Source organism: Schistocerca gregaria, chromosome 7 (genome assembly GCF_023897955.1).
Source record: "Schistocerca gregaria isolate iqSchGreg1 chromosome 7, iqSchGreg1.2, whole genome shotgun sequence".
NCBI classification, from domain to species: domain Eukaryota; kingdom Metazoa; phylum Arthropoda; class Insecta; order Orthoptera; family Acrididae; genus Schistocerca; species Schistocerca gregaria.
The window spans coordinates 497,995,061-498,067,149 of record NC_064926.1 but is presented as its reverse complement, the minus strand read 5'-3'; the positions used below and the strand labels follow the sequence as shown (position 1 = coordinate 498,067,149).

At 39.9% G+C, this 72,089-nt stretch overlaps 1 protein-coding gene across 1 annotated transcript; it reads left to right on the top strand.

Moving 5' to 3' along the window:
* The first annotated feature begins 18,458 nt into the window (after window positions 1–18,458).
* On the top strand, window positions 18,459–56,473 carry LOC126281661 (succinate dehydrogenase assembly factor 4, mitochondrial-like). Its single transcript, XM_049980808.1, has 3 exons — window positions 18,459–18,578; window positions 20,147–20,245; window positions 54,838–56,473. Exons 1-3 carry the CDS (start codon window positions 18,503–18,505, stop codon window positions 55,005–55,007), a joined length of 345 nt encoding a protein of 114 aa, XP_049836765.1. The 5' UTR covers window positions 18,459–18,502; the 3' UTR covers window positions 55,008–56,473.
* Window positions 56,474–72,089: the final 15,616 nt, after the last annotated feature.

Here is a 72,089-nt window from a genome sequence, read left to right as displayed (position 1 = left end):
TCTGTTTCCAAATTTTCAAATTCTAAAAGTGTGTACTGCTGCTGGTTGTCGAATTTCTTCTTTAAAAATACAATACACTCAGTCTCTAGAAAATGAGCTTTTATTTTTAATAAATGTGTATTTCTGTGATCGCTCAAGGTATTGGAAGTTATCCCAGTTTTCTTTATAAAGAGGATAAACAACTTCCCCAAAGCTAGAGAGCAGTCTAAATTGTGCCAATGTTTTCATTGTGCCAATGTTCAGCTACTTTGAAAGACACAATCTTCTATATAACAAACAGTTTGATTTTCGCAGGGAGAGAAACAGAACAGAAGAAATTGTGGATCAAACTCTAAAGGCTCTTGAAGAGAAAAACGTGGTATCGCTGCTATTATGTGGCCTAAGCAAAGTATCCAATTTTATTCCTGTTGGCATACTACTAAGGAAGCTAGAGTTTTGTGGGATGGGTGGGAGCACATTAACTGTGATGCTATCTTATTTAAGCAACAGAAAACAATTTATCTCAGTCAGAAACGTAAATTCATCCTTAATGGAAATCAGCACAAGTGTTCCATGAGTATCTATTCTTTGACCCCTCTTCATCGTTGCAGCAATCAATGATTTGCCTAATAACATAACTCATTCCATCATATGTTATGCAGATAATACTATGCCACTTACCACACGTCTGAGAATCTCAGATCTGAATAGAATAACAAAAAGAACTCTTGATAGAGCCTGGGAAGAGTTTGCAGCTAGTAAACTCGTGTGTAATCCAAATAAAATCCAACAACTCGTAATGGGAATGTCTAATGAAATAGAAAATAATTTAATAAAAATTTTGGGTATTTACACTGACTCCAGACACCATTCGGAGGAACATATCAATCTTGTATGTGAAAAAATATCTTGAGTGTCATATCTCATTTTGTAGACATGTGATTTAGTGAAATTGGATTACCTGAGGATGACCTACTTGAGACTATTCCAGTAATTTATGTTGTATGGTGTAATTGGATGTGGACACTTCCCTCACACCAAAAATATTTTAAAAATACAAAAAAAATACCTACTTATAATGTGTGAAAAGGGCACAAGGAGCACTCTCGTCCTCTTTTTTCCAGGCTAGTACTCGGAATTATAAATTTATACTAATATGTGTCTTTCCTCTATGTTAAAAATAATGTTTTAGAATTTGCTGGTAGGGGGAAACTTAAGAACACAACATCAGAACTAAGACTAATTTAGATATACCAACGCACAGGTCAGCAAGAACTAGAAATTCATAGAAAGTGAACCCACTCGAAATTTTCAACAAATTAGCAATCTATTTTCAGCCTACTGATCTAAGAGTATTTAAAATTAAATGATACCCATTTTTCCATGTTAAAGAATTCTTTGAGATTCCTGAGGAGCATATTAGCATTGAACAAATTTTCCTATAGTCTGCTGTATCATTATGTGGTACGTTTATCCTTTTGTATAATTATGCTTCTATGTTTTGTATATTATGTCCTGTATACTTTATCCAATTATTACTGCACATGTTTGTATCATATGTATACTAAAGGTTACTGACATTTATTTTACTACTACTTCATCTACATCTACATCTACATGACTACTCTGCAATTCACATTTAAGTGCTTGGCAGAGGGTTCATCGAACCACAATCATACTCTCTCTCTACCATTCCACTCCCTAACAGCGCGCGGGAAAAACGAACACCTAAACCTTTCTGTTCGAGCTCTGATTTCTCGTATTTTATTTTGATGATCATTCCTACCTACGTAGGGTGGGCTCAACAAAATATTTTCGCATTCGGAAGAGAAAGTTGGTGACTGAAATTTCGTAAAAAGATCTCGCGGTGGAGAAAAACGTCTTTGCTTTAATAACTTCCATCCCAACTCGCGTATCATATCTGCCACCCTCTCCCCTATTACGTGATAATACGAAACGAGCTGCCCTTTTTTGCACCCTTTCGATGTCCTCCGTCAATCCCACCTGGTAAAGATCCCACACCGTGCAGCAATATTCTAACAGAGGACGAACGAGTGTAGCGTAAGCTGTCTCTTTAGTGGACTTGTTGCATCTTCTAAGTGTCCTGCCAATGAAACGCAACCTTTGGCTCGCCTTCCCCACAATATTATCTATGCGGTCCTTCCAACTGAAGTTGTTCGTAATTTTAACACCCAGGTACTTAGTTGCATTGACAGGCTTGAGAATTGTACTATTTATCGAGTAATCGAATTCCAACGGATTTCTTTTGGAACTCATGTGGATCACCTCACACTTTTCGTCATTTAGCGTCAACTATCACCTGCCACACCATACAGCAATCTTTTCTAAATCGCTTTGCAACTGATACCGGTCTTCGGATGACCTTACTAGACGGTAAATTACAGCATCATCTGCGAACAACCTAAGAGAATTGCTGAGATTGTCACCCAGGTCATTTATATAGATCAGGAACAGCAGAGGTCCCAGGACGCTTCCCTGGGGAACACCTGATATCACTTCAATTTTACTCCATGATTTGCTGTCTATTGCTACGAATTGCGACCTTCCTGACAGGAAATCACGAATCCAGTCGCACAACTGAGACGATACCCCATAGGCCCGCAGCTTGATTAGAAGTCGCTTGTGAGGAATGGTGTCAAAAGCTTTCCGGAAATCTGATCCCCTGTCGATCCCCTGTCGATAGCGGCCATTACTTCATGCGAATAAAGAGTTAGCTGCGTTGCACAAGAGCGATGTTTTCTGAAACCATGCTGATTACGTATCAATAGATCGTTTCCTTCAAGGTGATTCATAATGTTTGAATATAGTATATGCTCCAAAACCCTACTGCAAACCGACGTCAATGATATAGGTCTGTAGTTAGATGGATTACTCCTACTACCCTTCTTAAACACTGGTGCAACCTACGCAATTTACCAATCTGTAGGTACAGATCTATCGGTGAACGAGCGGTTGTATATGAGTGCTAAGTAGGGAGCTATTGTATCAGCGTAATCTGAAAGGAACCTAATCGGTATACAATCTGGACCTGAAGGCTGGCCTGTATCAAGCGATTTGAGTTGCTTTGCAATCCCTAAGGCATCTACTTCTAAGAAACTCATGCTAGCAGCTGTTCGTGTTTCAAATTCTTGAATATTCCATTCGTCTTCCTTGGTGAAGGAATTTCGGAAAACTGCGTTCAATAACTCCGCTTTAGCGGCACAGTCGTCGGTAACAGTACCATCGGCACTGCGCAGCGAAGGTATTGACTGCGTCTTGCCGCTTGTGTACTTTGCATACGACCAGAATTTCTTCGGATTTTCTACCAAATTTCGAGACAATGTTTCGTTGTGGAACCTATTAAAGGCATCTCGCATTGAAGTCTGTGCCAAATTTCGCGCGTCTGTAAATTTTAGCCAAACTTCGGGATTTCGCGTTCTTCTGAACCTCGCATGCTCTGCAAGAGTATTGGGACCTGTTTTGTGTACCACGGGGGATCCGTTCCATCTCTTACCAATTTATGAGGTATGAATCTCTCAATTGCTGTTGCTACTATATCTTTGAATTTGAGCCACATCTCGTCTACATTTGCATAGTCAGTTCGGAAGGAATGGAGATTGTTTCTTAGGAAGGCTTCTAGTGACACTTTATCCGCTTTTTTAAATAAAATTATTTTGCGTTTGTTTCTGGTGGATATGGAAGAAACGGTATTGAGCCTAGCTACAACGACCTTGTGATCACTAATCCGTGTATCAGTCATGATGCTCTCTATCATCTCTGGATTGTTTGTGGCTAAGAGGTCAAGTATGTTTTCGCAACCATTTACAATTCGCGTGGGTTCGTGGACTAACTGTTCAAAATAATTTTCGGAGAAAATACTGACAGTATTGCAGTGGTAGGAAGAAATACTGATGCAATGGAAATAGGAGCATGAAAAATCGGCCTCATAGTGAATCGGTCAGATGTATTACTACATCCCATAATATACAACAATGATGAAGCCTATTTCATTGTCAAATGTTCAATGCCGAATAAAAATTCTTGATTCTTAACTACTAAGCATAACTTATAAGATATTCACAAGTATACTAAATGAAAAGTTGCAAAAGTATGGCAGGAGGCATACTTGGGAAATTTCAGTGTGGTTTCTGACCAGGGAGAGGAACAACTGATCAAAAACCTGTGATCAAGAAAATGATGGAAAACTTCTATGAATGCAATATAGATCTGCACTTCCTGTTCATAGATTTCAAATAAGCTTTTCACAGCACACATTGACAAGGACTATGTATGAGTTCCAAACTGATAAAATCTAATCAGAATGATAGTGATAGAGACAAGAGCAGAAGTAAAGATAGTTAATAGGAGAAGTGAAAGCTCCATCTTGATTAAAGAATCTCTGCAGACTGGTATAGAAGATAAATGAAAACGGCACAAACTTTGTGAAAACCAGCCTGATATGTGCATATATTGACAGTATTGGAGTGGTAGGAAGAAATACTGACATAATGGAAATAGGAGCATGAAAAATCGACCTCATAGTGAATGAATGTCTGGCATTCGGCCGGAATCGGTCGGATGACGTTTCTCACTCACTACTTGTGATATGCCGTATTGGATTCATCGTATCTGGGTCGTTTCTGTATCATAAGTTATATGCTGTGACAGTATGCCATTTCAAGGCCACAGCATATTGAAGTTTTATCACAAACACGTCACTCTGGGTACGATTTGTTGTAATTAAATATTAATTAATGACATGTCAGCTGTAGAATTCCTTAGGAGACTGGTAAGATGAACAGTAAAATTTCTTGAAGTTACTGAGATGAAGTAAGTATGTATGTGTCTTGGTACATGCTTATATAATTTATTTCGTCTTCATGTGTGTAAAACATAATGGGACTTTCTTATTCATGTAATAGAGGTATGTTCCATAATATTCTGTATCATTTACATAAAATAGTGTGCTGTCTCAGTAACGAGTTTCTTCAAATTCATGACTTTAGTCTGATTAAAAAACGAAAGATGACATAACTGTGAGTGAAACAATGAGAAATGTCATTTATATTCTTTTGTGTCACAATTATTTGATCCTTTTATCCGAATACACTGCGATTTCTAGGGGCTTGGTTAGGCATGAATCTAACAGTACAGCTTAAATTATAGTATGTGAAACGAGTAACAATGACACTAATGTTCGTACCTATCACATATATTTAGCAATTTTTACGAATATGTCGTCATTTCCAAGGGGGGGGGGGGGGGGGGGGTTAGGCAGGTGCCTAGGAGGACAGCTTAAACTGTTGTGAATGAAATTAGCAACAGTCATATTTATTGTCATGCTTATCACAAATATTTAGCTATGATAAAACCCTTGACAGTGCTTTTGTAAATTTGGCGGTCAAGATAAAGACCAAACTGTGAGCAAAGGCCGTAGGTGACCGATTTCCGATTTCAGCCTGAAACAGATTCGTAATTATTTATTAAACTCACGTATATCTGTAATTATTGTTTGTTCTGATCAAAGACATATGTGACATGGCATCTCTGACAATAATAGAATTGTGACTGAGAACAAAAAAGAAACAGAAATTAATTACTCTTCTAATGCATCATAAATAAATCACCTCTAAAGTATCTGACTTCCGGTTTCAAAATATTCTATAACAACTCCTAAAAACTGTTCTGCAATGCTCCTGTAAAAAAAACCAGACAACGTACCTTATCTTGCCACTCCAACAGCGTGATCATCAATATGCTAAAAAATCTCAAAAACAAATCTGCAATCCATACAGTGTGCAATGGATGGTTATAATAATTGTAACAACAACTGACACATTTTTTTGTATATAGAGAAATTTAATGATGTAGAGTTAAACGGTGTAAAAAATGAAAGAAACCAATAAAGACTTCGATTTACTATATGCGCAAAATAGATTATTTAAACGCTTTCAAACTTTATACAGAATTTAATTTTTCCACACTGTGTGTATTCAGTAAAAACGTTTCTAGCCACAACAAAGATACGAATATTACTCTCAATTTATGCATACCCAAATCAGACAAAACCATTCAGTGTGCGAGCAAGCAACAACTACATGCAGCAAAAAGGTCTATTACCAAAAATCCTCAATTAATAGAGATATCTCCTCTGGCTCTACTAGCAGGATCAAGACAGGCTGTGACCTCTCATGTCACAGGATCTCTCTCCACTGCAGGGTGCGTCCAACAACTCCTCTCAACAACTATTTGCTTGTTACTACTCAGGATGATACTATCTCAGACTGAGAGTTTGTGTATGCACACCACAGCAAAATCAATGGTGAACTTTGCAAGGAAGTATTAATGTCCGACTTTCATAATCTCCAACCTTACTTTTAAGAATTTTGTGGAGTGATTCTTACCTAACATTTTGGCAAGGAGCAAACACAAAATTCTTGCATAACAAAACTGAGAAAAATACCATCAGATTTTTACAGAGGGGTGGAATATATAAACATAGGTATAAGATAACATAACTTATGTACACAATAGGAAATTGATGAGCTGTAAGAGGGAGTCAAGAAAAAAATAATATACAAGTTTCATTTTGTGCATGTAAGCGCTCGTCTCCATCTGAACTGATAGTACTTAATTTGACAGCATAACAAAACGTTATTTGAAATTCTTCAAAGGATTAAAAATCACCTGACAATAGAAAACCAGGTAAAGAAGCACATGTTTTAGATGCAGCAGGCTCAGGGACATCTCATACTATGTCCACCGGCAACCATATCATAATGTTAATATACATATGCAGCTGATGACACATAAGTTTGAGGTTTAGGCAGACTAATGGACTCATTACAGACGTTATGTTCACTGACAACCACATCAAAATGTTTGAATGTGTCACTCGTTTTCATATTCAGATAAAGATTCTGCACTGGATCGGTAGTAATAGTATAAGGCACAAGTATTCCTTGTTGAGTCTCAAAGAATTCATCAAGACCATAAAAGTATTGACATTGTATCCTCTAGAGAAAACAGGTTCTCATAATTGACACAGAAGATCAAAAGTCTCTTATTACACGATAACAGAAACGAATCATAGTGAATAAATGAATAATAGCAAGTAATATACACTTGAATATAGAAGTCAACATTATGTGAATAGGCAGATAAGCTCAGTGCTTAGTAAATGACTCAAAATACATATGACAACAGATAATTCCATAAGTATGGCAAGTTTCTCGAAGTACACTTGTAAATATGAAGTTAAGGCCAACCACATAGTGGCAAACTACAATCAAAATGTGTGACAGATGACAGCACTGAATGACATACAGATGTGTCCAAAGAAATTAATGGTGACATGTTTAAAAAATGTTACAAATAATTGTAGATACAAAGGTGGTGTATACATAGTTATTACAGGTGATTTAAATTACCATACAATAGAAAATTAGCATTGCTCGAAAATACATTCACATACACAGTAAAATTGCAGGTAAACAGTCGAAATATGAAGTTTATATGATCCAATTTCTGTGGTAGATATTTAAGAAAAAATTATATGTGAGTATACATACAATTCCTTCTTATGCATTACAACTGACTTGAGCTCCAGTCATCATAAGTTAGTTAAGAATGTCATTTCTTACAACTGGATACTCAGTTAAATTCTCATAACTTATCACACATTCAGTCATTGAGTAATGGGTCTGTGATCATCACAGTTATATTCTTATTATTGTAACATAATTATTTCATTTTTAAAAGCATAGTAATGTTTACATGATGATCATCCAATAGAAAAGTAAACAGCATCACAAGGTCAATATGGTCAGATGTTAAATGTCGACTTGTCTACGTGTTGCGTCAGAACTGTGTGGAGTCAGAATTGAATGGAGTCACAATCTTATGGAGTCAGAATCGCATTGACTCAAAAACTTATGGAGTCAGAATAGTATGGCCATACACAGTTAATCATAACAAGAAAACAAATACAACATTCAAAAAACAGATCTTATAAAGCAACTAATAATGACCTAACTTACTCTAAGACGTAACACAAAAAAGATTTAGCCTCGAACTGTTCAGTAGTAGATGAAAGAAATAGATTATTAACCGAAAATGAAGCAAATAATTTCTCTTCAGGTTCAGTATATCGGCAGTGCATCACTACCATAGCAGAACCATAAGAGAAAGTCTGGAATAAAATTCTTTAAATAGAAAGACACTAAATAGTTTAGGTGGCTTCCTTTATACAATTATTTACAACATGTATAAATATGTAGCTGATCAAATTACATCAAGGTGTGAAAATACTACAAGTTCAAAGAAAAGGTTGTACAAACGAATAACATATTTACATGCAAGTCACGGATCAATGTTTTTAACAAGACTGGGTACTCCTGGTATGTCTAATTATCTGTAACAGACCACTGCAACATTTATGTTGTTAAAATGTAACTCACTCGCTACATTCATTATACTCGAGTCTGAAAATATTGTTTAGTTCATACAAATGCATAGAGGTCTGTGTTCTTTTTATTACTTCTGCAATAGAGAAAAATTCAATTATGACCATGTCACATGCAAAAATAGAGTATTCTAAGTGTAAACAGTAATAGTAGAAAAACAAAATTGTTCACTCAGACAGTTTCATTTTACAACATTGCAAAACTAGAAAATTTATTTCACACATAACTCATGTAATTCAGCAGCAGAGAAAAGATCTATGTAAAACTATCCATGTTCAATACTCGACAAATACATCCACATATGCGTTCTTATACACTGAAAAGAAAATGCGTCATCTGCAAGCGCTGGTGTTTCATACAGGTAAAAGTTCATGTTTTTTAGAGTTGTCAATGTGTAAAGCAAGTATGATTGGTATCTCAAACTGTAATTCATGTTCTTTCTATAATCGATAGCCTGTAACGTCATAATTCGTTTCATCAGTAGCAACAAAACGTCAATACTGCTGTCCTCTCAGAAATCATTTCATGACAAAATAAATCATTTTTCAAACTCTCATTGTGACTCTATCTTCGAATAAAGTGTGCAAAAACAGAAGCTCTGTGTATCTAGTCCAGCTGTGGGTTGCTTCGTTTAAAGAGTGCACATTCCTTACCATGTCTTGTTCCACAAACAGCTGAGACAAATGCTTCCTCACTATATCGTATATAATTCCCCGACTGTCCTTCTCAGGATATTTCATTAAACTTCAGAGAATATCTTACAAATCAGAATCCACTGCATGTGACATACCATAGCTGCACCATAATAAACCATAATAACATCATAAGCATCACATGACAATCCTAAAGCAAAATTTCTCAACATATTCCATATCTATATTGCACAGTATTCCCTAGATTCATCATGTTTATGCATACAACTCTGAAATTATCACTCTTCAAAATAATACCTAAATTATGGAACAAGCATGAGTCAGAAATATTATGGAACAAGCATGAGTCAGAAATATTCCTGGTTAAAGTTCTGCCCATCAGAAATACTTTTCTCAAATTCAGAACCAATCATACACAGTATCTTATTCAAAATAAAGCGAGCAGTTATACCTCTAGAATTCTTGGTCTACCTCACAAAATATTTACCTACAGGAAAGTTATCTCATGCACTTTCTTCAAAAAATAATGCAGTACTCTGTCTGGTAAATGTGATGCAAAGTGTACATCACAAGTCACCACAAGACTCAAGACGCTTCATTATATGTGCAAGCTATTTTCCTGAAGGAAAAATGATTATCTTAGAACCTCAAAATAAAGTTTATTCTGCTATACCGAGATTTTAAAAGAAAAGTCTCAAACTCATTAAATAAGATAACAGTATTGTATTTCAATCAGATACTTCACCAGTATACTCAGAATAATACCAGCTCAATGCACATTGTTCACAACTGGCTTACTATTCCATATCGCCATAGTGCAAATATAAATGCCAAAAATTGTTTATTTCCACTGTATTATCAAATTGTCAGATTATGCTTAGCAAATACAAAGCAGCTTTTGTCACACAACAGAAATCATAGATCTCACTATTCATTAAAATTCCCAATAAAGCAGTTGGCAATAAGAGATATATTACCACATATACAGATTAGTTGAAGAATATGGAGCAGTGTTGTAAGTTTGTACAGTTTGATGTTCGATACATGATGAAGACCTCGTGATTTATGTGTGTGTACGGTTTCAAGTCTCACAGTATTTGCATGTGCGATAAGCTATATGTGAAAAGAATCTTCAAACACCAAGAAAAACTTACTACATATAGATTTTCCTTTATGAGATAAACAATGCGATTTGAGAAACACTGTCTGACCTATCTGCAAACTCTTGATGTTCACTAGTGAGCTCTGTAACTACTTCATTTTCTCTGTGGCTATCCTCACAATTTACCATGCTAAATTAATTGTTTAATGATTCTTTAACGTCGTTGTATAGGGAAGGCTAGGCTACTAACTGTTTTATACGATCTGGTGGTGGTTTATTGTTTAATACAAGGAGTGGAGGCAAAGTTGTGGAATCATTCAGTAGTTCGTTAATGATATGTTGAAAATCAGATAGGTATAAATCCCAGTGTTGATGATAGCAATACAATCTGTGAAGTTTACCTAAGTCTTTCATAATGCGTTATGGAGGGTTACAAGATGGCATAAGACATGATATAAATATTGATTTCATTCTTCTACGTCTCAAAGTTTTTAGCCATGTATTAGAACGAAATTGTGGGCCCTTATCAGAAATTACTTTGTCAACATGCCTATTTCCTTCAGAAAATTCATTACGAATGCTACATAAGCAGGTTTTTCAGTAGCTTCCTGTAAAGGTGTGAATAACATTTTGCAGGATGTCTATAGTATGGACATTACGACGCAGTACTTGGTAGGGCCCAGTATAAGGAGGTTGTAGGTTAGCCCATATAGTGCCTGTGTGCAACATGACATGCGAGCAATCCACCAATGTTTTGTGGAAGACAATCGGGTGTTCACCATGATGGGACGCCGGTGGCCCTCTCATCCTTGCCACATGGTCACGAATGCGCTATACCAACAGTGGTAGCTCCGTTTGTGGTTTTAATGGTGCCATTGTGAGATAGCCTGCTGGAATTCTCAATGGTTCTCTGTAAACCACCTCTGCCACTGATGCACCTACATCCACCTTATACACAGTCTGTAAACCTAGAGGTACTAGTGGTAGCGCCTCTGTCCAACTCTGTCGGTGACACATGGGGGCCGCCTTCAGTGTTCTGTGCCACCTTTCCACCAACCCACCAACCTGTTGCTTACTGGGTGATAATTGGTTGTGTGGTGACACTGGAGTCCACACAATCGACGGTGGAATCCACACAGTCGACCCTGATCTGTTGTAATATGTAGGAGGCATCCGAAACATGTTAACCAATGTTCAACAAATGCCATTGCTATTGTCTCAGCTGGTACATCTGTCACTGGTACAGCCTCTACCCATCTTGTGCATCTGTCTAATGGCGTGAGCAAGTATTTATAGCCCTCTGAGGGTGGAAGTGGTCCAACTATGTCAAGGTGAACGTGACCAAACCTTGTCGGCGAGCCTGCAAAATTTCTCACCTCTGCATGAACATGTCGTCCTACTTTACAACGCTGGCACTGAAGACGCAAGCAACTCTAATTCCTGGCATCCTTTTGAATCTATGGACACACAAACCACTCAGTTAGCAACTTGATAGTGGGGTTTACACCTGGGTTGCTAAGTTGTGGACACTGTCAAAAGCCATTTTGCGGATGTGCTGCATAATGTAGGGCCGTGGCCTCTGTTGTGATGCGTCACACCACATTTTTATCTTGTTTCCTGGCACTTCTGTTTGTTCCAGCCACAGTCCTGTATGCCGATATGTTAGTAAGTCTTGTAACTCTTGATCTCTCTCTTGTGCTGTGGCGAAGTCGTCGTAATTTAAGATGCTGACTGAGCGGCATACTCGAGAAAAATAATTGGCAGTTATGTTCTCTGCACCTCTAATATGCGGTATGTCCATAGTGGATTGGCTGACGAACTCTATGTGTCGGAACTGTCGTGGCGAAAGTTTGCCGCTGATGTTGGGGAATACTGACACGATTGATTTATGATCTGTGAAAATTGTCACTGATTGGGCTTCAATGCAAGGGCGAAAACTTCTCACACTGTCATATATCGCCAGTAACTCCCTATCATAAGCACTCCATTTTGTCTGTCTGTGCTGTAGCTTCTCTGGAAAAAAAAGCCTCCTTTCACTTCTTGGTGTAGTGCTGCTCCACTTTCGACCTGGCTGGCGACGACCACAGTATTCAGGGTGGGCAAGCAACACTATATCTTCAAGTCTATTTTGTAATTGGCTGAATGCAATACTCATTTCTGGTGTCCATTGTAAAAGTCACTTGCTCATGGCATTCTTACCAGCTAGCGCGTCCGTTAGTGGTACCTGGGTGGCAGCTGTTACCGGCAAATGACGGCAGTAAAAATTTGCCATGCCTAAAAATCGTCTTGCTTATAGTCAGTTAGCTTTGGTAGACTACGCAATGTGGCAATCTTTTCAGGCAAAGCTCGGATCCTATCGACCGAGGCTTTGTGGCCTAGGAAAGTTACCTCGCTTTTACGGGTAACGGACTTGTCTTCATTTAGTACCATTCCATAGTTACACAACCTCTGTTGCACTACATGTATGTGTTTGTCATATATTAATATGTCATCTGAATACGCGGAGCAAAATGGCAATCTCTGCCAGGTTTGGGCTGTGTTTTTAAGACCAAATGGCATAAACAAAATCACGAACAGACCGAAACGTGTAATAACTGCTGTCTTTGCAACATCGGTATGCGCCAATGGGATCAGATTGTAAACTTACAGGCAATCCAACACTGAGAAAACTTTTGCACCGCACAGAGAATAGGTAAATTTTTGAATATTAGGTATCAGGTACTTATCTGGGACTGTTCTTGTGTTCAGCCTACAGTAATCGCCATAGAGGTGCCATGTGCCGTCCTTTTTGGGCACTAGGTGTAATGGGGATTACTATGGGCTATCTGACCTTCATACCACCAGCATGGAACATATCCTCAAATATCGCCAGAGTCTCAGCCAATCGTTCTGCAGCTATTCTAACGACGAGTTGTGAAACCGGTGGACCTGGTGTCGTGCGTATATAATACACTGTATTATGTTTAACACTGCTTAGCTGCACGGATGTATGCGGGATTGACTCTTTACATGAACCATTAGTTACTTCTATTACATTGTCGACAGAACCTCTCTGAATTGCCTTTACTTTTTCACATTTGTCCCGCTTATAAGGTAGGCATTTGTCAAGTCTACAGCCAGTATAAAGTGCGACTGAAAATCAGCACCTAACATGAGTTGTGTAATGTCTGCCACCACGAAACGCCAACTGTATTGAGTAGGAAAACCAGTGTCTATCGTCATGTCTTTGCTCTCATAGGTTTTGATGCTGGAGTTGTTCACGGCTAACAACTGTAAGGGCTCCTGCATTGTCGTCTTAACTCTGCCTGTAAACGGAAGGGTGCTGACTTCCGAACCAGGGTCTATTAAAAATCTTAAGCCTAAAATCTTATCAATCGCGTGCAACTGACACGATTTCGTGCCACGACTCGTCGGAAAAGTAGTAAGCATGCCATCATGGGCCTTACCTTTGCCGTGTGCCCATCTGCGCGTGTGCCAATCAGTCCTCTTACGTCAGCGGCGCCGTTTGCGAATGTCGCAGCCCGTGGCGCCTAATTCGGACTGCCCTTGCCATTTGGGTACTCATATGGTTTCGTGCATTTTGTAGCACTGGCGCCGAAACGTCTGTGGTATCAGCAGATATCATCGGCAGTAGTTTGACATCAGGTTCTGTCTAACGTCTGTAGGTTCGATGAACGACACGACTGCGTCCTCTTATTGGTGTCCGTCCGTAACTCCAAGTTCTGCAACTGCGTAATAATTCTTCCCATTGTGATCCGTAATCCTCAGTCTTTCCCAGCGATGTCCAGCGATCGTCGACAAGATGCGGTGGCACAGTATCGGCTCCTTCAAAAACTGCAATACGTGTTTGTCACATTCTGTTGTGACGCTCGTATTTGTCGCTGGTACGCATTTCACAGTGGTTGACTCCAATGTGGCATATGTTTTATCAGCTACTTGCTGGAATTTATACAACGGTTGTCTGTCATGCACTATTAATGTCAATTGTACTTGAAACGGAAGCTGTTGTCGCCAGATATGTAGCAGCAACTCATTAGATATTACGCTACAGTCCACTACCGCTCGCCAATGCCTCCAAAATTCCGACGGCTTTCTATCCCCACATTTCTCCTGGTACAACACTTTTGAAATCCTCTACTCAGGCAACTTCGTGCAGCGAGTGGTATGCTTGTTGTTGGGGTGGGTGTAGAATCACATCGAAAGCTATTGTCGTCGCTCTCTGGTCCAAATTGCTAATTGCCAGCGTAAATCGTTCACGGACTCCTGTGATCCGTGGTTGTGCGAAAATGTTTTCCGAGTTCGCAAACCGCATGTCCGGTTGTGCGGACGTAAATGGAGGTGCCCAGAATTGTAGGCGCGGCGTGTTTTGCAAGAACGAATCGGCACGAGCAAAATGTTCGGTGCGGGTAAGCGTTCGTGGTGCTGCAGCTATCGCTAGACTTTGTGATCTCATTGTGTCCGTCTTACTGTCGTTTATGAACGTCGACTGTTCTAAAACTTCGGTTTCTTTTTGCAGCTGCAGGATCTCGTCAGCAATTGTTTGTAAACAATTATTTGCGCCTTCCATGTTCAACGGATGTAACCCGAAAAAAAAAAAAAACGTTATTGCAATTTAAACTGTTCTTGTTTTCAGGGTCACCAGTTATGTATATCAGAAATCAAACCCACATATGCTTACAATGAGAGACATTTATTTTATTGGATTACAATCAGAATTACAGCTCTAAACAAAAAACAAAGAATAAACCAAACGTCAAACCATAGGAATAAGCTACTCTTCCAAGGAATAAACAATGCACTTCACTGGTCGGTCTCTTGTTCCCACAGCATGGCTTGTGAGAATGCTTCTCAGTCATGAATATTTCCCTGTACTTTTGAGGCCAATTCACTGTGGCCGTCTCGGTACCGTTACGTCACCAGACCATCACGTCAATGTGTGTTCACATTGTCCGTCACGTCACCGCATGTCAAGTCAATTCAGGTCACTTGATCTCAACTACCATGGCTGCCTTCAACTGTTTTTTCGTTGCAATTGCGATCTTCGCAAGATGATTTTCAACGGTTTTTACCCACGAATTGCAGCTTGCAGGAATAGCTTGTATATTATTGAAGGAAGACAAAACAATGCAGAAAAGAGTGTGGGTCTCTAAACGTCATTGTGTGATACGGAAGCAGAATTTCGTACGCTGTACAAGGGGCTCGAGGAATATGCATTTTATAAGTATTTTAGAAAATGGAAGCACTATTTTTTTCATTTGTTGCATCACATTTCACCCAGATTTACCAAAAGGAACACAGTGTTGCAAGCTGACATCACCTCCCATCAGAAATGGGTTCGTTTAAGTTTAGTTATCAGTCCAGTGCGAATTCATGTCTCCCTCAATAATTCTCCCTTCAGGATTTATGGGTTTTTCCTCTCTCTCCTCCCAAACAGGCCATGAAGGCCCAACAGTACCGACTGGCCGCCGTGTCATCCTCAGCCCACAGGCGTCACTGGATGCGGATATGGAGGGGCATATGGTCAGCACACCGCTCTTCCAGCTGTATGTCAGTTTCCGAGACCAGAGCCACTACTTCTCAGTCAAGTAGCTCCCCAGTTTGCCTCACAAGGGCTAAGTGCACCCCGTTTGCCAACAGCGCTTGGCAGACCGGATGGTCATCCATCCAAGTGCTATCCCAGCCCAACAGTGCATAACTTTGGTGATCTGGCAGGAACTGATGTTACCGCTGCGGAAAGGTCGTTGGCTATGGGTTTTCTTTCCATCTTCTAGCTTCTAATAGTTCAAGTGCCTTATTTGTATGTGGGTGAGTGGAGGGGGGGAGTGAAACCACATAAACGTTGACCAATAATGCTTGCAGAATTGTTTCACACACAATTCAGACAGCTACTTAACAATAAATAAGTCCGCCATTAACATATATTTAAACAAACAACTCTAGCACATTAGCTGATGAATACATTTTGCCACTGTTTCAGTGTCTGAAGCTTTCTGTCCATTTCTTTATGAAACATTACAAATGCCTGACAACATACAAATAAATTCCACTCACTAATCAATCTGATTCCAAAAAATGGTTCAAATGGCTCTGAGCACTATGGGACTTAACATCTGAGGTCATCAGTCCCCTAGAACTACTTAAATCTAACTAACCTAAGGACATCACACACATCCATGCCCAAGGCAGGATTCGAACCTGCGACCATAGCGGTCACATGGTTCAGGACTGTAGCTCCTAGAACCGCTCAGCCACCCCAGCCAGCAATCTGATTCCACCCACAGCACTTTTTTCACTTCACGTTGCATCCTATTGCAAGTCATTTCATTGTATAATATTAAATATGGTACTGGTATGCATAAAAATCCGCTTTATAAATGCAGTAGTTGGCAAGTAATTTAGTACATTGCTGATGTCATACAATTCAGACTGTTGCCTCACTGCTTCAATTAATCTTTCGTATTTTTCATAAAATTACAAATTTTAACAAAAGAAATAACGAAACAACAATTGAAAGCAAATAACAAAAACAAATAACAACAGACAATTGATAGCAACCATGTAAACCATGACAAAATGAAATATGGAGATGTGTACATCGTTGTGAATCGCGAGGAAATGAGCTTGGGAATCATGTGGTCAACAAAGGATGGATGACATCAGCCATCAAAACTTTATTCTCGAGTAACCTTGACGGCGCTGTGACAGGTTGGCCATTATGGATGCCATCATTTGAAATGAACTGAATGTTTTGATGGGACGGGGCGTGACGTGACGCGATGGCCATAGTATATGGGCCTTTACGTAGAATCAGCATATTGTAGACACCCTACTGTCAGTGTGAAGAAGAAACAATTGGTGATATAAATCACATGTTATTTGAGTGTAGCCGTTGAGAGAAAGGCAAAGCCAACTTTTTAAAGGTGCTCTTAAGACTCTGTCACTGCCAACCACTTTCCATGATCCAAATTCTCGGAGACACAACCAGGAGGACCTACGATGCTGTATCCAGATTTATAGCTAAAAAAGACATAAAAATTGAAATTGAATTGTGACATTTGAACTTAACTAAAGAAATGCATTAACAACTAAGTGGGTAGCTGTCAACTGTGTCTTTGTAATATGAGTACAACATCTCGATCTGTAGACATACGTGCATGAAGGAGAACAAATGTTACCTTGCTATGACTGAGCTAGGTGGCGCAGCAGTTAGCACACGGGACTCACATTCAGGAGGACGACGGTTCGAACCCGCATCCGGCTATCGTGATTTAGGTTTTACATAATTTCCCTAAATCGCTTCAGGAAAATGTCAGGATGGTCTCTTTGAAAGGGCACAGAAGACTTCCATCCCCATCCTTCCCCAATCCGATGAGACTGATGGCCTCGCTGTTTGGTTCCCTCCCCCAAATCAACCAACCAACCAACCAACCTTGCTGTGTGTATGTGTATCAATACACTTAAATTGCTGTGGCTACAAAGTTTTTAGTCTAGAAGCGAATAAAATAAAAACACAGTACTGAAAAATTATTGCCCGCATCGCGTGGTCGTGCGGTAGCGTTTTCGCTTCTCATGCCCGGGTTCCCGGGTTCGATTCCCGGCGGGGCAGGGATTTTCTCTGCCTCGTGATGGCTGGGTGTTGTGTGATGTCCTTAGGTCAGTTAGGTTTAAGTAGTTCTAAGTTCTAGAGAACTGATGAGCATAAATGTTTAGTCCCACAGAGCTCAGAGCCATTTGAACCAATTTTGAAAAATTATTATCTTTGGATTCGTCGTAAGATCACTGTGCAGACATTTATTTAAGGAACTCGGGATATTCACAGTACCTTCGCAATAAATATATTCACTTATGAAATTTGTCATTAATAACCCATCCGGATTCACAAATAACAGCGAAGTGCATAGCTACAACACTAGAAGAAATGATGATCTTCACTGTTCTTGATTAAATCTCACTTTTCCACAGAATGGGGTGAATTATGCTGCCACAAAAATCTTTGGTCATTTGCCAAATAGTATGAAAAGTCTGACACATAGCCAACCAACACTGAAAAGCAAATTAAAGGAATTTCTGAATGACAACTACTCCTACTCAAGAGATGAATCCTTACATATGAAGTAGTAACTGTGAAAAAATAAATAAAATAAAAAAAGGAATAAAAATTAATTATTTGGTGTGAAGAAAAATTATGTTAAAATGACACGTTCCAAATCATTATGAAATGTCGTATTCATGGTCTATGAAACAATGGTTGATGTAATTATGTAATGTATATATGTAACCTCGCTGACCGCTGTGATTAGAGAATGGCGCTCAGGGCGAATGTTTTTGTGTTTCAGCAGACGAACGTTTTTGTTGTAGCAGCTGGCTTACGGATCAACAGTACGTTATAATTGAGCAGCTTATCGCATTATTTTTTTATGAAAATAATATACCAGGCATAGGAAGTAACACTACTTTCGAAACGAAATAAAAATGTGTGATGTAATTGCCAGAAAATCAATGAGCAAGAAAATGTAATTTTGCAAAACCAGTTTGCCCTATGTATAAAGTAATGTACAAATACTGTTCGAAATCTTGGGGAAGTTGCCAATGGAAAACTTGTTTGATAACCACTGTAAATGCTTTGCACATCACATCTCGCACATGTATTGGTTACCTCACTTATTTGAATGTACTACGACCAATTAGAACTCATTACGCACATTGAGTTGACAGTTAAAAGTGTACAGTACGTCAGCTACCATTTCGCAAATCTTTACTGTCTGTGCTACATATAACTCAATTATGTGATAGCACTCTACCTAGGCTTAGCATTCTGGAATTTGATGCTGCTGAAAAAAGACGGCGATTTAACTGACAAAGAGAGGATTGTCCTACAACAAGATTAAGTAGATGCATAACTTAAATTGCAAATTAATTCACAATAGTTTGCAGAATAATTATATGAAATGTGGTCATACGTAATTGAGGTTGGGATGTTTTGATTCTGTAATTGAAGTTGGGATGTTTTGATTCTTGGATCTCGTGGGTCAATACGATAGGTTAATTACGCAGCATAGTATACATAGAACAGCACAGTAGTTGTTGGCACTGGTGCTTATAGCGTGATGGATAACGTCAATTGTCAGTAAGCAGGCTATCCCAGACAATGTATACAGAGCACACAAATGGATAGCATTGGTTTGTCTTCAGTTGCTCACAGAAAGTAAATGTGTCTTGACAGTATAGTATCACTTGGTTTCCAGAGTCTCATAAAACTCCCATGTAATGATTAATAAAGGCATCACCATTCCTACAGTACTGTGTCAAAAACACTACTGCACTACACCCTTACTGTTTCATGTAGTAGTGAATGTGGGAAGATCATAGAGCAGAATATACATATTGTCATAGTATTCCTAATTCTGTAATGAGAAACTCGTACAATGTTTATACATCACAAAAAAAAAGGCTATGTATAGACACTAAATGTGCAGAGTACGTTCATACTGTGAGAGTTAACTGGTATTTCAAATGACTGTCACCAAGTAAAATAAATATTGTAAAATGGATTTCATATAAAATAAGCAAACATTTTTCATTATGGGAATATATTTCTAATGGAATACAAGTTATCATGTATTAAATAATGTCTTATTTTAAATTACACATGTTTCTGTATTTCAGCCCAAGTGAAACATAGCGTTAATGCAAACAATTCTGTGAATGATGTTTCCATTAACTAACAAATAAGTTAAAGTTGCTAGCATAATTGGATTATTTATTGCATACAGTAGTCACCACAAGTTAAAGTCTTCAGTTTCTTCAGAATTTTCCACCATAACTAGAACTGTTTTATAAAGTCATATTCTGCTCTAGACATCTACATTAAAGTTGTTGTAGTGCACAATCATATGTAATAATTTCAGGGAGAATATGATTATTGAAGTTTTATTGTATCTTTTCAGGTATTCTGCAGAGAAGTGCATCGACAAAACCTGAGAAGGAGCCAGCATGTTCAAAGACAGAGAGAATGGCAAAGAAGCTGAGGGAGAAAACTCCAATAGGTATCCTATCTTTACATGTCAGCCCATTAAAACTGTAGTTTCTGTGAAAGCAGTGAAATTTTGTTGAAACTGTGTGGATATCAGCAGAGCAACCATATATTTCGTTGCATGTACAGTACATTGATCAAAACAAATAGGAAATAAAAATATGGTTTTAACCCACACTGATAACATAAATAGGATGTTATACCTACATATTCAACACTATAATTTATCAGATTCTGTGGTATGGTGATCCTTTGGTACAATGTATTCTGACATCACAGAATGTGATAGGCCTACAGATACTACTGATGTCTTCCACAGTCCATCAAAACAAATGGTAAACTGTAGATCAACTGATCATTTTGTTTCAGTAAGGTACAGTTACGGCAACACCATCATATGGAGCTAAAGTACTCATACTTAACAGAGTTTTCCAAATCTCTGTTCATTTCAGTGACAAACATTCCCTTAGTAATTAACTTGTGCCAGCAACTGCAGATAAAAGGGTTAGTTCTCTTGCATAATCAGTACTGATTCTGCGTTTGATCCAGTTGCCTCATCTTTGTGTAGCATTTGAACTTGATATGCCCTGCCCTGTGTATTCCTGTGACAGTCTGACAAATAGGGACTATTGCTTGAAATTCTTTTATCAGTACTGTAAGTCAGCTATCGGTATTTCAGCCTGTATCTTCTGTCTATGATTGCGTTATCTGTAGGGCAAACAAATTGGTAAGCAGATTATTTTGTTCTGAAACTTGATGTAATTTCTTGAAAATTTTACTGTTAAATTTACAGACCTCTTCTCTTGAAACTACCTTTTGAAATAGATATGTACCTTCCAGAATGAGATTTTCACTCTGCAGCGGAGTGTGCGCTGATATGAAACTTCCTGGCAGATTAAAACTGTGTGCCCGAGCGAGACTCGAACACGGGACCTTTGCCTTTCGCGGGCAAGTGCTCTACCAACTGAGCTACCAAAGCACGACTCACGCCCGGTACTCACAGCTTTACTTCTGCCAGTATCCGTCTCCTACCTTCCAAACTTTACAGAAGCTCTTCTGCGAACCATGCAGAACTAGCACTCCTGAAAGAAAGGATACTGCGGAGACATGGCTTAGCCACAGCCTGGGGGATGTTTCCAGAATGAGATTTTCACTCTGCAGCGGAGTGTGCCCGCGAAAGGCAAAGGTTCCGAGTTCGATTCTCGGTCGGGCACACAGTTTTAATCTGCCAGAATGTTTCAGATATGTACCTTAGTTGGCAGCATAAAGGGATTGTTGCTTCAAAGCAACTTATTTGCAAACAAAATCAACTACATAGACTGAAGACCAAGATGACCAATCAAATACAATGAGAGAACACAGACTGAAGACGTCCAATCGTTTCAATGAACAAGAAGTGAGCATGACGTGATCTTTTTATTTGAGAAGTAACTTAAATGACTACCATCTGCATAGAGTTTTGCCCCACTGCAAGAATTCTAAACATTCCTTCTGAAAAATAAGGAAAAAGAGACTGATACAAGAAGCTTGCTGTCCTCACCTTGGCCAGTGTAATATTACACCTTATGCTTGTCTTGAGTCTGTTAAACTTTTACTGTCAGTGAGGCAGTGACTTTGGCGTTGCTCTTTCTGACTTATGAGCAACTTGCTCTTATTATTATTATTATTAGTGTTGTTAAATCATCCCAGCTGTCAGTTTCTTCTCTATTGTATGAGGCTTACATGAAATTTCAGTTACTAAATTTTCGTCCTATGTACTGAATATGTGTTGCTGGCAACATAAATACTTAACAGTTTAATTTTTGTTGCACTTAAGGAACAAACGTACTTTTCCATGTACAATAAGTTTCGTACTAAATAAATAGTTGTGGTAATAGCGTTAGTAGTGAAGTATCAGTGTTAATAGCAATAGCTACACTTTTTGTAATTGTGCTGTTAGTGCATAAAATCATTTTACTGTAGTAGCATAACTTAGGTAATGTAGGCATATCAATTTTCTGACAACTGTAAAATTTTTACCATGAGTGAGAGGTGTGGGCTTTGTCATAGGTTTTGTAGTTGTGGTACAAAATTTGTGGAAATTATTTTCAGTGGGATGATTGCTGTGGGGAAGCCAGTGGGCATTCTATGGATGTCCTCTCCCAGAGCTACAGAATTTGAAGCAGAAATAAGTTAAGACAGGAGCAGAAGTGTAAAGCCTGTGCCCTTCAATTGCGGTTAGAAAACACGAGAGAGGGGCTAAATATGAAGAAGAGAGAGAAGGGAGCTGGAGAATGGGAACTAGCAAGTGGTGAAAAGGGTGCCCAGTTTCACTGGGCGTACCACCAATGGATTTGGCCAACTGAGAGTTTAGAGGAGAGAAGCTCTTGTGCTGTTAGATACTTCTCATGGCAGAGGTCTAAGCCAACAGTTGCAGAAAGTGTTGAGGAGTGAGTACCACGTCATCAACATTGCAAAGCTTAGTGCAGGGTTGTTTCAGGTGACTGTTAACATAAGGAAGTTTTGTAGGAATGTTACAAAAGAGGGTCAGATAGTTATTGTGGGTTGAGCTGGGGATAATCTGGATAGGAACAGGGAATATAACATGGGTGATGACCTGGAAAGTATAGCTATTCAAACTGGTGGCACAAATGTGTACCTCGTGCAGCTGTTGCAGTGCTACGATTGTTCTACATCTACATCTATACTCTGCAAACCACCGTGAAGTGCCTGTTGGAGGATATGTCCTATTGTACCAGTTATTAGTGTTTCTTCCCATTAGATTAAATTTACTTTCATTCCAATTGATCTGTAATGAGGAGGTTCTCCAGGATGTAGAACATGTTGGAAAAACAATAATACATGACAAATATTTACAACTGAAACAAATAAGCTAATGTACCTTCCACAGGTCCCAAGTGGAATGATTGTCATCTTTTTAATGAATACTATATGAAAGCATCATTTTACAAACAGTAATGCACTGAATTTAAAATAAATAAAGTTTTATTTATTTATAAGGTAATAAATATGTTAATAGAACTACTATTTATAATGAATACATTACTGCACTGAAATGATGCAGAAGTTAGATTGCACTTACACACACACACACACACACACACACACACACACACACACACACACTTATTTGCAATGAACACATTACTGCATTGAAATTATGTAGGAGTTATCAGTTGGTTCTACTGAGAAATTCATCAATGGAGTAGAGGGAGTTGGCCACCAATAAACCTTTAGGCTTCTCTTAAACTGAATTTCATTGGTTGTTAAGCTTTTTATGGCTGCTGGCAGCCATGGAAGAGGTGTGGGCCAGATTTTGCAGCAAAAATTAGGTGACAAGTACCAGGTCACGAACTTTTTCAAGCTAAGTGCATGTCTTAGCCATGTGATAGAGGATATAGGTTCCTTGTGCAAGGGTTTCACAAAGCAGGATCATGTGATGGTAGTGGGTGGAGTGAGAAAGAGTATTGATAGTGTGTTGAGTGTGACCTGGTGAAAATAGTCGTGCTGGTGCCTGCTTTCGTGCGGCATGATCGGTCCCAGTTGAATTGCTCTGTCAGGAGGGTAAATATGGAGTTGGATCAGTTGCGTAGGGTGGCCACTCTGTCAAACATTGGATTGGTTCCTGTCGAGGCTATTGATAGGGGGGATTTCGCAAGGCATGGTGTACACCTCAATAGGAAAGGGAAGGGTAAACTGGCAGGTTTGTTAGTGAAATCCATAAGGGGGAGCACTAGTACTCATGGATATACCTCTTTTTTTAGAGTAATATCAGTGTCCAATGAGAAGTTCAGGCAGGCAGGTGCTAAAGAGATCCAAAACACACAAAATTCTCACAACAGGAAAGTAAATAATAGTGATACCATATTTAACCACAATATTGGTGGATTAAAGAAAAAAGTAGATTCTCACAAAATTAAAGTAAAAAATAATGTTACCATTTTTCACCAAAATATTCCGGGATTGTAGAATAAAGTAGATGAACTCCTGGTTTGTTTAGATGACATTGAATCTGATAATGTAATAGATATACTATGCCTGTCTGGGCATCACATTGTGTCTGGTATGGAAAAGGTAAATATCAGTGGTTATAAACTAACTGCACATAAGAGTAGAGAGAATAAGGTGAGAGGAGGAGTTGCCATATATGTCAAAAGTTATCACTGTGTAAAATGCTTAGATACAAAAAAGTTTTGTCTAGGGCAACATATAGAAGCATGTGTCTGTCAACTTAAACTGCAGGAGGGCTCTTTTATAATTGTAACAGTATATAGGTCCCCTTCAGGAAACTGTAATTTATTCCTGGAAAACTTGGATGCCTTGTTGTGCTATCTGTCAGATAGGGGAAAGCAAATTATTATTTGTGGGGACTTCAGTGTTGATTCACTGAAAGAGTTTAATAGGAAGAATGACTTGGAAGTCTTGCTCGGTTCTTTCAATTTGACATCTGTGATTAATTTTCCTACTCTGATCATGGTGCTCAGCTAGTTACAGTATATGACATAGCTCCATTCAGTAATTCAAAACTACCCTCCAAAGTTGTGCGTTCCATTAATGACTCAACAATTAGAAATTTCAGAGAAAATCTTAAACAATTAGACTGGGATGAGGTGTACAAGGAACCCGATGCTAATTTAAAATATAACTTATTTCATGATACACTTGTAAGAGCATTTGAAAACTGTTTCCCCAAGAAAGTAGTTAAATCTAATTATAAGAAACCACGCAAAAAACTTTGGCTTACTAAAGGAATAAAAATACTTTGTAACCACAAAAGGGAACTGTATCTAACAACAAGAAAGGGTAATGACCCAGAAACAGCCAAATATTATAAAAACTACTGGGAGACATTAAGAAAGGTTATTAAAAATCCAGAAGCATGGGCATAATGTCTGATAACAAAATCTAAACAATTTGGAATATTATTACAAGGGAGACAGGGCAGCCAAGAGTACAAGATGACGGCCTTACCATCAAAGGGAATGGAAACTTGACAAACAACAAGCTGGAAGTCGAAAACATTTTGAATAATCATATTTTAAATGTTGTAGAGAAAATAGGATCTAAATGTTCATTAGAAGAAGCAAGGCAGTTAATGGAAGAGGCCTTACCCACACCAGTTGATACAATTGAAATTCCACCCACTTCTCCTTCTGAAATTATAAAGATAATAAACTCTCTCAAGAATAAAAGCTCACACGGAATTGATGGCATTTCCAGCAGAATAATAAAAACTTGTTCCCAAGAGATAAGTGGTATTCTTAGCCACATGTGTAATAGCTCTCTAAAGCAGGGTAATTTCCCAGATATACTGAAGTATGTCATTGTTAAACCATTGCATAAAAAGGGGGATATGTCTGATGTCAACAACTACTGCCCAATCTCTCTTCTGACTGCCTTATCCAAGATTCTTGAAAAAGTAATGTATTGTAGAGTAGCTTCACACCATTGTAAAAATAAAGTTTTAACAAAATCTCAGTTTGGTTTCCAGAAAGGTTTTTCGACGGAAAATGCTATATATACTTTCACTAATAAAATATTAAATGCTCTGAGTAACCGGAAGTCACCCGTTGGGATTTTTTGTGATTCTTAAATCCTTTTGATTGTGTAAATCGTGGAATACTTCTAGATAACCTCAAGTACTGTGGTATGAATGGGACAGCGCTCAAATGGTTTGAATCATACTTAACTGGAGTGCAGGAAGTTGAAATAAGCAGTTCACATAATATGCACAAAGCTGGTGATTTCTCAAACTGGGGAACAATCAAGAATGGGGTGCCGCAAGGTCCAGTCTTGGGTCCTCTGCTGTTCTTAATATATATATTAATGACTTGCCATTCCATATTCACAAAGATGCAAAGCTGGTACTTTTGCTGATGATACAAGTATAGCTATCACACCCAACAAACAAAAATTAACTGCTGAAATTGTAAACGATGTTCTTCAGAAAATCATTAAACTTTAACAAAACACAGTACATACAGTTCCAACAGCAAATGGAATGGCACCAGTAATAAATATAGACTTCGATCAGAAATCGGTAGCTAAGGTAGAATATTCAAAATTTCTAGGTGTATGCGTTGATGAGGGGTTGAACTGGGAAAAACGCACTGAGGATCTGCTGAAACGGTTGCATTCATCTACGTATGCTATTAGGGTCATTGCAAATTTTGGCGATATACATCTCAGTAAATTAGCTTACCACGCCTATTTTCATTCTCTGCTTTCGTATGGCATCATATTCTGGGGCAACTCATCATTGAGTAAAAGAGTGTTCATTGCACAAAAGCGTGTAATCAGAATAATTGCCGAGGCTCATCCAAAATCATCCTGCAGACACTTATTTAAAGAGCTAGAGATCTTCACTGTAGCCTCACAATATATATATTCACTTATGAAATTTGTTATTAACAATCCGAACGAATTCAAAAATAATAGCAGTGTACATGGCTGCAACACTACGATAAAGGATGATCTTCACTACTCAAGGTTAAATCTAACTTTGGCTCAGAAGGGGGTAAATTATGATGTCACTAAAGTCTTTGGTCACTTACCTAATAGCATCAAAAGTCTGCAGATAGCCATATAGCATTTAAAAGGAAATTAAAAGAATTTCTTAATGACAACTCTTTCTTCTCGGGTAATTTCCCCAACCCCTACAAAAAATAAAAAAAAAATAAAAAAGCATCATGTGATATTTTGTGTAGTGTAATATCTTGTATAGAAACCTTTCATTAATCTGACACATTCCACATCATTACGAAGTGTTGTATTCATGGAACAAGTATTAATCTAATCTAAATTGAAAATGTGTCTTCCTGTATAATGCACACCTTTTTGTACAAGAGTAAGTGACTTTAAATCCTTGTGAAGATTATTCTTATTTCTAGTATTGATTCTATGAATTGAGCTGTTTGTTTGAAAAAGTGATAAATTTTTAATGACAAATTTCGTTAGGGAATAAATATATTGGGAAGCAGTAGTTAGTATCCCTAGTTCCCTAAAGAGGCTTCTGCAGGACGTTCTTGAGTTCACACCACATATAACTCTTACTGCACATTTTTGTGCGCGGAAAACTTTAGCTTGGCTTTATGAATTACCCCAAAAAATAATCCCATATGACATTATGGAATGAAAGTAAGCATAGTATGCCAGCTTTTTAATTTTTATATCCCCTTTGTCTGACACAATTTGCATTGCAGACGCTTCAGCAGTTCTGTGGTGTGCTCCTCCCAGTTGAATTTATTATCAAGTTGTAATCCCAAGGATTTAGCACTCTCCACTTCTTCTATCTGCTTGTCATTGTATGTTAGGCATATACTCGTGGGACACCCCTTACAAGTTCTGAACTGCATGTAGTGTGTTTTTTCAAAGTTTAGTGACAAAGAATTGGCTAGGAACCAGTGATTAATGTTCACAAATATTTTATTAGCCGATCTTTCTAAGACTACACATCATTTGCTATTTATTGCAATGTTTGTATAATCGGAAAACATTCCTGTATGAAGCATGGGAAGAGTGGTTGTTTGGATGCCTCTGTGCATGCTGTAATTATTCTAATCTTGTCCTCAGGGTCCCTATGTGAGCAATACATAGTGGGTTGTAGTGATATATTGGACATCATAGTATATTCCTAGAGTCATCATTTTAAGCTGGTTCTTCAAACTTTGTCAGCAGACTTTCTCAGTACAGTTTATGTCTATCTTCAAGAGTCTACCAAGTTTCTTCAACATCTTTGTGACATTCTCCCACAGTCCAGACAAACCTGTGACCATTCGTGTTGCCCTTCTCCGTACCCATTCAATATCCCCTGTTAGTTCATCTGGTGCAGCTCCAGCACACTTGAGTGGTGTTCTAGAATGGGTCACACAAGTGATTCATAAGCAGTCTCCTTTGTAGGATGATTGCATTTCCCCAGTATTCTACAAATAACCCATCATCACCTTAATACTACTGTTAGGCGCATTAACGTGAAACTTGGAAGGGCACTGATAACCAAGGAAATGCCTCATACTACAGTGGTGCAAATTGAGTCTATCTAGAGATTGGTCTTTACCGGATGAAGCCTGTATCTCAATAGGTGTAGGAAAGGGAGGTTGCCGAAGCTTATAGGTGACATTTTAGTGGGGAGTGGTGGGATCACACAGGGAAAAAATCCTGTGTTAATTAGTTTTAGAGCTGCAGCTCTTTTAGACTGAAGTCAGCTGATAGGTATCCATGCTTAAGGGCAGTTTCTTTAACAAAGGAACCACCTTCGAGGAAGGTCAGGCATCTGAGTAATGGAGCAGTTAGCACATTGCATCAAATTATAAGAGGAATTAGAGATAAAGCTACTGAACTGCTTATTGATGCTAACTTTCACATAATTGTTATATCCTAGCACCACTTAAACAATGTCACAATTTAGAGGCTTCCTATGTTGGGCTACAGATTAGGTAGCTATTTTTCAAAAGAGCTCTTTGTGGAGTGGGAGAGTGGCCATATATGTGGAAAATGATATTCCATTTGAATCTATCGAAATATGAAAGCACTACACTGAACAACTCATTAAATGTTATACAGTGAATGTGAAATTTAGTGAAACTACACTTTTAATGATAGTTTTGTGGGGCGAAAGAAAAGCCATTACACCAAAATAATACTGTTACTTTTAACTATAGTTATTGATAAGTCCCCTAACTCTGATTTCTGGATATTTCTGTTCAAGCTAGAGAGAGTTCTTGGCTCACTGTATTGAAAGTGCTAAAAATTAGTTTTTTGTTGTGACTTTAATGTTGTTGTTGTTGTTGTTGTTGTTGTCTTCAGTCCTGAGACTGGTTTGATGCAGCTCTCCATGCTACTCTATCCTGTGCAAGCTGCTTCATCTCCCAGTACCTACTGCAACCTACATCCTTCTGAATCTGCTTAGTGTACTCATCTCTCGGTCTCCCTCTACGATTTTTACCCTCCACGCTGCCCTCCAATGCTAAATTTGTGATCCCTTGATGCCTCAAAACATGTCCTACCAACCGATCCCTTCTTCTAGTCAAGTTGTGCCACAAACTTCTCTTCTCCCCAATCCTATTCAATACCTCCTCATTAGTTACGTGATCTATCCACCTTATCTTCAGTATTCTTCTGTAGCACCACATTTCGAAAGCTTCTATTCTCTTCTTGTCCAAACTAGTTATCGTCCATGTTTCACTTCCATACATGGCTACACTCCAAACAAATACTTTCAGAAAGGACTTCCTGATACATAAATCTATATTCGATGTTAACAAATTTCTCTTCTTCAGAAACGCTTTCCTTGCCATTGCCAGTCTACATTTTATATCCTCTCTACTTCGACCATCATCAGTTATTTTACTTCCTAAATAGCAAAACTCCTTTACTACTTTAAGTGTCTCATTTCCTAATCTAATTCCCTCAGCATCACCCGATTTAATTTGACTACATTCCATTATCCTCGTTTTGCTTTTGTTAATGTTCATCTTATATCCTCCTTTCAAGACACTGTCCATTCCGTTCAACTGCTCTTCCAAGTCCTTTGCCGTCTCTGACAGAATTACAATGTCATCGGCGAACCTCAATGTTTTTACTTCGTCTCCATGAATTTTAATACCTACTCCAAATTTTTCTTTTGTTTCCTTTACTGCTTGCTCAATATACAGATTGAATAACATCGGGGAGAGGCTACAACCCTGTCTCACTCCTTTCCCAACCACTGCTTCCCTTTCATGCCCCTCGACTCTTATTACTGCCATCTGGTTTCTGTACAAATTATAAATAGCCTTTCGCTCCCTGTATTTTACCCCTGCCACCTTTAGAATTTGAAAAAGAGTATTCCAGTCAACATTGTCAAAAGCTTTCTCTAAGTCTACAAATGCTAGAAACGTAGGTTTGCCTTTTCTTAATCTTTCTTCTAAGATAAGTCGTAAGGTCAGTATTGCCTCACGTGTTCCAACATTTCTACGGAATCCAAACTGATCTTCCCCGAGGTCTGCATCTACCAGTTTTTCCATTCGTCTGTAAAGAATTCGCGTTAGTATTTTGCAGCCATGGCTTATTAAACTGATAGTTCGGTAATTTTCACATCTGTCAGCACCTGCTTTCTTTGGGATTGGAATTATTATATTCTTCTTGAAGTCTGAGGGTATTTCGCCTGTCTCATACATCTTGCTCACCAGCTGGTAGAGTTTTGTCATTACTGGCTCTCCCAAGGCCGTCAGTAGTTCTAATGGAATGTTGTCTACTCCAGGGGCCTTGTTTCGACTGAGGTCTTTCAGTGCTCTGTCAAACTCTTCACACAGTATCGTATCTCCCATTTCGTCTTCATCTACATCCTCTTCTATTTCCATAATATTGTCCTGAAGTACATCGCCCTTGTATAAACCTTCTATATACTCCTTCCACCTTTCTGCCTTCCCTTCTTTGCTTAGAACTGGGCTGCCATCTGAGCTCTTGATATTCATACACGTGGTTCTCTTCTCTCCAAAGGTCTCTTTAATTTTCCTGTAGGCAGTATCTATCTTACCCCTAGTGAGATAAGCTTCTACATCCTTACATTTGTCCTCTAGCCATCCCTGTTTAGCCATTTTGCACTTCCTGTCGATCTCATTTTTGAGACGTTTGTATTCCTTTTTGCCTGCTTCATTTACTGCATTTTTATATTTTCTCCTTTCATCAATTAAATTCAATATTTCTTCTGTTACCCAAGGATTTCTAGCAGCCCTCGTCTTTGTACCTACTTTATCCTCTGCTGCCTTCACTACTACATCCCTCAGAGCTACCCATTCTTCTTCTACTGTATTTCTTTCCCCTATTCCTGTCAATTGTTCCCTTATGCTCTCTCTGAAACTCTGTACAACCTCTGGTTCTTTCAGTTTATCCAGGTCCCATCTCCTTAATTTCCCACATTTTTGCAGTTTCTTCAGTTTTAATCTACAGGTCATAACTAATAGATTGTGGTCAGAGTCCACATCTGCCCCTGGAAATGTCTTACAACTTAAAACCTGGTTCCTAAATCTCTGTCTTACCATTATATAATCTATCTGATACCTTTTAGTATCTCCAGGGTTCTTCCACGTATACAACCTTCTTTCGTGATTCTTAAACCAAGTGTTAGCTATGATTAAGTTGTGCTCTGTGCAAAATTCTACTAGGCGGCTTCCTCTTTCATTTCTTAGCCCCAATCCATATTCACCTACTATGTTTCCTTCTCTCCCTTTTCCTACACTCGAATTCCAGTCACCCATTACTATTAAATTTTCGTCTCCCTTCACTATCTGAATAATTTCTTTTATTTCATCGTACATTTCTTCAATTTCTTCATCATCTGCAGAGCTAGTTGGCATATAAACTTGTACTACTGTAGTAGGTGTGGGCTTCGTATCTATCTTGGCCACAATAATGCGTTCACTATGCTGTTTGTAGTAGCTTACCCGCATTCCTATTTTCCTATTCATTATGAAACCTACTCCTGCATTACCCCTATTTGATTTTGTGTTTATAACCCTGTAGTCACCTGACCAGAAGTCTTGTTCCTCCTGCCACCGAACTTCACTAATTCCCACTATATCTAACTTTAACCTATCCATTTCCCTTTTTAAATTTTCTAACCTACCTGCCCGATTAAGGGATCTGACATTCCACACTCCGATCCGTAGAACGCCAGTTTTCTTTCTTCTGATAACGACATCCTCCTGAGTAGTCCCCGCCCGGAGATCCGAATGGGGGACTATTTTACCTCCGGAATATTTTACCCAAGAGGATGCCATCATCATTTAATCATACAGTAAAGCTGCATGTCCTCGGGAAAAATTACGGCTGTAGTTTCCCCTTGCTTTCAGCCGTTCGCAGTACCAGCACAGCAAAGCCGTTTTGGTTAATGTTGCAAGGCCAGATCAGTCAATCATCCAGACTGTTGCCCCTGCAACTACTGAAAAGGCTGCTGCCCCTCTTCAGGAACCACACGTTTGTCTGGCCTCTCAACAGATACCCCTCCGTTGTGGTTGCACCTACGGTACGGCCATCTGTATCGCTGAGGCACGCAAGCCTCCCCACCAACGGCAAGGTCCATGGTTCATGGGGGGAGGGTGACTTTAATATTAATTTCAAAAGTGATTGTGCAAGAAAAAGAAAGTTGGAAGATATCTAGATTTGTATTATTTGATGCGAACTATATTCTTTCCAAGTAGAGTGCAAAAGATCATGACAACATTTTTGTTCATTCTTCAACACTAGAGGGCATTCTGTTAGTAAAACAGTTTTCTGTGCAAATCCTCCCCCCCCCCCCCCCACACACACACACAAACATTAAATATAATTACAAACTACTCAGAAATATTGATCCAGGACCAGCAGAGACTTTTAAACATTGCTTTCCTTAATACATTTCTCTTGCTCTTTGAAAGTTGAGATTCATTAGAATGTTTAAAACAGGGTACTGACACTAACTGGCAACCTGGATATCTGGCTAATGGGATAAGGATATCATGTAGAAAAAAGTAGGAATTACATCAAAATGTTAAGGATAATAACAGTTGAGCTGCAGGAGTCTAGTACAAACAGTGCTGTATGACACTTAAAAATATCAATAGGAAGGCAAAAAGTATGTAGCACACGAGTAGAATAACTAATTATCAGGGTAAAATTGAAACCACATAGTCAGTCTAGAAGGAAGTATCTGGCCAATAGCACAGGTTCGAAGCTCTATGGTTGGTACACAGAAAGATGTCTTTGTTACAGATAAGTCAGATATACACTGAAGAGCCAAAGAAACTGGTACATCTGCCTAATATCGTGTAGGGCCCCCATGAGCACGCGGCTTGCCACAACACGTCCTGGCATGGACTCTGCTGATGTCTGAAATAACGCTGGAGGGAACTGACACCATGAATCTTGTAGGGCTGTCCGTAAGAGTATGGGGGGTTGGAGATCTCTTCTGAGCAGCATGTTGCAAGCATTCCAGATATGCTCAATAATGTTCACATCTTGGGAGTTCGGCAGCCAGCAGAATTGTTGAAACTCGGAAGAGTGTTCTTGGAGTCACTCTGTAGCAATTCTGGATGCCTGGGGTGCCCCATTGTCCTGCTGGAATTGCCCAAGTCCATCAAAATGCGCAATGGACATGAATGGATGCAGGTGATCTCACAGGATGTTTACGTATGTGTCACCTGTCAGAGTCATATCTAGCTGTATCAGAGATCCCATACCACTCCAGCTGCATTCTCCGCACACCATTACAGAGCCTCTACCATCTTGAACAGTCCCCTGCTGACATGCAGGTTCATGGATTCATGAGGTTGTCTCCATATCCATAACATCCATCTGCTTATTACAATTTGAAATGAAACTCGTCCGACCAGGCAACATGTTTCCAGTCATCAACAGTCCAGTGTCAGTGTTGACGGGTCCAGGTGATGTGTAAAGCTTTGTGTCGTGCAGTTATCAAGGGTACACAAGTGGGCCTTCGGCTTTGAAAGCCCATATCAATGATGTGTCATTGAATGGTTTGCACACTCACTCTTGTTAATGGCCCAACATTGAAATCTGCAGTAATTTGTGGAAGGTTTGCACTTCTGTCACATTGGAGAATTCTTTTCAGTCATCATTGGTCCCGTTCTTGCAGGATCTCTTTCCACTTACGGCGATGTCAGAGATTTGAAGTTTTACCAGATTCCTGGTATTCACGGTACACTCGTGAAATTGTCGTGTGGGAAAATCCCCACTTCGTGGCTACCTGTGAGGTGCTGTGTCCCATCACTCGTGTGCTGACTGTAACACCACGTTCAAACTCACTTAAATCTTGATATCCTTGCATTGTTGCAGCAGGAACTGATCTAACAATTGTGACAAACACTTATTGTCTTGTATAGTCATTGCTGACCGCAGTGCTGTAATCTGATTGTTTACATGTCTCTGTATTTGAATATGCATGCCTACACCAGTTTCTTTGTCATTTCAGTGTAAGTGCAGTATTTAACAATCACTTTCTGAATATAGCAGTGAATTAAATAATAACTCAGTTTCTACAGGAAATCGTATGGCTTGCCAAGACTCCTATTTGAAATAAACCTCCATGATACTGACTGAAAAGGGTGAGATTGAGTCAATATCAAATTGCTGAAGACTAAGGACTCACATGGATATGATGAGATATCCAACAAGACACAAAACATTATGCTGCAGTTGGCCCAGTAATTAGCCACATGTGTAATTTTACGTTTAGCAGTGGTTACTTTCCTGAATGATTTAAGATCTCATTAGTAAAACGACTTTTTAAAAATGTAGAAAGGGATAATGCAGACAGCTGTAGACCTATTTCTGAGTGACTGGTGTTCGACAAAGTTAATGAAAGGCCGTATATATACGGGTGATTGATCATTTCAATTCACATAATTTGCTGTCAAACATACATGTTGGTTTCAGAAGAGACTTAGCAACTGAAAACGCAATATTCTCTTTTCTCGATGAAACACTTTACAAATTAAACAAAAGGTTGTGAACACTAGACATCTTTGATTTAACTTAGGCATTCGATTGTGTGGAACACAAAATATTACTGTAGAAGTTGTCTATTATGGAAAAAGAGGAGTAGCTCACAGTCAGTTCCTCTCATACATTGGGAACAGACAGCAAAAGATTGTTCTCCACAGTCATGAGAATTTCTGTGAGTTGGTGTTAGACTGGCACACGATTAAGTAGTGTGGGGGGGGATTGCCTCAGGGATTGGTGCTGGGACTGCATACTGCTGCTTCTTATATTTATGACAATTGATTCTAAAATATTTCTGCTTGCTGACAACATTAGCTTGGTAGTGCGGGGTGTTGAGTGCAACAAAACATAGGCAGTTTATCACATCCTGCAGTTAAAGACATAATTTCATGGCTTTTAGAAAATAAATTCATGCTAAGTCACATTAATACTTTGTTTTTACTGCTTCTAACACAATGTTCTACTAAAATTGACATTTTGATCACACAGAAAGGGCATATGCCTAGCCCCTGTGTCTCAACGATTCAAATTTCTAAGCATTCAAACAATGGAAAATTCAGGATGGAATGTAACAATGTTATGAGAAGGATATTTGCTACTCAGCATACAGCAGAACACACACACACACACACACACACACACACACACACACACACACACACACACAACCAGTCTGTGGCAGCTGAAGCCAGACTGAGAGCAGCAGCATATGATGGGAAAGGCAAGCAGGTGGTGGAGGTAAGGAGGAGGCTGGGCTGGGGAGGGGGAGGTATAGCAGGTTAGGAGTAGGAGACAGAAAGTGCTGCTTGTTGGAGCGCACAGGGATGATGTGGAGATAGGGTAAAGCAGTTAGGTGCAGTTGGGAGCTTATACGGAGGGTGGGGAGTTGCAGTAAAGGAGATAAGTAAAAAGACTACGGGTGTGTTGGTGGAGTGGAGGGCTAGGTAGTGTTGGATTGGGAACGGGGAAGGGGATAGATGGGTAAGGGCAATGACTAACGAAGGCTTAGGCCATGAGGGTTACAGGAACATAGCATATATTTCAGGGAGAGTTCCCACCTGCGCAAATCAGAAAAGCTGTTGGTGATGAAAAGGAGTCAGATGGCACAGGATGTGAAGCAGTCATTGAAATAAAGAACATCGTGTTGGGTGGCGTGCACAGCACTAGGTTGTCCATCTGTTTCTGGGCCACAGCTTGTCGGGGGCCATTCGTGCAGACAGAATGTTATGCCCACATGGAATACAGCACAGCAGTTGTAGCTTAGCATTAGATCACATGACTGGTTTCACAGTTAGCCCTGCCTTTGATGGGATAGGGATGTTTGTGACTGGATTGGAGTATGTGCTGGTGGGAGGATCAATGGGACAAGTCTTGCTGCTAGTTCAGCAACAGGGATATGAGATATGAGACATGAGGCAAAGGCTTGGGAGCAGGGGTTGTGTGGGGATGGACGAGGATATTGTGTAGATTCGGTGGGTGGCAGAATACCACTGTGGGAGGGGTAGGAAAGATAATGGGTAGCACATTTATGATTTCAGGGCACGACGAGTGGTAGTTGAAACCCTGGCGGAGAATGTAATTCAGTTTCTCCAGTCATGGGTGGTAATGAGTCATGAGGGGAATGCTGCTCCGTGGCCGGACGGTAGGACTTTGCGAGGTGGTAGGTGACTGGAAAGATAATGTACAGGAGATTTGTTATTGTACTAGGTTGGGAACATAATGATGGCCTATGAAGGTCTCAGTGAGACCCTCAGTACTTTTTGAGAAGGACAACTCATCACTACAGATGTGATGGCCACGGATGGCTAGGCTGTATGGTTGGAACTTCTTGGTATGAAATAGGTGGCATCTGTCAAAGTGGAGGTATTGCTAGTGCTTGGTAGGTTTGATAGTAAGAGGTACTGATGCAACCGTCTATGAGGTGGATGTCAATATCTAGGAAGGTGTCTCGTCGTGTTGAGTAGAACCAGGTGAAGTGAATAGAGGAGAATGTGTTGAGCACTATTGAACAGCACATTTCACAATACCCAACAGATTCCAAACCAACAACCTCCTTCGTAGTTGTCATGACCAATTATATCCTGAATCACAATTACTTTTCCTATGAACCATGGAACCATGAACCATAGACCTTGTCGTTGGTGGGGAGGCTTGCGTGCCTCAGCGATACAGATAGCCGTACCGTAGGTACAACCACAATGGAGGGGTATCTGTTGAGAGGCCAGACAAACGTGTGGTTCCTGAAGAGGGGCAGCAGCCTTTTCAGTAGTTGCAAGGGCAACAGTCTGGATGATTGACTGATCTGGCCTTGTAACAATAACCAAAAAGGCCTTGCTGTGCTGGTACTGCGAATGGCTGAAAGCAAGGGGAAACTACGGCCATAATTTTTCCCGAGGGCATGCTGCTTTACTGTATGATTAAATGATGATGGCGTCCTCTTGGGTAAAATATTCCGGAGGTAAAATAGTCCCCCATTCGGATCTCCGGGCGGGGACTACTCAAGAGGATGTCGTTATCAGGAGAAAGAAAGCTGGCGTTCTACGGATCGGAGTGTGGAATGTCAGATCCCTTAATTGGGCAGGTAGGTTAGAAAATGTAGAAAGGGAAATGGATAGGTTGGAGTTAGATATAGTGGGAATTAGTGAAGTTCGGTGGCAGGAGGAACAAGACTTCTGGTCAGGTGACTACAGGGTTATAAACACAAAATCAAATAGGGGTAATGCAGGAGTAGGTTTAATAATGAATAGGAAAATAGGAATACGGTTAAGCTACTACAAACAGCATAGTGAACGCATTATTGTGGCCAAGATAGACATGAAGACCATGCCTACTACAGTAGTACAAGTTTATATGCCAACTAGCTCTGCAGATAATGAAGAAATTGATGAAATGTATGATGAGGTAAAAGAAATTATTCAGGTAGTGAAGGGAGACAAAAATTTAATAGTCATGGGTGAGTGGAATTAAAGTGTAGGAAAAGGGAGAGAAGGAAACGTAGTAGGTGAATATGGATTGGGGCTAAGAAATGAAAGAGGAAGCTGCCTGATAGAATTTTGCACAGAGCACAACTTAATCATAGCTAACACTTGGTTTAAGAATCATGAAAAAAGGTTGTATACATGGAAGAACCCTGGAGATACTAAAAGGTATCAGATAGATTATATAATGGTAAGACAGAGATTTAGGAACCAGGTTTTAAATTGTAAGACATTTCCAGGGGCAGATGTGGACTCTGACCACAATGTATTGGTTATGAACTGTAAATTAAAACTGAAGAAACTGCAAAAACGTGGGAATTTAAGGAGATGGGACCTGGATAAACTGAAAGAGCCAGAGGTTGTACAGAGTTTCAGGGAGAGCATAAGGGAACAATTGACAGGAATTGGTGAAAGAAATACAGTAGAAGAATGGGTAGCTTTGAGGGATGAAGTAGTGAAGGCAGCAGAGGATCAAGTAGGTAAAAAGATGAGAGCTAGTAGAAATCCTTGGGTAACAGAAGAAATATTGAGTTTAATTGATGAAAGGAGAAAATATAAAAATGCAGTAAATGAAGCAGGCAAAAAGGAATACAAACGTCTCAAAAATGAGATGGGTAGGAAGTGCAAAATGGCTAAGCAGGGATGGCTAGAGGACAAATGTAAGGATGTAGAGGCTTATCTCACTAGGGGTAAGATAGATGCTGCCTACAGGAAAATTAAAGAGACCTTTGGAGATCAGAGAACCACTTGTATGAACATAAAGAGCTCAGATGGAAACCCAGTTCTCAGCAAAAAAGGGAAAGCAGAAAGGTGGAAGGAGTATATAGAGGGTCTATACAAGGGCGATGTACTTGAGGACAATATTATGGAAATGGAAGAGGATGTAGATGAAGATGAAATGGGATATATGATACTGTGTGAAGAGTTTGACAGAGCACCGAGTCCAAACAAGGCCCTGGGAGTAGACAACATTTCTTTAGAACTACTAACGGCCTTGGGAGAGCCAGTCCTGACAAAACTCTTCCATCTGGTGAGCAAGATGTATGAGACAGGCGAAATACCCTCAGACTTCCAGAAGAATATAATAATTCCAATCCCAAAGAAAGCAGGTGTTGACAGGTGTGAAAATTACCGAACTATCAGTTTAACAAGTCACGGCTGCAAAATACTAATGCAAATTCTTTACAGACGAATGGAAAAACTAGTAGAAGCCAACATAGGGGAAGACCAGTTTGGATTCCGTAGAAATATTGGAACATGTGAGGCAATACTGACTCTATGATTTATCTTAGAAGCTAGATTAAGGAAAGGCAAACCTACGTTTCTAGCATTTGTAGACTTAGAGAAAGCTTTTGACAATGTTGACTGGAATACACTCTTTCAAATTCTAAAGGCGGCAGGGGTAAAATACAGGGAGCGAAAGGCTATTTACAATTTGTACATAAACCAGATGGCAGTTATGAGAGTCGAGGGACACGAAAGGGAAGCAGTGGTTGGGAAGGGAGTAAGACAGGGTTGCAGCCTCTCCCCGATTTTATTCAGTCTGTATATTGAGCAAGCAGTAAAGAAAACAAAAGAAAAATTCGGAGTAGGTATTAAAATCCATGGAGTGACAGCAAAGAACTTGGAAGAGCAGTTGAACGGAATGGACAGTGTCTTGAAAGGAGGATATAAGATGAACATCAACAAAAGCAAAACGAGAATAATGGAATGTAGTCGAATTAAGTCGGGTGATGCTGAGGGAATTAGATTAGGAAATGAGACACTTAAAGTAGTAAAGGAGTTTTGCTATTTGGGGAGCAAAATAACTGATGATGGTCGAAGTAGAGAGGATATACAATGTAGACTGGCAATGGCAAGGAAAGCGTTTCTGAAGAAGAGAAATTTGTTAACATCAAGTATAGATTTAAGTGTCAGAAAGTCATTTCTGAAAGTGTTTGTATAGAGTGTAGCCATGTATGGAAGTGAAACATGGACGATAAATAGTTTAGACAAGAAGAGAATAGAAGCTTTCGAAATGTGGTGCTACAGAAGAATGCTGAAGATTAGATGGGTAGATTTGGGGTCTGTGTATGTGCGGATGGATATGTGTGTGTGTGCGAGTGTAAACCTGTCTTTTTTTACCCCCAAGGGAAGTCTTTCCGCTTCGGGGATTGGAATGACTCCTTACCCTCTCCCTTAAAACCCAGATCCTTTCGTCTTTCCCTCTCCTTCCCTCTTTCCTGAAGAAGCAACCATCGGTTGCGAAAGCTAGTAATTCTGTGTGTGTGTTTTGTTCATTGTGCCTGTCTGCCGGCACTTTTCCGCTTGGTAAGTCTTGGAATCTTTGTTTTTAATATATTTTTCCCATGTGGAAGTTTCTTTCTATTTTATTTACATCTTCGTTATTAAGATACATACATATAGTTAAATGCACTGATATTGTACAATTGAAGGTGTGCTTAATCTTGTTGGAAAAATTGCCAGTGAGGTGTTTCCGAGTCTATACTGAAGCTATTATTGTATTCACATCGTATGACAGTGAGTGCCTACAAGAAACCTGTGGAAAAGGGAGAGATAGCCTTTATAAATTTGTAACATTGGTGACTAATGCCAAAGTTGGAAATAAGGAAGGTGATTCAGTTATTGGCAAATGTGGAACATATGGAAGAAATGACAGAGATGAGAGACTAGTACAATTTGCAGAACATATGTAAACACCGTAAACACCTACAGGGTGTTCAGAAAGTCTCTCTACAGTGCCATATGATTGTTAGCTGTACGTGTTGTATGCCACAGTGAATATACCGAAATGAAAGTCAGTGAAATAAGTTATTAATTTATTGATTATTCATTTCTACTTACAAATTTTTGCATTAAATGTCGAAAGTGTCCCCCCTGTTATTTAGTACACAATTCAGTTCGTCTAATCATGTTTCCAATCACAAGCTGCATCCCAGAAGAAAAAGTCAAGTGGTGTTAGGTCGGGCGATCATGGAGGCCAAAGTCCGTGTGAAATTATGTGATCACCAAAAACAACAGCAAGCAGTGACATTGAAACACGAGCTGTACACGCGGTTGCACCATCTTGTTGTAAATTATTTCACTTAACACAAGTTCTCCTATGAATGGGTACAGGATATCACTGCAGTATCATTGTGCGTTTATTGTTTCGTTAAAAAATATAGGACCCACAATTCGACGTCTAGAAATTGCAATCCAAACTCCTATTTTCACAGAATGAAGTGGTTCCTCATGAATACACAATGGATTTGCAGTAATCCACATACGAGAATTTTGTGAGTTCATTTACCCGGATATGAAAAACGTTTCATTAAGAATATCCCTTCCATTTTGTTGAACAAAATTTTTGAACCATTGACAATAATGCAGTCTCTTGCCATGATCAGCATTCAGTATTTTTCAGTTCTCGCACAACTGTCACGTTGTATGGGAAAAGTTTTAATTTTTTCCTAACAGCTGTGTGGGTCATTCCAACACTACATCCATTTCGTGGGTGAGTTTCTTGCTGACTTGTTCGTACTCGTGGACATTTTATCCCCAGACAAAATGCTATGATGACCACTTCTCAATGCATCTGTCACTGAACCTGTACTTCGAAAATTGTTAATCAGATCTCGCACAGTATCGTAATGTGGGAGTGTTGTCTCCAGGGAAACTGAATTAAATGTTTGACAAACTGAAACTATGTATTTAGCGCCAGCTTTGAACACTTGTTCGACTAAAAACACACATTCTTCAATGTTAAGCATTTTAACAGTGACAGAATCAAAACAAACAAACAAAGGAACTAAACTTAAATGTTCATGTCAACGTAACAACACACACCAGCGATACTACTGATGCTGGCTGAGATAAATGAAGCAGTGGAATGTTGGGAGAGTCCACTTGAAGGGAAGTAACCAGGGCAGGCAACCAGTCATACGGCACATGTGGCTAACAACATACGGCACTGCGGAGAGACTTCTTGAAAACCCCATATTGTGAGTACATTCTTCAAGAAGCACCCTAGTCGCAAAGGGACTGGGGATCCTAACTTTAAAGTGAAATAGACTTTATTCTTACCGACAGGCCTCAATATGTTAAAGATTTCTCTGTGCTGAATAGGTTCAATACAAATAGTGAAAATGGAGTAATAAGAGCAATATTTGAACTGAATATAGAAGATGAAACGTTGAAAGAAATTAAAGGAAAGAGAAGATTTTAAAATTTCAAAAACCTTGAAGAATAGAAAGTGGAATTTCAAGAAAGAATTAAGAGAAAATTAAAAGAATGTGAAGCAGAAGCAATAACAAAGATATTAATCACAACATCTGAAGAAGTGGGTGGCTTGTGCAAATGTCAAGATCGACCAAAGAATCTGACAGATAAAGTGATAAGTTTGATGGACAAGAGGACAAAAATGCGGTTCTCAGAAGAAGAAAAAAAGGAAAAAGAAACATGAAAGATGACATCAAGAAGTGTGAAGCAAATGCGCTAAAGGCCAATCTTTTAAATAAATTTACTTTAAAGATGACTAAGCAGAAGCTTATGATTGGAAAGAATCAGCTAATAGCATTAGACACAGATCGGGGTCAAATTACAGATAAGAAAGAAATACTTGAATATATTGAGAATTTTTCTAGTAACCTGTACAGTAAAGTCAGTGATGATATCTTAATCCTAGATGAATTGACTGTCTTTGTTCCCCAAATACCAGAAATATTCCCCACAGACATAAAACATGCTGTAGACAAGATCAAAAAAGGAACTGTTCCAGGTAGTGATGACCTATCAGTCAACATTTTGAAGCTGATGGATGGCAGATCCATAAAGGAAGTAGCTAAAAAAAATTTTAAGTTGTTTGCACAATCGAAAATTACCAAGAGACTGGAATAAAGCCATAATAATCCTAATACATAAGAAAGGTAGTAGTAAATATATAAGAAGCTGTCACCCTACCAGCCTGTTCATACTGTACAAAGTTTTTACTATAATTTTGACTATCAGATTGAGCACTGCACTTGATGTGGCCCAACCCATTGAGCAACCTGATTTCAATCAGGGTTTAATAACAGTTGATCATATCCTGACTCATCGCAAAACAATTACTGGAACAAATGTGTACCTTCTACCTCACTATTTTGCCTTTATAGATTTTGAAAAGCCATTCAATTTGATCAGCCACCCAGTTGTTTTTGAGTCTCCAACAGAACAATAAATAGAACAAACCTATATTTAAGTCTTATGTACAAAACTTCCACGGTGTTTGTGAATGTAGTTGAAGAAACCAATGAATTTCCCTTTGAAAATGGTGTGAAACAATGTGACTTTGTGTCCAAAAGTAGTTACAGCTGTCTTCGATAAAGCAGTGTCTACTTTGGATTGGGAAACAAAGGGAATACAAATTCTGAGAAACAAATGAAATTACCCAAGGGCCATTGATGATATTGTTCCATTTGCAAATAGTATAGAAGAACTTCAAATATTGGTAGTGAACTTGTGTTAATCTGCTCTGAAGTTGGCGTAAAAATGAACTGTGATAAAACCAAGATCATGAGGAATGAATGGATAGTGGAGGATAATTATCTGTTGTAAGTATGCAACTGCAAAGGGTCCCAGAATATGCCTATCTGGAACAACTGCTAAATATGGAGGGTAATCTAAAACCAGAAGTATTTCGACATATTAAGTTTGGCTGGCAAGCTTAAGGAAGATGCTCTACAGTTCTGAAGTCTAAGATGTTGGTGAAGCTGCAGAAAACAGTTTCTGGCCAGTGTATACTGCCAGTAATAACTAATGGCTGTGAGACAAGGACATTAAGTGAATTCGTTGTTAGAAAACTAGTAGTAGCCTAAAGAGGAATGGAAAAATCAATGTTGGGCTACACAAATGAAACTAACTACTGGACAAGTTAAAAATTGAATAAAATGTGATGTTCGGTAGTTTGGTTTTTGAATATCTGCGTATTATTAGACTCAGTTGCTGCATTTTCGTCAGGGTCTACAGTAGAGTCGCGCGACACATGCTGATAATCCATTTAGCTGCATAGTTTAGTTTTCCACAGTCTTTAGCATGAACAGAGACTGAGATTGTTGCATGCGGATGTGAGCCAAGTTGGTGACACTTTGCTCTCAGCTTCAGGCTGTGATGGCTTTGGTTACACAGCTTGAGGCTGCAGTGGATGGGTACCACTTTGTGGGCTGGCCGTGGTGATTCAACGGACGTCCAGCACGTCCGAGTCCTCCGTTCAGACCTCATCAGTGGCCAACTCAGTTGCTGCTCGCACTGAAGTTGATCTCTCACCTGTGGTCGAGTGGGAGACTTCCCAGGTGACCACATGTAAGGCCGCCCCGGTGTGTCTGAAAAACAGGTTCCAGGTGCTGTCTGTGGCTAACACTCTCGCTGAGCCAGATGCTGTTGCCTGTCCCGTTTCAGAGGAAACCACTCAGTCTGCTAGATCCGGGTAGTTACGGAGGGTGGGATTATTGGTAGTTGGGAGCTCCAATGCTAGGCACATTATGGAGCTCCTTAGAGACTTGGCTGACAAAAAGGGTAAGAAAACAAATGCGCACTCTGTGTACATACCAGGTGGAGCCATTCTAGATGTGGATAGGGTCCTCCCAGATGCCATGAAGAGCACAGGGTGCAGCCAACTGCAGGTGGTTGCTTATGTCGGTACCAGTGATGTGTGTCACTTTGGATCAGAAGAGATTCTCTCTGGTTTCGAGTGGCTAACATGAACCATGGACCTTGCCGTTGGTGGGGAGGCTTGCGTGCCTCAGCGATACAGATGGCCATACTGTAAGTGCAACCACAACGGAGAGGTATCTGTTGAGAGGCCAGACAAACACGTGGTTCCTGAAGAGGGGCAGCAGCCTTTTCAGTAGTTGCAGGGGCAAGAGTGCAAAAGTGCAAGAGTCTGGATGATTGACTGATCTGGCCTTGTAACAATAACCAAAACGGCCTTGCTGTGCTGGTATTGCTAACGGCTGAAAGCAAGGGGAAACTACAACCGTAATTTTTCCCGAGGGCTTGCAGCTTTACTGTATGGTTAAATGATGATGGCGTCCTTTTGGGTAAAATATTCCGGAGGTAAAAATAGTCCCCCATTCGGATCTCCGGGCAGGGACTACTCAGGAGGATGTCGTTATCAGGAGAAAGAAAACTGGTGTTCTACGGATCGGAGCGTCGAATGTCAGATCCCTTCTACATCTACATCCATACTCCGCAAGCCACCTGACAGTGTGTGGCGGAGGGTACCCTTAGTACCTCTATCGGTTCTCCCTTCTATTCCAGTCTCGTATTGTACGTGGAAAGAAGGATTGTCGGTATGCTTCTGTGTGGGCTCTAATCTCTGTGATTTTATCCTCATGGTCTCTTCGCGAGATATACGTAGGAGGGAGCAATATACTGCTTGACTCTTCGGTGAAGGTATGTTCTCGAAACTTTAACAAAAGCCCGTACCGAGCTACTGAGCGTCTCTCCTGCAGAGTCTTCCACTGGAGTTTATCTATCATCTCCGTAACGCTTTCGCGATTACTAAATTATCCTGTAACGAAGCGCGCTGCTCTCCGTTGGATCTTCTCTATCTCTTCTATCAACCCTACCTGGTGCGGATCCCACACTGCTGAGCAGTATTCAAGCATTGGGCGAACAAGCGTACTGTAACCTACTTCCTTTGTTGTCGGATTGCATTTCCTTAGGATTCTTCCAATGAATCTCAGTCTGGCATCTGCTTTACCGACGATCAACTTTATATGATCATTCCATTTTAAATCACTCCTAATGCGTACTCCCAGATAATTTATGGAATTAATTGCTTCCAATTGCTGACCTGCTATTTTGTAGCTAAATGATAAGGGACCTATCTTTCTATGTATTCGCATCACATTACACTTGTCTACATTGAGATTCAATTGCCATTCCGTGCACCATGCGTCAATTCGCTGCAGATCCTCCTGCATTTCAGTACAATTTTCCATTGTTGCAACCTCTCGATACACCACAGCATCATCTGCAAAAAGCCTCAGTGAACTTCCGATGTCATCCACCAGGTATGTATATTGTGAATAGCAACGGTCCTATGACACTCCCCTGCGGCACGCCTGAAATCACTCTTACTTCGGAAGACTTCTCTCCATTGAGAATGACATGCTGCGTTCTGTTATCTAGGAACTCCTCAATCCAATCACACAATTGGTCTGATCGTCCATATGCTCTTACTTTGTTCATTAAACGACTGTGGGGAACTGTATCGAACGCCTTGCGGAAGTCAAGAAACACGGCATCTACCTGTGAACCCGTGTCTAAGGCCCTCTGAGTCTCGTGGACGAATAGCGCGAGCTGGGTTTCACATGACCGTCTTTTTCGAAACCTATGCTGATTCTTACAGAGTAGATTTCTAGTCTCCAGAAAACACATTATACTCGAACATAATACGTGTTCCAAAATTCTACAACTGATCGACGTTAGAGATATAGGTCTATAGTTCTGCACATCTGTTCGACGTCCCTTCTTGAAAACGGGGATGACCTGTGCCCTTTTCCAATCCTTTGGAACGCTTCGCTCTTCTAGGGACCTACGGTACACCGCTGCAAGAAGGGGGGCAAGTTCCTTCCCGTACTCTGTGTAAAATCGAACTGGTATCCCATCAGGACCAGCGGCCTTTCCTCTTTTGAGCGATTTTAATTGTTTCTCTATCCCTCTGTCGTCTACTTCGATATCTAACATTTTGTCAACTGTGCGACAATCTAGAGAAGGAAGCACAGTGCAGTCTTCCTCTGTGAAACAGCTTTGGAAGAAGACATTTAGTATTTCGGCCTTTAGTCTGTCATCCTCTGTTTCAGTACCATTTTGGTCACAGAGTGTCTGGACATTTAGTTTTGATCCACCTACCGCTTTGACATTTCTTAGGATTTTCTGCCACGTCATTACATAGAACTTTACTTTCGAATTCATTGAAAGCCTCTCGCATAGCCCTCCTCACACTACATTTCGCTTCTCGTAATTTTTGTTTGTCTGCAAGGCTTTGGCTATGTTTATGTTTGCTGTGAAGTTCCCTTTGCTTCCGCAGCAGTTTTCTAACTCGGTTGTTGTACCACGGTGGCTCTTTCCCATCTCTTACGATCTTGCTTGGCACATACTCATCTAACGCATAGTGTACCATGGGTTTGAACTTTGTCCACTGATCCTCAACACTATCTGCACTTGAGACAAAACTTTTGTGTTGAGCCGTCAGGTACTCTGTAATCTGCTTTTTGTCACTTTTGCTAAACAGAAAAATCTTCCTACCTTTTTTAATATTTCTATTTACGGCTTAAATCATCGATGCAGTAACCGCTTTATTATCGCTGATTCCCTGTTCTGCATTAACTGATTCAAATAGTTCGGGTCTGTTTGTCACCAGAAGGTCTAATATGTTATCGCCACGAGTCGGTTTTCTGTTTAACTGCTCAAAGTAGTTTTCAGATAAAGCACTTAAAAATATTTCACTGGATTCTTTGTCCCTGCCACCCGTTATGAACGTTTGAGTCTCCCAGTCTATATCCGGCAAATTAAAATCTCCACCCAGAACTATAACATGGTGGGGAAATCTACTCGAAATATTTTCCAAATTATTCTTCAGGTGCTGAGCCACAACAGCTGCTGAGCCTGGGGGCCTATAGAGACATCCAATTACCATGTCTGAGCCTGCTTTAACCGTGACCTTCACCCAAATCATTTCACAATTCGAATCTCCGTCAATTTCCTTCGATACTTAATCGGGCAGGCAGGTTAGAAAATTTAAAAAGGGACATGGATAGGTTAAAGTTAGATATAGTGGGAATTAGTGAAGTTTGGTGGCAGGAGGAACAAGACTTTTGGTCAGGTGAATACAGGGGTATAAATACAAAATCAAATAGGAGTAATGCAGGAGTAGGTTTAATAATGAATAAAAAATATGAGTGCAGGTAAGCTACTGCAAACAGCATAGTGAACGCATTATTGTGGCCAAGATAGACATGAAGACCATGCCTACTACAGTAGTACAAGTTTATATGCCAACTAGCTCTGCAGATAATGAAGAAATTGATGAAATGTATGATGAGGTAAAAGAAATTATTCAGGTAGTGAAGGGAGACGAAAATTTAATAGTCATGGGTGAGTGGAATTCGGGAGTATGAAATGGGAGAGAAGGAAACATAGTAGGTGAATATGGATTGGGGCTAAGACATGAAAGAGGAAGTCGTCTGGTAGAATTTTGCACAGAGCATAACTTAATCATAGCTAACACTTGGTTCAAGAATCATAAAAGAAGGTCATATACATGGAAGAATCCTGGAGATACTAGAAGGTATCACAAAGATTATATAATGGTAAGACAGAGGTTTAGGAACCAGGTTTTAAATTGTAAGACATTTCCAGGGGCAGATGTGGACTCTGACCACAATGTATTGGTTATGCACTGTAGATTAAAACTGAAGAAACTACAAAAAGGTGGGAATTTAAGGAGATGGGACCTGGATAAACTGAAAGAACCAGAGGTTGTACAGAGTTTCAGGAAGAGCATAAGGGAACAATTGACAAGAATGGGGGAAAGAAATACATTAGGAGAAGAATGGGTAGCTCTGAGGGGTGAAATAGTGAAGACAGCAGAGGATCAAGTTGGTATAAAGACGAGGGCTGGTATAAATCCTTGGGTAACAGAAGAAATATTGAATTTAATTGATGAAAGGAGAAAATATAAAAATGCAGTAAATGAAGCAGGCAAAAAGGAATACAAACGTCTCAAAAATGAGATTGATAGGAAGTGCAAAATGGCTAAGCAGGGATGGATAGAGGACAAAAATTAAGGATGTAGAGGTTTATCTCACTAGGGTAAGATAGATACTGCCTACAGGAAAATTAAGGAGACCTTTGAGAGAAGAGAACCACTTGTATGAATATCAAGAGCACAGATGGAAAAACAGTTTTAAGCAAAGAAGGTAAGGCAGAAAGGTGGAAGAGGATATAGAGGGCCTATACAAGGGTGATGTACTTGAGGAAAATATTATGGAAATGGAGGAGAATGTAGATGAAGATGAAATGGGAGATACGATACTGCGTGAAGAATTTGACAGAGCACTGAAAGACCTGAGTCGAAACAAGGCCCCGGGAGTAGACAACATTCCATTAGAACTACTGACAGCCTTGGGAGAGCCAGTCCTGATAAAACTCTACCATCTAGTGAGAAAGATGTATGAGACAGGCGAAATTCCCTCAGACTTGAAGAAGAATATAATAATTCCAATCCCAAAGAAAGCAGGTGTCGACAGATGTGAAAATTACCGAACTGTCAGTTAAATAAGTCACATCTGCAAAATACTAACACGAATTTGATTCGTTACAGATGAATGGAAAAACTGGTAGAAGCCGACCTCGGGGAAGATCAGTTTGGATTCTGTAGAAAGATTGGAACACGTGAGGCAATACTGACCTTACGTATTATCTTAGAAGAAAGATTAAGGAATGGCAAACCTACATTTCTAGCATTTGTAGATGTAGATAAAGCTTTTGACAATGTTGATTGGAATACTCTCTTTCAAATTCTAAAGGTGGCAGTGGTAAAATACAGGGAGTGAAAACCTGTTTACAATTTGTACAGGAACCAAGTGGCAGTTGTAAGAGTCGAGGGGCATGAAAGGTAAGCAATGGTTGGGAAGGGAGTGAGACAGGGTTGTAGCCTCTCCCCGATGTTATTCAATCTGTCCTCTCCCCTATGTTATTCAATCTGTATATTGAGCAAGCAGTAAAGGAAACAAAAGAAAAATTTGGAGTAGGTATTAAAATCCATGGAGAAGAAATAAAAACTTTGAGGTTCGCCGATGACATTGTAATTCTGTCAGTGACAGCAAAGGACTTGGAAGAGCAGTTGAACGGAATGGACAGTGTCTTGAAAGGAGGATATAAGATGAATATCAACAAAAGCAAAACGACTATAATGGAATGTAGTTGAATTAAGTCGGGTAATTCTGAGGGAATTATATTAGGAAATAAGACACTTAAAGTAGTAAAGGAATTTTGCTCTTTGGGGAGCAAAATAACTGATGATGGTTGAAGTAGAGTGGATATAAAATGTAGACTGGCAATGGCAAGGAAAGCATTTCTGAAGAAGAGAAATTTGTTAATATTGAGTATAGATTTAAGTGTCAGGAAGACGTTTCTGAAAGTATTTGTATGGAGTGTAGCCATGTATGGAAGTGAAAAACGGACAATAAATAGTTTGGACAAGAAGAGAATAGAAGCTTTTGAAATGTGGTGCTACAGAAGAATGCCGAAGATTAGTTTGGTAGATCACATAACTTATGAGGAGGTATTGAATAGAATTGGGGAGAAGAAGAGTTTGTGGCACAATTTGACAAGAAGAATGGACCAGTTGGTAGGCCATGTTCTGATGCATCAAGGGATCACTAGTTTAGCATTGGAGGGCAGCGTGGAGGGTAAAAATTGTAGAGGGAGACAAAGAGATGAATACACTAAGCAGATTCAGAAGGATGTAGGTTGCAGTAAGTACTGGGAGATGAAGAAGCTTGCACAGGATTGGATAGTATGGAGAGCTGCATCAAATCAGCCTCAGTACCGAAGACCACAACAAAAACAACTACAACAGTAGTGGTAAAGGGTGCCAGTCGTACTTGCAAGATGAAAGCAGAGCTGAACATTGCAGCATAGTCGATAGGACCGATTGCGGACCTCTGGTACAGAGCAGAGTGAAGGGTCTGAATCAGATACTCAGACGGTTCTGCGACCATGTAGGTTGCATATTCCTCGACTTGTGCCAAAGGGTGGTTGGGTTTCGGGTTCTGCTGAATAGGTCAGGTGTCCACTATACACATGAGGTGGCTACGCGGGTAGCAGGGGCTTTGTGGCATGGACTGGGTGGTTTTTTAGATTAGAGGGTCTCAGGAAAACACAAGAAGAGCTTCAGTCACAAAGGGTGCAGGCTGAACACAGGAAGAATGTAAATACGGGAACCACTGGTATAACAGTTGTCCTACCTGTGTTGGGAAAATACCAGAGCTCCAAGCGCTAATAGAAAGTACTGATGCTCAAATTGTTATAGGCCAAGATATAAGCTCAGCAGAAATTGTTGCGAAGAACGTAATGGTGTTCTGAAAGGTATAGGTTAAACATAATTTGCGGTGGCGTGTTTATTTCTGTCAGAAGTAGTTTAACTTGTCGCAAAATTGAAGTAGATACTTCCTGTGAGTTAGTGTGGGCAGAGATCATTGTTGGCAACCGGAATGAATTAATAATTGGATCCTTTTAACGACCTCCAAATTCAGATGATACAGTTGCTGAAAGGTTCAAAGAAATCTTGAGTTTGATTTCAAAGACGTTCTCGACTCATACGATAATAGTTGGTGGTGACTTTAATTTACCCTCAATATGTTGGCGTAAATACATGTTCAATCTACATCTACATCTACATGGATACTCAGCAAGTCACATTTAAGTGCCTGGCAGAGGGTTCATCGAACCACCTTTACAATTCTCTATTATTCCTATCTCGTATAGCGCGCGGGAAGAATGAACATCTATATCTTTCCACACGAGCTCTTATTTCCCTTATTTTATCTTTGTGATCATTCCTCCATATGTAAGTCGGTGTCAACAAAATATTTTCGCATTGAGATAAGAAAGTTGATGATTGGAATTTTGTGAGAAGATTCTGTCGCAACAAAAAATGCTTTTCTTTTAATGATGTCCAGCCCAAATCCTGCATCATTTCAGTGACACACTCTCCCAATTTTTATGATAATACAAAATGTGCTGCCTTTCTTTAAACTTTTTCAACATACTCAGCCAGTCCTCATCTGAGCCAGTCCTCATCTGAGCCAGTCCTCATCTGAGCCAGTCCTCATCTGAGCCAGTCCTCATCTGAGCCAGTCCTCATCTGAGCCAGTCCTCATCTGAGCCAGTCCTCATCTGAGCCAGTCCTCATCTGAGCCAGTCCTCATCTGAGCCAGTCCTCATCTGAGCCAGTCCTCATCTGAGCCAGTCCTCATCTGAGCCAGTCCTCATCTGGTAAGGATCCCACACTGCGCAACAGTATTCTAAAAGAGGATGGACAAGTGTAGTGTAAGCAGTCTCCTTAGTAGGTCTGTTACATTTTCTAAGTGTCCTGCCAATGAAACGCAGTCTTTGGTTAGCCTTACCCACAAAATTTTTGTGTGTTCCTTCCAATTTAAATTGTTCGTAATTGTAATTGGTAGGTATCAGTTGAATTTATGGCTTTTAGATTAGATTGATTTATCGTATAACCAAAGTTGAACGAGTTCCTTTTAGCACTTATGTGGATCACCTCACACTTTTCGTTATTTAGGGTCAACTGCCACTTTTTGAACCATTCAGATATCTTTTCTAAATCGTTTTGCAGTCTGTTTTGATCTTCTGATGACTTTATTAGTTGATAAACGACAGCGTCATCTGCAAACAACCGAAGATGGCTACTCAGATTGTCTCCCAAATCATTTATATAGATAAGGAACAGCAAAGGGACTATAACAGTACCTTGGGGAACGCCAGAAATCACTTCTGTTTTACTCAATGACTTTCCATCAGTTACTACGAACTGTGATCTCTCTGACAGGAAATCACAATTCCGGTCATATAACTGAGACGATATTCCATAAGCACGCAATTTCACTACAAGTCATTTGTGTGGTACCCTGTCAAAAGCCTTCCAGAAATCCAGAATTGATCTGAAATCCCTTGTCAATAGCACTCAACATAAGTGCTAAAAGGAACTCGTTAAACTTTGGTTATATGATAAATCAGTCTAATCTAAAAGCCATAAATTCAACTAATACCTAGGAATTACTATTACGAACAACTTAAATTGGAACGAGCACATAGAATATGTTATGGGGAAGGCTAAACAAAGACTGCGTTTTATTGGTAGGACACTTAGAAAATGTAACAGGCCTACTAAGGGGACTGCCTACTCTATGCTTGTCCGTCCTCTTTTTAGAATACTGCAGCGCAATGCGGGACCCTTACCATGTAGGACTGACGGAGTACATCGAAAAAGTTCAAAGAAAGGCTCACGTTTTGCATTATTGCGAAAATTGGGAGAGTGTGTCACAGAAATGATACAGGATTTGGGCTGGACATCATTAAAAGAAAGGCGTTTTTCGTTGCGAAAACGGAATCTTCTCATGAAATTCCAGTCGTCTACTTTCTCCTCTGATTGTTGACACTGACCTACAGGAGCGATCGCCACGATAAAATAAGGGAAATTAGAGCTCGTATGGAAAGACATAGGTGTTCATTCTTTCCGCACTCTATGCGAGATTGGAATAATAGAGAATTGTGAAGGTGGTTCTATGAACCCTCTACCAGGCACTTAAATGTGAATTGCAGAGTATCCATATAGATGTAGATATCACAAACTGCAAGGTAGTGAAGTAAAAGAAACTTTAAAACCTCAAAAGGTGCAGAGTATTAATCAGATGAAAGTCATTATGGTAGAATGAGTTATTTTTCGTGGCATTTGAAGTAAAATTTTGCCATTTTTTAATTATAAAATTACAAGGAAACAGAGTGGTTGCCAAGCATCTACGTTAAGGAGATGAAATTATAAGTTCTACTATTTGGTACCTCCTGATAGTAAATATTAGTCAGCCATACTGACTAGTGTAATTTTGGGGTTTTATCAAGTAAATTATCATTTGCTAATTATGAGCTTATTTTAGTGAAAAAGGGTATACACACTTTAAAGAACGAAAAGTATTACTTATGTGCTTATTTTACAGTTAATAATGTTGTACAACCTTCAGTTTAGCACATTGTTTCTTTAAATGTCCGAAATGTTCACTGTTGACAGCTATACACCAAGCAGTATGACGGAGTGGTCGCCACAACTATGTCAGTCAGTGTTACAGTGGAGATCGCTGAACATGTCGCTGTAATCTCTTGGTGAAGTTCCTCCAGCATGCGTGGCTTACGTTGATAGACGTTCTCTTTCACAGTTCCCCACAAGTAAAAGTCCGTGGAGGGAACTAAATGGGCCCTCTTCACCCATTCCAATGCTCTGGAAAATTGTCGTCCAGAAAAGGTCGTACGGCTAGGTGGTAGTGTGGTGGTGCCCCATCCTGTTGGTAGAAGACCTCTTCATCAGCTCCATAAAGTGCACATATACCTGGCAAACATTTCCAGGTACACTTCTCCAGTGACAGAAGCATCAAAGAAAAAGGTTCGGACTAAGCCCCTAGATGATAGTCAACACCACACATGAACCCCTGGTAGATTGACTGCTTTATCCACATAAGCATGAAGATTTTCCAGTGCCCATTACACACTGTTATGCCGATTCACGGTTCCATTAAATTTAAATTTTGCCTCGTCACTCCACACTAATTTCGTCACAAATTGTTTGTCATCCGTTACCATTTGCTGATACCATTTGCAAAGTTGCATTTGGTGATCAGGAGTGTCATCATTTATCGCATGCAGTAATTTTGGAATGTAAACTTTCCACTTTGCACCTTTCAGAACATTTCATACACATGTACTACGAACGCTCACTTCACGTGCACATTGCATAGCAGACTTCTGTGGAGAATTAACAAACATTTCCAGCATGAGAGCCAATGAAGCAGGACTTATAGCTGTACACTGTCTTCCTGATCTTCCTTTGTAAATATCACTAATCATTCCATGTAATTCAAACTTGTCGGTGACGTGTTTAAGTGTTAGGGGGTTGGCAGTTCTGTTTCACTTCCACTGACGTTGCAATTCAACGGCATTATCAAACTTGAAAAACCACTTCGCAATAAATTTTCATTGCTCAAATGTCAGATGTGCTCCAGCCATCTTGTTTTCTCAATTCTGAGATGAAAGTACTAATATCTGTTGAGCCAAAGACCGTCCTACAACACGCTCATAATTCAAATCAAATGACAATATCGATATCTCGATAGAGCCTGTTGAAGAGTGTATACATTTATCTGGCGGACTCTGTATTAAACCATGTTATTCATAGAGTGTAAATTGTTAATCAGATAACTGAATTAACTGTTGCGTTATATGAAAGCCACACATGCAGATCGACACTGTGTTACTGCAGCCTGTAAGGACTCTAAATTGTTTACACTCAATGCTATCAAAATTTTATGACTATATGCTTGTGTATGATTTCCTGCAGGAAAACTAGATGAACTGGACGCTGGAAAACACCCTTATCAAGAAAAGGAGCCTCTTCCCCCATGGCCAGATAATACTAACCCTCACACTGGGGAAGTTGGAGGACCTCGTGGGCCTGAACCTACACGTTATGGGGACTGGGAAAGAAAAGGACGTGTGACAGATTTTTGAGTGGTGAAGTACTGTTCAGTTCTAAATAATTGGACACATCAGCAAGTTCATTGTGTGAATGAATGCTTGGCTTTATGTACATGTAGATAAAAATAAGGGACATTGAGTAAGTAATTGTTAAATAAAATATTAAAACCTGTTGATTTGTTAATTGTGTGTTATAGTATTGATATGTAAATATATTTATGTGAATCTAGACAAATATACATATACAATTTTTCCATTTCTGTATTATGCCCTACTGGAATGACTGAAACCAAAGACGCCTCATTCCAGCCATACTTTCACCAATTCAAAATCTATTACCTCTTAAAGCAGTCAGTGGGCTGCTGCTACAGATCACGTTATATTTTTGTGACATTCACACTACTTTTGTGTAACACTGACTCTTGATGTAGACTGGCTCTTATTATATAAGGATGTTGTAAATGTGTCCATTCAAATCAATGAAGATTATCACGGTTATTGTAGATGATGGTGGTACTACACTATGATCCTTAGTTTGTAAAGTTATATTCACACTGAAGTTTGCAACATGATTCATACAGTTTTCCCGCAAACAACTGGGTTATCGATGTTTGCAACATGTTTCAAACACGGAAACAGCTATCGGTGAATGTCAGATGAAACTGTTTCCAACCAGCTGTCACATATCGCCACTATATGGCTCTAATGTTTCTGATTGTTAGTTTTGATTCTGTGTGATGCATTTGTGGTTGCACTGATTATTATTATTATTGAAAGATATTGGATGAGGCAGCTAGAGTTGGAATTAAAATTAATGTGGGGAATGTAAGCAGTGTAGTTTTCTCATCAATAGACTAGATGATGTGAGTACTCTACAAGGAATGAAGATGCAGATGATGTCAATATGCCATGAGTGATGTTTGCCACCAGTGTGGACATAAACCTTAAAGCAGAAACAATGTTGTGAACAATGTTAGAAATGTGTTTGCAAACAAAAACATGCTGCAAACTTTGGGGTGAATGTTGCTTAAGACTGTTGAACAGTGAGTGTATTCTACAAAATATGGTTGCTAGGACAGTGTACAATCTGTGACATACAAGATTCTATTAGTTTTTTCTGTGAATCTGCTGTTTTTCCTGCACCCACTGGCTTTTCCTCTCCTCGCACTTCTGCGTATATAATACTATCTGAAGAACCCGGCTTTGCCCAGGTATTTGTTATGCCCATTTTTTTTTATTGGAAATGGAAATAAAATGAACTGTGTTTGTCGTGTGTTGTTCCTGTACACTGGGTGCAGCTGCTGCATATGTCTAAAACACAATTTTGTAAACATTTCAATGGCAATGCCTCTTCATAGTTCTATAGACGGCCCCACTTAGACCCATTTGTGCTTTGCAGTTGAAAGCTGTCAAAAGTGCTGCCAGGTGTCAAGGATTTCCTTAATTTGACTCATTTGTAGCAGTGTTTAGCAATAAAGAATAAGTGTGTTAAATCTTCATTCATGGTATGGCATTTTTTCATACATCTCGGTGATTGTGATGTCATGTCTCCTGAATTATGATAAGCTGGTGGTTCTTACCTGCACAGTGACTGTTGCCTGACAGTAAGGGATCTGTATACAAAGTTCAGTTGAAATTGGTCTGGAGGTTTAGGAGTAGATGTGGAACATATACACGCATACATACATCCATTTTTATAATATGAATGGATATGTACTGGTAAATTCTGGATTTTTCCTTAACTTTGTCCATGTGAGGTCTGGGCTTTGGGTGGGTGATCAAACATCTCCCAGCCAAACATTTGCAGCTCTGTTGTCCATCAAGCTGTGTGTGGCTGAGTGTTATAGTGCAATAAGACAACACTATCACTAAGCATTTTGCACTACTGAATGGCCTGTCACAATTTGCACATTGTTTTCCTGTTACACTCAGCATTCACCAACTCACCTGTTGTCAGGAATACGATGAGGAGAACTCCCTGTCTGTCCCAGAACACTGAACACAGCTCTCTCTGGACCAACACAGTCAGACTGAATTTCGTTTTGTGAGGAGAGCCACTATGATGACGATGCATTGACTGCTGCTTGGATTCTGGAGTATTGTGTGCAACCCACATCTGAACACCTGTGATGATTCACTCCAGAACCTCACCATCATCATGGCACCGCCACAGAAAATTCAAAGCTGCTCCCCGTGTGCTTTTCTTCGTGTTCTGGAGTCAGTTGCTTTGGTAACCATGTGGCACAGAGTTTTTGGAACAACAGGTGCTCCCTGACAGTTGCATGTAATAAGGACCAGTACATCTGTGGGAACTGAGTGCTGAGTTCCTTGACTGTGAAGTGGTGATTCCCCATAATGCATTCTTGCTTGATCTCCAGTCACCTTTAATGATGACGGCCTGCTGCTGTGCTTCTCATCATGAACATTTTGGTGACTTATTGCAAAGTCTCTGCATTAGTGACACTCCATCTGCTTGTTCGTGTTAGGTCCATAGCCCTGGCACAGCATACAATGAATTTCTGTCAGTGTTATGTTTTGTGGATTCAAAACCTTTATCACCGACCACACTTCACACACCGCAGGATGTGGAATACAAGCTTCTATTTTCAACTACTGCTGTAAAGCTACTGTGAGACCAAGAAGTTCTGTCAGCACATGCACCATACCATGCCATTACTCTATCACATACTCTATCACATACTTTATTAAGGTCTCTAGGTATTTATAGACAAAGCTGTAGTCTAAATACTAGTTCTTCTTACTGAAATGAGGCTGTAAGTAGGATTGCCTTCTGACTTTCGAGAAGGTGTTGTCATTGGGCACTCTGCATAGGGCTGTGGAAGTGCTCAATAAAAATGACAGGGTAGCTAAGATATGTATTGTGGAGTTAATCAAAACAAGAGCTACAGAGAAGCTATCATAGTGTTCTGTGTTACCAACTCATACACTGCCTCTCTGTACTGTGTACAGAAACCTCCAGTTTTTGAAGTAAAGAACTGGGGGGGGGGGGGGGGGGGTGTATATCTCCATCAGGTTTAAACTTTAGGAAATACTTATAAAGGCTCTTGCTACTGCCTAATTCTTGTTGTTCTAATAAAGTATTTGTATCTAAACAGTTCCCTCTACATTGACTTTCTGTGATTTCTTGTCTCGTTTTAGCTATTTCTGTGCTTTCTTGTCTCATTTTAGCTAGAACACATCCCACAATCATTTGAATTCATTATTTGGATGAGTTACTGCGTCCCCAGAAAGCTGTACACTATTTAAAGTTTGTGCACTCTCTTGAAATTTTTAATCTACAAAGGTCTGTACTTTTTCCTCCAAACCCGTAAAGATATGGAATCAAAGTTCTTGCTGTTTTGCTCTAAAAGTTCAATACAATTTTGTGCATCTGAGAATTGATCCTTTAAGTTTACACTCATCTACTGCAGATACTCGCAAACTATCTGCATCAGTACGAATTTGCCTAATATGTTCTTGAATTTCATTACAAAGCCACAGTGTTGAACCATTTCAATATGAATTTCGTTTTTAAAAACAATTAATTTACAATCTAATGTATTTACTAAATGCTCCTTGAAAAGCTCAAGTTTCTCGTCAGATTGAGCAAATCTGTCATTATTACTGTTAAGTGCCTCCTCCTTGGATGACTATAATTTATCATTAATCTCTCTAAAGTTATCCAAAATTATTGTCCTGACGTGGTCATCTTTCTTGTGATGAAAGACATAAACAAATATTTTACTTCTCATCTCAAACACGCTTATTGTCGATATTACAACGAAAATAATCAATTATTGATACTGTAATGCAAAAGGATGGATAAAAAATCTTACTCATCAAGCAGCGGCCGGGGAACAAACAACCAAAAGGGTTTAACTTTTGCAAGCTTTCGGAGCTAGTGGCTCCTCCTTCTGAAGAGTTGAAAGGGAAGGTAGAGGGGTGAAGGAAAGGTTTAGGGAAATGAGCACAGTTCAGAAAAGTCACCCAGGATCCTGGGTCAGGGGAGACTTACCAGGCAGGATGACAAGGATTTCGATATTGAGGTTTTTAATTTTAAAATTAATTATAGTCTACTCTTGTCTTATTGTATTACTCACAACACATACAACTTTTTAAATTGGTCACAAGCACACTGTTAACTTTATACTGCATCCTGCTGGTGTGCTGCAAATCAACTACTAGTTGTTCATGGCTGTCTGCTGCCGATGTACTATGTGTGGTCTGCAATCTGCAGATGACTGCATTCTGCTTGCAAACTGCGTGTAAGCTACAATGTGCCATTTTTTTCCCCCATTGCACTTGGCAATGTGTTTTCTCTGTGGCACTGTGTTACAAAATTTTGTTAAGATTTGGCATTTTTGTTACACTTTATGTATCTTTTAGCTGCTAAGAATGCCAAGTGAAGTGCTTCAGGTTGGCTTGGTCTGCATGTAAATAAGTTGCCACTTGAACACCCCTTTTATATACAGGGTGTACATAAAGTCCGGGAACACTTTCAATTATTTATTGCACAAGAACCAAAATTTGTACAGATATCATACATGTGTTCTTTTGAAGAGAAACCCTGATAGTTTTTTTCATGTATACCCGCCACAGCGTCGTTTGGTAATTTGCCAATTGTCAGCACTTGTCGCAAATGTGACAAGTTCAGGTGTGGAGCGAGCTTCCTGTGTGTTGAAATTTGACTAAAACGTGTGCTATCGTTCATGTTGCAACAATGGCTGATGCCTCAAATGCAATCAGACTCCTCGTTCATCTTTCAGCAGGATGGGGCTACACCCCATTTTCATAGTGAAATTTGTGGGTACCTGAACACGGAGCTGCCGCATCGATGGATCAGCCATGTTTCAGAAGAGGACAGCTGTTTCATAAAATGGCCTTCCCGATCACCAGATCTCACCCCGTGTGACTTTTTTCTTTGGGGACACATTAAAGATCTGGTGTATGTACGTCTACCATGTGATGTAGCAGAGCTCCAGGAGAGAATATGGGAAGCTACCGCCAAAGTCAACTATGCCATGCTGGGACAGGTATGGTAAGAATTCGATTACCTTATTGATGTCTGCCAAGTCACTCATGGTTCGCATATCGAATGTTGGTAAATAATTAAAAAGAAATTTTAGCGTTTCTCTTCAAAATGCAATATTTATGACATCTGTAGAATGCTTAGTTCTTGTGCAATAAATAATTGAAAGTGTTCCCGGACTTTATGGACACCCTGTACAATGAATGTTACCGAATTTTTGGATGCCATTAAGTTTTCTTAATCAGGGTCCAGCTAGCCTGTGCTCTGAATCCATGTGCCTTCTTCCTCCAACTTGGGTCAAGACTTCACTTCCTCACAGGCTGCAGATAAAGCTGCTGAAAATTAACTTCTCATTCTATCCACCGCATAAATAAGAAATGATATTCAGTTCACCTTTCTTATATTATCTTCAAACTTACAACTCAGTAGACGATAAATGACGACAGTTACCAACTCGTATACTGCCCTTTGTACCACATACATAATAGATCTGACGTTCAAATTGATAATTAACAATTGCAATACATTTATTCTCTCTTACATTTCGCATTCTTAGATTTCATGGAGCTCTTTCTTCTGTACCACCCACTCCGTGGAACTCCTGTCTCCACTTCAGCAGGTAGTCATCTGACTGTTGCCCACTTCTGTACAGTACTGGATTGTTAGCTCTGGTATAAGCACCTAAAATTTAAAACAACTACCAACAGTGGGGTACTCACCACTTATCAACTACTCTGTCACCAACATCTTTCCTCTGACATGTGTGCCACTAAATGGATTCAATGTTGGTGCCAGCAGCAGCTGTAGCACCATCTGTTGGTGTTAGAGATGGCAATGCAGTTTCGCAACTTGCTTCATGACTCATGTAAGTTACTGATGTGTTAGCACTTCATGTCTGCATTTTCCTGATGGTAGTACTAAAGTCACTGATGGGTGCTGGGCTGTGATAAATAATGTTCTGTTGTAAAGTCCCTCTATCGTTTGGTGAAATTTTACATGTCATGAAATAATGTGTATGACCCACATGGCAGGACCTTGATTGACTATCTCTGCTTTGGTGCCAGACATGGTTGTAATTGGAATATTAAACTAAATACATTACATCTGTTGCTGTTTCATCACTAAAAAGTGGGCCAGTGTTTCTCGCACTTGGGAATAGTTTGATCCTCTGTCATAAAGGGGCAATATAATGTTGGAACAAAGTAAACTCAAGGAATATCTCTAGAGTAGATGAAAAGGAGCATGGGGAAAATAAAATAATTAATTTTGAAGGCAAGAGCACGAAATATTGAACTTTATTCAGAAACTCTTAGAGTAAATATGCCATTGTACAATATTTCAGCCACTGACTAATTGTTTTTCAAGTTACATGTTAAGAGCACACATCATATGTCAAGGAGTATGGAATGGGTATGAGCAGTATTACACAAATAACTGAAGTTGTGATACTTGAAAGTAGCCACTGCTTGCCAGCCACAGTGTATTTAAATTCTTATCAAATCCTCCCAAGAAAAAAAAAATTACATTTTTATTCTGGATATTTATAGTACGACTTTGTCTTTTCCGTACAGTTCACTATAGAACCCTTGTCACAACCACAGTTTGAATTCTGGTATATTCTTCTTTGTTGTTAAAACTGTAGCCTATTGTTCAACTGGTAATTTATCTTTCAACATTTTAAGTTACTGTACATAATATTGCACATCAGAGAAATTTTCAGAATCATCGTCAGAGTCTAGCACCACTTAATTCTTATTTTGTGGTTACTTCGGTTCGGGCTAAAGTAACCCCCTTGATAATTTTACAGAAATGTTAAAATGATGTTTTCTCACCTTATTATCTAATACTAACAGAATAGAAAATTACACTCACATTATTTTTAGCTGCACTGATGTGATCTATCCAGGCAGAAGTTTTTGAGATGTAACAACTGCTAAACGTTTTACCACAAGTCCAGTGCTGTCAATACAATTTCACTCTGTGAAACTCATAGCCGTCTAGATCTTTGCACATTGTGAATGCACACTATCTTGTTTGTTCCATGCTAATGATGTAATTTTCATAGGGAAACGAACTTAATACCTCTGACCAGTTGGCTAAAGTAACCCCAGCTTGCAATATCTCTCAGGATGAAGCACGCTTCATACACACTGAGGACATTCATTTCATAGATCACACACACACACACACACACACACACACACACACACACACACACACACAACCTTTGATTTAACTCTGCTTTTTAGAAAACTAAAACACCTCTTCGTTCATTCGTTCCACACATTCCTGTAGATCCATATTCCTAGACAGCATTTAATACACTGCCTCACTGCAGACTGTTAATGAAAATCCTGCACACAAAATTAGTTTCCAGATATGTGACTGGCTCGAAGACTTCATAAGTATGTAACCCAGCATGTTGTCCTCAATGACAAGTGTCCATCAGAGATGAGAATATAGTCACCAGTACCCCAAGTAATTGTAATAGGATCACTCTTCGTCTATATCCATAAATGATTTGACAGATTGGGTAAGCAGCAATCTGTGACTCTGCTGTTGATGCTGTATTATACGGGAAAGTATGATCATTGAGTAACTGCGGAAGGACATATGACGACTTAGATGGATTTTCTATTTGGCGTGGTGAGTGGTAACTTGCCATAACTGTAGAAAAATATAAGTTAATGCAGATGAGTACGAAAAACAACCCTGGTATGTTTGAATACAGTATTAGTTGTAGAGGAATTTTAGACAAGGATGGGCTGTCAGGATGCGCCATATTAAAACTTGTCCGAGTTTCTTAAGTGATTTATTATCTCCAGCTACAGTGCACCTATTCCTCTCTGTCTGCGTCACCGGGTACCACAATGCCGAGGACACCACTTCGCTGTGCGCAGAATAGCTGCCTCAGTGACGTGTGCAGCACACTGCTGTGTGTCGGTCTTGTATGGCCCTGGAGTTGTGACGATGTCAGGATGCACTGGCAGTCGACTCAGCAGTTTTCGCCCCTGCCGCCTCGGTGCTGCTTGAGGGGGGAGCCACAGGGCGGCTTACTGCGTACGTCTTCGCCAGCGAGGCTAAGATCGCGGCAACAACAAGTGCTCACTATCCGGCGTCTGAATCTGCGGCCCTCGCCTCAGGATCCCTCCAGCGTGTGTTTGGAGCCAACCAGACTGCCTGCAGTAGCAAGCTGTGGCATGACCCGCCACTGGCTTGCTGCGGATCCTGCGTTGGCCTCAGAGGGTCGAACCAGTGACCTGCCATGGACTGGAACCCTGGTGTGACACGCCGCGCTGTCCAGGAAAGCTGTCACACTTGAATGCCTATTAGTGAACCAGCACCTATTTATACATGGCTCTGTGCCTCTGTCTTGCTAACGCGTCGCTCCAAGTCATGTACTCCTAACACCTGGGTTGGGCCAGTGGGTCCCTTCTGCCTGTAACATGCAAACCGCTGTGGTTATCCTTTTCAGCAGGTCTACAGTCCTGTGGCCTCCATTGCACTGCACAACCGCTGGTAGCGTAACTTACTGTCAATGGGCCCGCACCTGGGTGTAACTTGTGCGCTCCGAAATATTGCACCGGAGCTAACCTTTTCCCATCTTAAACGGTGGTGCTGCTACATAGCGGTGTGCTGCTTGACACAGTCACCTTGATTAAATATCTAGACTTAATGTTGCAAAGTGATATGAAATGGAACGAGCACATAAGGTTAGCATTAGGGAAGGCGAATGATTGACTTTGGTGTTTTAAAAAATCTACAACAGTGTAGCTCATTTGCAAAGAAAACTGCATAATGAACACTGGTGCTACCCATTTTTGAATACTGCTTGAGTGTTTGGGATCTGCATCAGGACAGATTAAAGGAAGACATTGAAGCAATTCAGAGGTGAACTGGTTTTTTCAAAATCAAGACACAAGTATTACAGAGGTGTTTCATTAAGTCAAATGGAAATCCCTATAGGGAAGATGATATTCTTTTCCTGAGACAATATTGAGAAAATGGAGAGAACCAGTGTTTGTAGCTGACTGCAGAACGATTCTATTGCTGCCAATGTACGCCTCTCATAAGGATTGCGAATACAAGGTAATAGAAGTTAAGGCGTATACAGAGGCATATAGATAGTGCTTTTTCCCCTCACTGCATTTGCAAATGGAACAGGCTACCCTCTGCTTTGCTGACTACATATGTAGATGCCATCACGCAGGAAAGCCTTCAGGGACAAAACAAGTCAAAATTATACATTAGTTTGTACAAGCAGCCACTGCTACTGGAAACCATGCCTCTACTAACAATAAATGATGATTAATGCTAATCTACATGTACTGATAACTGAGTTATTTCTAGATTACTGTGGATTTTTATTGTATAGTAGGAGAAAAGCGGCAACCTTGAAATAGCCGCAGCAACTTCAACTGCTGTTTTTTTTTTATTATCTAATACTTCAGATGTAGTATCTCTTCATCAATGAGAATAATCAATTTTTGAAAATATAATTCAAGTTGTCAAGGTTAAACAGATAATAACATGAAATTAATAACCTGAGATATTTATTGGTGGTTTGATTCTGCAAGTATGGTAACGCAAAATATTTTCTGTGGTGCTTGTGGCAGTTGCACATAACAGCTCTGTTAACACAAATTAATTAGTCATGTGGGCTTCATAGCAGAAAGTGTTCTTTGTGCTTGCTCCCATGGAGTTAGTGTTACAACATCGACTTGGTTGTGAGTATGGACTGTGAGCAACTGATGTTTCCATTAATGTAACAATCAAGAAATGGGACAAGCGGTTTCGGGAAACTGGGAGTTTGCTTCCAATGTTGGGCTGCCAGGCTGAGCATGCAGTTCCAGAGGCCCTTTTGAATTAATTCATAAGTCTTCCCAGTGCAGCCCTCGTAAGACAGCCCGACAAACAAAGAGGCAGTTAGTTACTTTGTTCGACAATACATGATGTTATTCACAAAAGGTTGCATCTGTGCATTTACAGAGAGAATTCTGGCAAAAATGGATGAAAATGCAGTATCCCTCAATCTCATCTGTTTCTTGGACAAAACTATAACCCACACTTATGGCATTGTAAAATTGTGCAATTGCCACCTCTGGGGAACTGAATCACTGTATCTAGAGGTAAAAGTGCAAAAGTGAATGTGTGGTGTGGATTGTTGAAAGACAGAATTATTGTATGTCATGGCGGCTGCAGTGTAACACGTGTTAAGTTCGAGTCGCGAAATTTAGTCGAATTCGAAGGTGTTCTCGCAGGTGGTGTTGTCTAGTATAAGTGGAAATCGTGTAAACAACAGTGTTCTGTGCAGTAGTGCTATTTTTTTCTGTGCTCCGCCAATACCTGCGAGAAAATGGTAAACAGAAGAGTCAACAGCAGCGGGGAAGCAGCAGGTGCGGCAGGCCTGCTCCTGGCGGAAGGTGCGGCCGCGGCTCCCGGTATAGCGGAGCTGGTCCGCTCTGAGGTAAACGCTGCGCTTCGCGATAAAAACAATCTCGATCTGATAGCAGGCACCATATCAGATACTGTAACGGCAGCAGTATTGGCCAAAATGCGTGAAACTGTTGAGGACAATACTGCCGAAATTACAGCACTAAAAAAGTCTGTGTCTGAATACGAGAAAAAGGCACGAGAGTTGGAAGTGAAACTATCTGCCGCCACAGACGAGCTAGAACAGTACCAAAGGCGAAATAGTCGACGACTGTTTGGAGTAGCAGAAAATAAAGAAGAAGACACGGACAACCTGCTTATACAGGTTGCGCGTGAAAAATTAGGCGTTGAAGTGACCAAGGCAGACATTGACAGGAGCCACCGGGTGGGATGAAAACTACTAGGTGCTACCAAACCTCGTCCAATAATAATTAAATTTGTGTCGTACCGAAAAAGGGCTGAGATCTTTACCCAGAAGAAGAAGTTAGCAAGGACAGGGCTTACAATAAGGTAAGATCTGACACACGAGTGGCTAAAGATTTTAAACAGTGCCATATCCCATTTCGGTCTTCAGAATGTGTGGACTCAGGATGGCAGAGTAATCATTAAGACTGCAGCTGGAAAGAAGACAGTCACAAACATGACAGAACTAAATAGTATTAAGTGAACCTACTCGAGCCAAAAGTCAAACTTAACACCATTTTCAAATTTTAACAGTCCTATACTCAGATATAGTCTTGTAATTGTATTAACTTTTTAATTATTTGTACCTTCAACTAATTGTTTTTGTAACTGTATTAACTTTTTTGCTATTTTTTGTGTCTTTAGCTGTAGCCATTGCTTAGTTTTAGTTACTGCTAATACTTTTTTCATTTTCTCAGTTTATTCTCTTCCATTCTGTAATAGTTCTATTGCAATTATTAGTCTCTCCTTTAGTTCATTAGTCAACCATCTCTTCGGTTTAAATTGTTCATAACAAAAATCACTATCAGTATCACTTTAGCAAATTTAAATCTAATTCTAGTTTCCTACGATAATCACTACCAGTATCACTCTAGTAAATTTCAATTTAATTCTAGCTTCCTACGATAATCTATTAAATATTAAGCTTACTTCTCTCTGCTGGCAGCATCGGCCTCTTAAATCCCTCCCCTTTCCCTTATTTCCACCCTAAGCTGTTTCAAATACTCTAATTACATTTCTCCTCTTACGACATAGGATACTCAGTGACACACAGCCGTCACCATTTTGGTCATATTCTCCCTGCACCGAATACCACTAATCCATTTTCTATACTTCCGCAACCTCAGGAAATCTCCTGCAGTCGCCTTTCTTTCGGCACTCGCGGAGTCACAAACTGGGCGCGCAAAATCTCGGACACCCCTGTATTCTGTCACTTGGCGGAAACACCGGCCAGTGCCCCTTGCGGCAGGTAGTGCCTAACAAAGGGATAAATCAGTCTGCCACCCTGCTCCAGGCTGCTCAACGGAACGTGTCCGAGCTTTTAGCAGCTCACTGCAACATTCAGTCTTTACCTGCGCATTACGAAGAACTTGGCCTCCTCTTCAACCAACTAAACTACCACGTAATCCTCTTATCCAAAACGTGGTTGAAACCACACATATCCTCTGCATCTATTCATCTCCCAGGGTACACATTTCTTAGGGTAGACAGATCAAAAAAGCGAGGTGGCGGGGTCGGCGCATATATACGAACAGATCTCAAAGCGAAAGTTTTATGTACATCAAATCCTGCTGAAGAAAAAGAGGCTGAATTCATGTTCATTGAAATAAATATACAAAGTCGGAAATTCTTGACTGGCGTCGTGTACAAGCCGCCAAAAATAAGCTCAATGAGTTCCTTCCAGTCGGAATTACATTCACTTCAGTGTCAATACGAACATGTCATCGTAATGGGTGACTTGAACATAGACCTGCTAAGAGACACTCCCTCCGCAATAAACCTAAGAAGATTGTTTAGCTGCAATAGCATGAACATTCTTCCATTACAACCTACACACCATACGGCGCACAGTCATACTCTTATAGACGTGATCGCAACGAAACAGACTGACGAAGTAAGGGATGTTGGTCCATCATCGGCCCCTGGCCTCTCAGCACATGATGTAATATTCTTGGCCTACTCTGTGCAGCCCCCAAGGATCAAATCTTGTTACATAACTTGTAGGAACATGAAACGTATTGACCTTGACGCTCTAACAGCCGATTGCTCAGAAATCTCATGGCATCAAATAATCAGAGAACCTACAGTCGACGGCAAAATTAATGAACTTGGTGATAAACTCACTGCCCTCTATGACAAACATAAACCTGTGCGCACAGTCCGTGTAAGAAAATCTCCTGCTCCATGGCTGACAGCTGAATTACGTCAAATGATGACTAATAGGGATGCTGCCCACAGGCGTTTCAAGGCAGTCCGAAACCCGAGCATTTCGAAGAATATAGAAAGCTACGGAACAGAGTGAAACAATGCATTCGCAATGCCAAAATCAGGCACGCTCGCTCCCTTGTATGCAGCGATCTGACACCCACGACTCTATGGAAGAATCTCCGTAGCCTGGGGGTCGGAAAGGCAAAATCGGAAACTACTTTTCATGTGTCAGCTAACGAATTAAATGAATTCTTCTCTCCACCTCTGAATACCAGCACGGCTAATAATTACTGTCCACAAGAATCCCCAAACAGGATAATTAACAACGATACCTTCCATCTAAAACATGTAACAACAAATACGGCAAGAAAAGCAATAATGAGAATCTCTTCTGATGCAATAGGCAACGACAGTATCAGTATAACCATGATTAAGAATGTTGCCGATATCTTAGTACCTGTCTTAACTGACATATTCAATTTTTCCCTTGTGAACGGAATATACCCCACTGCATGGAAAAGAAGCATAATTCGACCCATCCCTAAGATCGAAAACCCGCAACTGCCTAGTGATTACCGACCAATTAGCATACTGCCTGCTGTTTCCAAAGCACTTGAATATATTGTTCATGACCAAATCACTGAACACTTGCATGAATTCAGTCTATATGACAAATTTCATTCCGCTTTCCGTAAACATCACAGCACAAACACTGCTCTAATTAAAGTAACTGATGACCTGAAATATGCCATCGACAATCGAAAGGCAACAATATTGACGCTACTGGACTTCAGCAAAGCTTTTGACACTGTTAACTTTGACATATTACTCAGAAAAATGCAACAGCTTAATTTCTCTGATAGTGCAATGAGATGGTTTGAAAGACAGACAGCAATGTGTTGTCTGCGCAAATGAAAAATCTTCCTGGAAACATGTTTCTTCGGGAGTGCCACAAGGATCAGTATCAGGACCACTTTTGTTTTCTTTACATGTCAACGATATTTCGTCGGTTTTGTCCTCCTGTAAACATCATTTCTATGCCGACGACCTCCAGCTCTACCTAAGCGTCAGACCTGAAGACGTAAACACTGCAATCGCTCTGATGAATGATGATCTGTCTTCAGTAGTGACATGGGCGAAAAACCTGGGGCTTAAATTAAATGCAAAAAAGACGCAAGTAATCTTAATAGCCCATCAGAAATTAACAAGTTCAGATTTACGCGAACGGCTACCTCCTATTCTGCTCGAAGGTACTCCAATACCATATCAGAAAACAGTGAAGAACCTGGGTGTAACTTTGGATGAGCATCTCAACTGGGCGGAGAATACAGTCGCAGTGTGCCAAAAGACGTCTGCTTGTCTCTATGCTCTCAAAAAGTTTCGGAACATATTCCTACAGGACTTGAAACGCCAGCTCGTGCAAGCACTCGTTCTACCGAACCTCCACTATTGTGATGTGATTCAACAAGGCATGAGTAGTGAAAACAAAAGACTGCTAGAGCTAACAATGAATGCCTGTGTGCGTTACACCTGCAACATTCGCCGATATGATCATGTTAGTGCTTCATACTCCGAGCTAGGGTGGCTGCGGCCAGACAAACTGCGTGACTACCACACTCCATGTCTACTTCACCGACTCCTCGTCGCGCAAGCACCCCAGTACCTAGCTTCAGAGATTAAAAACCTGTCATGCCATCATAATCGAAACACGAGGTCACTCTTATCTGGTATCCTAACTGTGCCCACTCACAAAACAAAAACTTTTGCAAACTCCTTTTCAGTTGCCACTGTCCGCCTCTGGAACAAACTGCCCCTTATCTTGAGGAAAATTCAATCTCCTGTTGCTTTTAAGAAGAAGTTGAAGCATTTCCTACTATCATCCGCATAAAATTATCCACAAAATTAATGTGCAAGGCCAATCCTCTCATCTGTCAAATAGCAAAGCTAGCGTCTCCTATCTTGCTCCTGAGATGCCTTCCTCTTCATCTATCTCTATTACCTAGGCAGTCTTCTTTTCCCTTATATTTTCCTTAATTATGTTTCATCATGTCTCTCTATTCTTCTCCTCCCTTCACCATGAGTCTCCCTCATACTCCCTGCTGCCAGCACTCCTATCTAAAATCTTTCTCTTCAATAATGTATTTTTTGAGGTGTACCTTTCTAATTGTTTATCTCACTTTTTGTATTAGATGTAGTTTAACATGCCTACTGAAACATATGACTGTAAAATAAGTAGAATGCTTGGTTAGATGTAATAGAGGGCCTGATGGCCCTAATCTTGCCAGGTTAAATAAATAAATATAGACCCATTCTTGTTCACGGAGCCTAAAATTGATGCAGCAATGTATATAGACATGTTGGAGCTGTATGCTGTGCCACAATTCCTTGTGATGTAATCTGTCAGCAAGATGGCACACCATGCCATTTTGAAAAACTGATTTCTTGGATCATAAGCTTCCAGATTCCTAGATTGGGAGAGAAAGTCCATCATTTGCACTACACCACTGCAATTTTTTTTGTGTGTGTGTGTGTGTGTGTGTGTGTGTGTGTGTGTGTGTGTGTGTGTGTGTGTGTGTGTGTTTGTGTGTAAGGAATCAACTGTACCAACAGTTCACGTACTACTGAGTCTGCTCCATGGCTTTTGTGCAACAGTTACAAATGTTGTGCCTGTAATGCTGCAAAAAACGCATGAGAGAAGTAGAATACAGATTAGACGTTTATCACACCCCTAATGGTGCACATACAGAGGTGTATTCGGTGAGTTACCATACTTGTAGAATCATACAATCAATAAATATTTAAATTACTTCTCACATTATACATTTTATGTTATTGTATGTTTAATCTGGGCACTCTGTATAATTGGACTGATGAAAAAACCTACTCACCCAGTGACAGCAGAAGAAAAACAAACATAAAAGCTAGTGAAATGTGCAAGCTTTCAGAGCCAGCATTCTTCTGGAAGAAGATTTGAAGTGGAAGAGGGATGGATGAAAGGACTGGCAAGGTGCAGAAAATGGGGAGAATTATGGAAAAGTAACACTGAAACTTGGGTCATGGGTGGCTTAAGGATGAGATGGAAAGGGAAAACTTCTCATCCTGTCTGGTAAGTCTCCCCTGATGTGGGGTTCTCTGAATTTTCTGTAATTCTCCCAATTTGATTAACCTGGCTTGTCATTTTTCTTCATCCCTCTTCCTTTCCTTTCAACCCTTCTGCCAGAAGGAGGAGCCACTAGTTCTGAAAGCTTGCACATTTCCTTAACTTCTTAACTTTTACATGTTTTTTTTCTTATGACACCACATGGTGAGTAGGTTTTTTACATTTACATAGACAACTACAAGCTGTCTATGCAATGGAAAAATCAAAACACACAAAACTGTGCCCCTGCACTGTGCCTGTTGCTGACTCAACACTTCTGCTCAGTTTGGATTCCAGAGAAATGTAGGAACACATGGGGCAATGGTGACCCAACGACTTATCTTAGAAGATAGGTCAGGGAAAGGCAAACCTATGTTTATAGCATTTTTAGACCTAAAGAAAGTTTTTGACAATGTTGCCTGGAATACACTTGTCAAAATATAGCTTTTTGCTACCTATTTGCAGCTTGTACAGAAACTAGATGGCAGTATGAGCCAAGGGACTTGAAAGATAAGCAATGGTTGAGAAGGGAGTTAGACCGTGTTGTAGCCTATCTCCGATGTTATTCAATCTCTACATTGAGCAAGCAGTGAAGGAAACCATAGAGAAATTTGGAGTTGAAATTAAAATCCAGAGAGAAGAAAACTTTTGTGTTTGCCAATGACATTGTAATTCTGTCAGAGGCAGCAGACAACTTGGAAGAGAGTTGAATGGAATGGACAGTGTCTTGAAAGGAGAATATATGATGAACATCAACAAAAGCAAAACAAGGATAACAGAATGTAGTTGACTTAAATCAGGCGATGCTCAGGGAATTAGATTACGAAAAGATTAAAGTAGTAGATGAATTTTGTTACTTGAGCAATAAACTAATTGATGCCAGCCGACTTGGAGAGGGAATAAAATGTAGATTTAAGTGTTAGGAAGTCTTTTCGGAGAGGATTTGTACAGAGTGGAGCCATGTATGGAAGTGAAACATGGATGATAATGAGTTTAGACAAGAAGAGCATAGAATCTTTTGAAGAAAATGCTGAATATAGGATGGGTAGATCACGTAACTAATGAGGAGGTACTGAATAGAATTGGGGAGAAAAGAAGTCTGTGGCGAAACCTGACTAGAAGA

What these genes read in the sequence shown, in the direction of transcription:
- LOC126281661 (XM_049980808.1), top strand. Translation starts at nt 18,503, where the DNA reads ATGGCGCTCAGGGCGAATGTTTTTGTGTTTCAGCAGACGAACGTTTTT. An exon ending in AGCTGGCTTACGGATCAACA is followed by an intron (nt 18,579 to 20,146) that starts GTACGTTATAAT and finishes GTATCTTTTCAG; the next exon opens with GTATTCTGCAGAGAAGTGCA. An exon ending in GAGGGAGAAAACTCCAATAG is followed by an intron (nt 20,246 to 54,837) that starts GTATCCTATCTT and finishes GATTTCCTGCAG; the next exon opens with GAAAACTAGATGAACTGGAC.